We start from the raw sequence: 72,089 nt of genomic DNA, 5'->3' as shown, positions 1-72,089 counted from the left end.
GTACAAAGGGAAAATCATCTTATTTTTTAGAGGCAGAACCTTTGTGTGGAAGGAAATGACTAGTTATTGCGGCCTTCTTCCATTGAATGATTTAAAGTCAAGTCCTCAAAGAACAGAGTCTTATAAATGCAAGCAGAGGCCTGTAGTCATTCCTTAGCCAGTCTATCATTGACAAGTCATACGGAGTGTCCTTTGGTTGCCATTCTGAGGGTGTGTTTGAGGGGAGGGGGGGGGGGGGGGGAAGATATTTCTAGGATCCCATCGTCGGGCTGTGAAGGAAGGATTTTGAGACTTCACTTTCACTTTTTTTCAACTTTGAAATCCCCCAACAGTTGCAAGTGTCCCTGTGACCTACACCGAATGAGGCAGCCATTTTGGGTGGGCTAAACCAATAGCCACGAGACTCAAGCCCATGAATTCAGTAGGAACTAGTGACAATACTTGTTTTTTTTAGTCATGACCTATGTCACAGACATCTTGGACTATGCCATTGTCAAATGACACTTGACACTAGTACCACTTGCCATTTTTAATTGCTAAAGCGTGGACTGTGGGTTCACAGTTTAGTTGGGAAATATTGTCTGCAATACAGTGCGGATTTGTAAATTGCGATATACAAAATATATATTAACCAAAAGCCTTTTGTAAATCATTATAATCATTATGAACCATAATTCCAAATCTAAGGCAAATAATGACATTTTTAATTTAATACATCTAATTAGGACCCTACAATTACATTAGGAGACTATCCGACAGCCAGGACTTGTGTCCCGATATGTGGGCGTATTGGGAGATGTGTCACGCTTACCCTGTTACACACACATCTTCCACTTGCTGTATGTATAAATGCAGGGGTATATTTAGTTGGGTGGGGCGCCCCTCTTTGTGTTGTTACCACGCTCTCTTTTTCGCTGGTGCTACACTCTTTGTCCTGAATCTGGAACTCAAACTACAGGATGCGTTCAACATCATAATGTTTTACTTACAAGCTATTTTAGACATTTGCAGCAATACAATTAGCGTTTGTTTAATTAGTGCCCGACATTATCTGCCCCCTGAAACCTGCTGCCTTAGCCTTTTCATAGGCACACCCCCGCGGTCCCTTAATGCTCCTCCTCCTGTTCCTCTGGTTCTTAGCGTACAAAGATTCCTTCTCCATTCTAACGGAATGTTGACATCCCGCTTATGTCTGGCATAAGCGGGGAGCCGCTCTGACAACTCTCTCTCTACGTAGCTGTATTGCATATCCCCGTTATTTGTATAAATAAACCTAATACATAGACAGATGGTCCGATGTGAGTGAGCATATGAGAGGCAGACTCACAGATTATACTGTAGTTAAAAGTAATAGCTGGCAGTTATATTTATAGGGTTTATAAATAGACCTAGACGGCTCATCAGACAGAAAGGAGGCTGTGTATCGGGGCTGCACACAATGTTGAAAGCTAACCTAGATTTAGGAACTTGTGCTCTGTGCAGCCATGGGACCATTCACACTTTGCTAAAATATCGTCTAGTTTAGGGAAGTATCTCGGGGCTTTGTTCCGACACTGCTTTTAATAACAGGGACTTTAACCCTCCTCGTATTATAAACACGGATGTAAAACAGACAATGACTGATATTAATAAACAAACACAAAAACATAGTAAAGACATGCTAAGGTGAACAAACACAATATACAAAGGTCTATATAGGAACAGACATTGTTGTGCCTTTCTAAACTATCTCTCACCCTCGTTTCACATTAGTGACACTCTCTTTTTTGTTTCTTCCGTTTATTTGGATTCTGGGCAGACTCCCTATAAAATGTCGGAGATACTAACTGCCCCCCCCCCCCCCCGTATTATTTTAAAACCTGCATCTTGGTTATTTTTGGCTGTGTTTTGTTGTCTCGTTTTCAAAGCTTCGCTTGTCTTCAGCCTTCGCTACCTAACAGGGGTTAAAATCCAAGTGGTCAGTCTATCCAACCTTGCCTTTCTATTGTAGCTGTTCTGAGTCTGTTAACCCTTCGCTGGTACCGTATGCTTTCCTCTCGCTGTCTAATTGCTGTGCCTGTGAACCTGCGTCGTCCTATGGCTTAATAAAGTTTTACCCTTTTCCATTTTTGCCCGCTGTGCCACTCCTTACAGTCTGTGCCAGTCTGCTCCTTTTTTTCTTCTTTCGTCTTTCCTTGTCTTTTACTCCCGGCCTGTCCCCCCTTTTCCAAAACTTGTAACCACAGAAACCTGCCTGCGTTTCTCTGTTAGACAGGTCCGGCAGGGCGGTGGGCCTTTTGGCACCCCCTTCGCTAGCCCAGCCTTCTAACGGGTCCTGCCAGGTGGACGCCATTTCAGAGCTCCCTGAGTCCCGAGCCGCACAAAATGGTGGCACTTCTCCAACTGCAGCATGGGAGCAGCTGTAAGGAGCCGTCACCGTGCCTATTTTGCAAAATGCTCTCTGCTAGGCCTCACAAAACGATCGCTCCTGTCGCAAAAGGATTAATAATAAAATAAAAAGAAGACATAGCCATCGTATACCGAGCTGCACACACTGAAGGGGATATGTAGCTTTATTACTTTACTGTATGCACAATACTGTTTTGTTACACGTTTATAATGCATTTTCAGCTATAGGAGTGGTGTATATACATATGTCTGCTGAGCGTGTGTGTGTGACATGCCTGTGTACTAGCAAAAAAAAAAAGAAAAGTGTTAATAGCATTTTAAATTATTAACTTTAATCTTTTCTAGCTCAGCTGGGGACACACAAGCAGAGTCTAAGCTCAAGGGCACAAAACGATCTCTTTGTATGTAAACAGATCCGATCCACACCAATTTTTTTTGGTCACGGTAAAAATAAATGACTTGCCTGAGGTAAATATCACGTGGATAGCCATAAGGACCTCAAAGACGAGAGCATTCGCGGTATTCATTAAACACTCATGACGACAACATCGGGACATTTTATGGAATGCAGAAAACATTGGGGGGGGGGGGGGGGGGGGGGCGTATTATGAAAACTGCTGCCAACAAAAAAGGTGGTGTTGCCATAGCAGGTGTAGAGATGTTTACTTTCATTTTATCATCATGAGCTATTTATATAGCGCCACAAATTACGAAGTGCTGTCAGAGAACTCACATCACTTCCTGCCCCATTAGAGCTTCTAGTCTATGTCCCCTAAAGAATTAATACATTGGGAGAGGGAGACTAAGGTCAATTTGATAGCAGCCAATTATGGAGTGTGGGAGCAAACCCACGCAAACACAGGGAGAACATATAAACTCCACACAAATAAGGGAATCGAATTTGTGACCCCAGTGCTGTGAGGCAGAAATGCTAACCACTGAGCCATATATATATATATATACACATGTGTATGTATATCATCTTCATCATCACCATTTATTTATATAGCGCCACTAATTCCGCAGCACTGTACAGAGAACTCACTCACATCAGTCCCTGCCCCATTGGAGCTTACAGTCTAAATTTCCTAACACACACACAGACAGAGTAGTGTCAATTTGATAGCAGCCAATTAACCTACCAGTATGTTTTTGGAGTGTGGGAGGAAACCGGAGCACCCGGAGGAAACCCACGCAAACACAGGGAGAACATACAAACTCCACACAGATAAGGCCTTGGTCGGGAATTGAACTCATGACCCCAGTGCTGTGAGGCAGAAGTGCTAACCACTAGGCCACCGTGCTACGGCTAAGTTTGTATATATGTGTGTTTGTGTGTGTGTGTGTATGTATATGGTGCGGGTGTGTATATGTGTATTTGTGTGTATGTGTATATATATATATATATATATATATATATATATATATATATATATATACACATAATAATAGCAATATCTAAAAAGACATTTCCGTAAGCAATTGAGGGAGTATATATTCTCCCTGTGTGTGTGCGTATGTGTGTGTATATATAAATATATATATATATATATATATATATGAATGTTAGAAAAACTGCATAGTTTCATAACAGAATATTAAGCATGTCCTTCTTTGGCCATCTGATATCTTGGGAGGTGCGCGGTGGTGTAATTGGGATAGGGGTTAGTCTTGATACTGTTCTGGCTGCAAGACCAGGGCAATCCACTTTGTTGAGCTGTTGTTATTCTTTGTGTATTTGCCAACGTCTATTGCCTTGTCTCTTGTACTGTATGCAGGAATATGTGACAATACTACGGTTGCAATTCCTGATAAACGAAACCCTTTGTACAAAATTACGCTTAGAAGCGTCACATAAGCCGTTGGTCATACTGCATGTTTATAAGCATAAAGGAGATGGGGGGCCGCCCTCCTGCGTGTCCCCTTATCTCTGGACACGCTTTGGGTGCCGTGTCATTCGGTGTCTGGTACCGTGATCTGTACAGACAGTGTTCAAAGCTGAATGCTGTCTGTATAATGCAGGAGCATCGGAGTTCTAGAGAGAAATCCTCCAGGTCCATAGGCCTGGGGTCCTTGTTAGGGGTAACTGGATCCTCCATGTCATGCAAGACACTACTATTAGGTACCTGCCAACGTGTTAATGTAATAGTAACAGCCATTGTAGTTACTAATAAATACAATACAAAACTAGGAAACACGTATTAGAACAGTGATCAGCAACAGACAACTCTCTGAGCTTTCGCCTGCGGCCCCTAGATCTTTCCTGCTTTATGTGTCATGTTTGTTTGTTATAGCTTGTAACACTTGTTTAAAGTGCCTGCTGATGTTGCTTTCTTTGATTAAATGTATTGTTTTGACCATACAGCCCCCCCGAATTGTATCAGATTGCCCCTAACTGCACTAGAATCTGTAAAAGGTCTCTTCTGGTTTGAAAAAAATAAATAGTAAGAATAAAACATATCCTTGTTTGCTATAAAAAAAACTATAAAAGTATTCACCTTTTTGTCACTTTTCACATTTTATGTTTATACTTCATGGAATCAAACAGAATTTATCCAGGAATTCTAACCAGCGATCAACACAAAATACTCTGTAATGTCAAATAAATAAACAACAACTCTTAAAGTGTTTTCTTAACTCAAAATAAAAAGTAGACACTAGTTAGATTATATAAATAATCATTTCCTTTTTGCTACAATACACCTAAATAAACCCTGGTGCAAACGGTTGTCTTCAGAGGTCACATGATTAAAGTCACCTGTATGTGTTTAAATTGATTTCAGTATAAATACACCTGTATGCAAGAGGAAATTTTCAAATAAGCTTCATCATGAAGATAAAATAATATGTGTATCCAAGAAAAGGTTGCTGGAAAGCAGGGGAAAGCTAAAAGAAGTTTGAAATACATTTTTATGTCCCACAAAACGTCTGTTAAGTACACCATAAGCAAATGGAGAGAATAGGACACACAAAGAAAATAGCTGTGAATTTGTATAGAACAAATTGTCCTCCGTTCGTTTTTAAAAGCACTTGTTAGGGAGGCCACCAAGAGACCTACAGCAACGATGACAGAGTTACTGTCTTTCATGGCAGAGACATGAGAAACTAGGACAACAATAGCCGGTGCACTTCCCAAATATGCACTATGAGAGTAAACCATTGTTGAAGAAAATCCACATAAAATCTTGCATAGAGTTTGGCAGAATGCACGTGGGAGACCCTCATACCAAGTGGAGGAAGGTCATGTTCTGATGAGATCAAGATTGAACTGTGTGCCCTCAACAGTAGGACTATTGTTTGGTACAAGAGTATCACTGTGCCTCATCTCAAGAACATCATCTTCCCTGGAAACAGGATGATGGGAGCACAGTCCTATGGGGATGCTACTCTACTTCAGGGACTGGGAAACCCGCGAAAATAGAGGGCAACATGGAGGGAAAAAGATATAGACAAATATGCTTGACCATGCCTGACCAACCCAGCGGCTCTCCAGTTGTGGCGAAACTCATACTTGCCAACTTTTCCTCAAGGCTTCAGGGAGATCCTGGGGAAGGTGGGCGTGCAGGGATGGGGCTTGACGAATTGCATAATTTTGGCCCCACCCCTAAATGATCGGCACAATTTTGGGCAATTACAGCAGGAGGGGGACTAAGATGACGCAATATTTGCGTCATTAAGCCCCGTCTCCACCACTTATCTATTGCGGGGGCGAGAACCGGAGGTTGCCCTGCTCTCCTGGGAGCCCGGGAGGTCTCACAGAAATGCGGGAGTCTCCCGGTCATTCCGGGAGAGTAGGCTCCTATGCGTTAAAGAAAAGCAGCTAATGAATCTCTAGAGACTGAAGTGTCTTTTACATTTCTGTCTCCATTAGTGAAGTCATGTTGTCTTACCTGTCAGTCTTTGATTAAATCTTGGTCTCCATGAAAATGGCCACCTCCATAGACATCAATACATGGACATAGGACACATTTTCTGAACTGTGTCATCATGCCACAGATGGCGATGCCAACCACGTCTTATACTGGCTCAGCATCAGGGAGAATGCCAGATTTTTTGGGGAGTGAGGGAGATCACCCCTATTTCAGGGAGTCTCCTTGACATTCAGGGAGAGTTGGCAAGTATGAACTACAAGTCCCAGCATGTTCTGCCAGCTCCCGTCTGGCTAAACGCTAGTAGAGCATGCTGGGGTTTGTAGTTTCGCAACACCTGGAGAGCCAAAGTCTGTCCAGGCCTGGTCTGCAGTCTCAAGAGCCCCATTGGAGTGCTTTAAGTAGAATAAATGAATTGCTGTTTACCGAACATCCAACCTAATAGCATTCTAGCAATACTGCAGAGGATAGACAGAGAGTGCAGAGCCTGATTCATCAATGAACACACACTGAGCGCAACGTGCGTTTGTTTAAAAACTCACGTAAATCGGCTTTGTGTACTGCCGTATTCAACTAGGAACGGAAAGATACGTGCGCTGATGAATTCGGGTGCAGGTCTGCTCTGCTCTAACACACATTACACTGCAGGATATGTCCAATACCTATGTGGAATATTTGCAACAGAACACACAGAAAAAGAACAACAACTATTGAATAAATGTTACCTGCTAATAATAGAAGCATTAGTGACAATTATGTTTAAAAAAAAAAATACAAATTGATATATTTCTTTCCATGAAATACATTTATTAGAATGATCTTAAGGTCTATTGAAGATCAAAAATGCATTTTTACAGTTGCTCCTGATTGCAAACACATGTTATAGCATGCATATGCAACTGTCATCAGTAGGACTCAGGCCCTGTAGCTGGAGCAAGAGATACGGCAGAAAGACAAGTACCTTTGAGATGACCAGAGATTTATTCGGACGTGGCTGCGTGTACTTGAGTTTGGCACACTGTACATTGACTACGGACAAATGCCCCCTGCCCCCGTAGGCCGTAGTAAGTGTGCTTTGTGTGCGTAGATGCAGAGAACGTGGCTGCGTGTACTTGCGTATATTCCGGTTCTGGGCATGCCTAGTGATTTCGCGTACGATACTCACAAAATCAGCATATACGTGAATGAGTTCTCTGTACAGCGCTGCGGAATTAGTGGCGCTATATAAATAAATGATGATGATGATGATGATGATATACGTGTCCTGATAAATGAGGCCCGCAGATGTGAAAACTTATTAGAGGCTTAAGCAGATTGATTGACACCTGCAGTTGCTTCTACCAAGTTTTTAAATAAAGGGATGAATACTTATGTAATCAATTAACGTCTGTTCTTTATATCTAACTATTTAGGAGAAAGCTTTAGAGTTGTTGTTTTTTTTATTTAATATGAGTATTTTGTGCTTATAAGGGGTAAATATTCACAAACTAATCGATTTTTGATTCCATGATGTAAGAGAATAAAATGCCAAAGGGTTTGAATACTTTTTATAGCCGCTGTTTGTCCCTTTAACCCCAAAAGAATCTTACAAATAGTATTATTATTTGGTATTCCTATACTCTGGAGGACAAGACAAATACGTTCAGGGGTAATTTTCTCCACCTAATGGATATAAAGTAAAAGTTATTTAAGAAAAACTATCAATATGTGCCTCCCTCAAATAAAAAATGAAATTAAATTAAAATTTGCTTTTGGATAGTTGGTAAAATAAGAAATGAAAAAGGTAATTGGCGTCAAAACGATTGCAGCGGTAGTGTATGCGCTGTTTTACGCTCAGCTGACTGATATCATACCTCTCAACCTTTTACAGGGTAACATTGGGACAAAATTAGTCCCGCTCCAGCCAAACTTGCAGACTATCCAGGTTATAATGACTAAATGAAAAGAAAAAGCAAAACCACTTCACAAGACCTTCCCACCCGGGCTGGCACATTGACAGACACCAGTAGCCATAATAACGGAGAGAGGTATTGTAGTTTGTACTCTCTGCGTCTCTTCCAACAGGATGTCACAGGACAATAGATCGCCAAACACGCAGGTCTAGGTTCTGTCCCTTCCAGAATAGGATGAGTGATAGAGCTATGACAAATAGGACAGATACTGTGGGTATGTAGTTGCTAGAAGAGCATGATGGAACTTGTAGTTCCACAACATTTGGTGAGAAGCTGGTTTTCTAAGACTTTACATTGAACAGACTGTTGTCTCCCGTTATCTTATATTTACCAACTTTTATATTCACCCCTCTGGGAGGCCGGAGGGAAGGTCAAGTGACAAGAGCAGGGGGAAGGGGGGAGTGATGTACCAAAAAGTGTCATTTTGGCCCTGTAACTTGATCGCCGCATCTTGCCACAGGGTGAGGGGCCAAAATAACACAATTCACTGTGAGCAGTGTCCTTTTTGAGGCCCACGTCCCGCCCTCTTCACTAGAAAGACCTCTCCCGGTGATCCAGGAGAGCTACCCGAAGTTTGGGAATCTCACGGACATTCTGGGAGGGTAGGCAAGATTGGGTTACCTACCTCTGCCGTGTAACTTAAGATTCGTTGACCTAATTTGCAAAGTGCATTTACAAATTGGCATCTGGGCAATCTATGTTGTGATGCAAGGGGCGCAAATGCAATTTATTTTTTTGTTTGCAAGAAGGGAAAATGCTAGGCGGTTGACAACCCCCTCCCAACTTTAATCTGTCACATTTTAAATGCACTCCCCCCCACCCCCGGAGCTCAACATGGTTTTTAGATCATTACACTTTCTAGCAAGATATACCCCTTACTTTTAAACAGTGACGGATCGATCGCGCCCCCCCCCCCCCCAAGCAGCACAAGTCCTTTTAATTTGGATCCAAGACGCTGATCAAAATGGGTGGAGGGGGCGGGGCCAATCGTGGGTGGTGGGTGGGGTTTTCCGGGGCCTGCCAATCAGAATGAAGGAGGGGCATGATTATGCAAAATTGCCCCCCCTAAAAATTACGTCTAGGTCCGCCCCTGCTTTTAAATGAGCCCTGTATGCGCCCAGCCCAACTTCAAGCAGCACTCGCTGCTCACAGGCGATGTCCCTACAGACTATGCTTGCAGGAGGTAGGAACACGTCAACTTTTCATTAAAGTAATCGTCTGTTTTTCTGCTCGGTTAGGGCTAAAAGGAATCGAGACAATAATGGGACATTCTGGTAAAACAAGGCCATTCTCCACTTCCTATAGAAGTAAGTAGGATGGGAGCCTCCATGACGAGATTTGCGGTGAATCACGTCATTTTGGCCCCGCCCAACACAGCAGAATGACGACTTTGCATTGTTGCGTCGTGGGGGTGGGGTCAAAATGTCACGTCTGGCCGCGCCCACCACACTTCAACTCCCCTGGAGGGAAAGAGTAAAAAGTTGGCAAGTGTAAAATATATATATATATATATATATATATATATATATATATATAGCTTGCGAGCAGGGCCCTCTTACCTCTCTGTCTGTCTGTATTACCCAGTATTGTCTTATTAATGTTTGTTCCCAATTGTAAAGCGCTACGGAATTTACTGGCGCTATATAAATAAATGATGATGATATATATATATATATATATATATATATATATATATATATATGTATAGCCATTAATGGTACCGTATGTACATACATTGTGTCACATCAACAACGTTTGCACCAAAAGCTTAGGAAATGCTCATTGTACAAGGTGTATGCCGGGCAGCATTGCGATACCAGGATGAAGGCATCCTATTCAGACCCAGAGCACATTGTAGCTTGCGGGGGAAGGGTCACCAACGAGGGGCTCGTTACTGAGACAGACATAGGTCAAAGGTGACAACATCCCAGCTGCAGACAGTCTGGGATAGCAGCCAAGGTCAGAAGCCACACAGAGGTTACAAAAGGCTGAAAACAGACAGCAGCTGAGCCACTCACATGCTGGATCAGATAGGAAATGACCTTTGACCTACTGAGTCTCTCCTACCTATCTGCAGGGTTACTCCATGGTACAGAGACCCCCAGGGGACTTGCAGCCTATCCGGCTTAGCGTGACACAATGAAGAGAAGACATTCCCCCCAGAATGGCACGGTGACAGACACCAGCAGCTGTAGTGACGGAGAGACATCGATCATGGGAGTGTAGTTTGCACTCCCTGTATCTCTTCCAACAGGATGTCACAGTCATAAGACAATAGAAAGCCAAACATTCACAGGCCTGACATTCTGTCCCTCCCAGAGCAGGGTGGCAAAGCTACTGAGACATAGGACTTTGCACATATAATATGGGTCTGTAGATATGACCTGTGTCTCTGGACGTACAGATAACAAACCTGCTCTTCTCTCTCTATCCTTTATGAAACATGCATGCCAACACATTGTACAAGGGAAGATTACTCCTTCATTACATTTCTAATTTCTATCATCTAAATAGGGGTGGGGGGATGAATATGGGGTTAGCTGAGCTGTATTTTACTGCACTGACAATATATTCTGAGTTGGAAACAACATTTATTTAACATCGATTCTTTAAACAGCCTTAATCTGCAAGTACAGTACTGCCAGAAAGTGGGCAGGGACATGGCGCAAATTGCATTATCAAGCCCTGCCCAACTCATAAGCACCAGGTGACAGTAGTGCGATGATGCTATCCCCTATTTCACCTCCACATCTCTATGGAGCGAGGTAGGGAAAGTGCGGAAGTTTATGGTTATAACAGAAAACACACAGGCTCCATAATATAAATACCGAAATACAAAATTTGTGTATACCTCCTATAATACAAGCTCCTGTCACAGCTCACGGGGGAGACAACTGCTCCCTCCCAGCAAACAAACCAGTGGCGCAACTACCATTGGTAGCCCATGGAGATAATGGGTCCCGCTGCACGGGGAACTAGTGAGCTGTAAGCTCATAGCTTGCTAGTTCCACCTTTGAAACAAACCTTTCTTAGGCTGGGTACACACTGGAGCGCTTTCGTCTTATAATCGGGCAAATCAGCCGTCATATAAACGTTCGGTCAGAAGTCGGGTTAGTGTGTATAGTGACACGATGGTCAAAAGTCGTTCCAAAGTGTCGATCGTCGGCTCATTTGGTTGGTCGTACTGTTTAATATTTTCAGACCAATCACCGACCGATCATGTAGTGTGTATACACTCATGCTCACGATCCCCATAGAGTTTACAGAGTCAGACTCTTTTCAGCCGATGCTAGTGATGAATGTCCCGGTGAATAAATGTAGAGAGTGTTGTAGAAGGAATAATTCATTTGTTCGTTCTGAGAAAGAATGTTTCATTTCATAGTCACAGATGCTACGAAATTCTTAAGGACATGTGGATAGTTATAACAAGGCAGTTTTAATCAGTGTGACAATGTGACAGTAATGAATGAATGAATATTGTGCTGTCATTCTCTGAAGACTAGAGGACCAGATGAAGAGCACAGATCTGAAGGTAAATCGTGTCAGTGTGTACGTATGAATCACCAGACTGATCGGACCTTCAGTCGTAGGTACAATCGTTTGAGATAACACGTCGGTCGAAAAATTCTTCAGTGTGTACCCGGCTTTACTCTAACTTGACTGATCAATAGATTAATTAATTACAACTACAAAGCAATGGCTTTTTGCGTTCATTTACCTATATTGAGAATACGCTCATGAAAAATGAATCGCTGCTAATTTAAACCAATGAACTTTCACCAGTTATGTTATATTGTTTGCAGCGTTGATTCTTAGGATTATGTATAAATTATGATCTACAGGAAATAACTGTGATTCCACTTTCTGACCCTCCTACCACCCAACAGCAGAATTTTCTTTTCTAACCTGTTTGAAGAAATATCAATTAGCATAATTACAATGAACACAGGATGTGACGGGTACAATAACCAAGAATATAATACATTGTAAGTCATCTGGTTTTCTATACAAAGCCTATGCTCAATATATATTGCTCTGTTTTAAACCATTGTTGTAGCCATTGTAAAAAGACTTATTTGTAGCAATGTAGGGTAAGTTGAATCCTGTAATGAATGAATAGACTCATGTCTACATGTTTCCATCATAACAATAGTCTGAAAACTAGTTGTAACATTGTCACATAATGTTGGCTACAGACGTGACCGTTTGTCAGCCAAATATATAATTTGTTGTCCTGAAATTACGGTTTGTGTAAGGCCCAATAAAATGCCAGTCTGGACAGGACAGAATTTTTATCAATACGGAGTATGTGTGGTTAGTGCCCAGTAGATAAAATTGTGCCCTTTCCAATATGGTAATTCTACCTTTCACGTCTATGTCCAAATTAGCCAACTATCCATTTGTCCGTACCTAGAAAAGAAACGGTGTAATGTTGGCAGTGGTGATTTGTCCCAAACTGGCGGATCCCTTTAGACAGTTACCCTTAAACCCAACTGCATTCTACAAAATTAAGAAGAATATACATTATTTCCCCCATCCTCACAAGAAGAAGTCTCCAGCTCTTGCAACCGCTGGACAATTATACATCGTATGAAATAACAGTAAACTGTCAGCGTCTGAAGTGATGAGGGTCTGACACCCACGTTGCATTTTCTGCACATAATGCATTACATACTTATGGTGTGACCTACCTGATTACGTGACGTCGAGGCCTGCACTCTCTCTGGAATCCCAGCGATTACCAGCACTTTGACGTCTCCTGTTCCTGGAAACAGAGGAGAGGGACAAACTCAGACTCGCAGCTTGTTCAAACATATTGTATATTTTGTCCCGACCACTGCTAAAGACCCCAGCCGTGTCCTGTTTTAAAATAAATTCATAGTGTACATAGCAGAATATTTCAAAACCACCCTAAACACTTTTATAATAACTGTATAACTAAATATGAAAGAAACAAGTTTAGCTATATGTATATGGTGTAGCTGCATAAACTCTTAAAGGTCTCCTGTCGAGCTGGACGCAATTTATGTCTAAAGCGTAGGCGTAAATTGCGTCCGAATAAAGAGCACATTTTGCACAGGTATCTTGAGCGAATCATCGTCTTTATCCGTTTGTTACTGTGATTGAGCATCTGCAAGTTCCCAGATGTGCGCCTCAGTCTACCTTTGCACCAACACGCTCATAACGCATTTTGGCTATTCTTAGACGCCCCTTACTTCCCCTGTGTTATTTTCCAGAGACAATGCTCTCAGCTAACACAATGGTAATGTCTCTCACCAGCTGATAAAACTTTTCTTGAGTCCCCCCAAAAAATGTAGACAGTGAATAAATTTATGGATATTAATAAAACTGTAAGTCTATTTAATGTTTCATTCGGGCTGAATAAAAGACAGAAAAGATTTGCCCGTTTTGATCGTAAGTTATGCGTTACTTTATTGTCATTGAAGTCGATGAAGCCATTACTGTCAATTGAGTAAGGCAATTGAATGGGATAACTTTAAATGACGCAGAGTGCTCAATGGAGGGGTCTTGAGAAGGAAATGACGCCTATTTTTCCACCTCACTTATTTCTTTAGATGATGGTTAGAACAGTCCGTAGTGAGGTTCTTTGCCTGTTATTCCTGCGTTGGCCTCTAAAATATTTTTTTTTTATTCTCTAAGATCGCTTTGATTTGCAAATGAAATGGCTGCTGCTCCCCTCTTATATATACTCTCCCCTGCAGAATCTCAAAATGGTCGCTAGTCTCTCCTCCGTTGCTTTACCACAGTCCTTTCTTAAAGTGACATTGTAATATTGTTTGCCGAGAACTGAAGACACTTTTTTTTTTCTGGCTTTTACGGCTGAATGATTTCAGCTTTTTTACAATGATGGCAGCAGGCGGCAAACTGGAATCTGATTGGCTGCTACAGTTTGCAAGATAACTGTAAAATATTATTAGAAAGGTCTTATTTTATTAGACTTTTGTTAACATGCATTTATACATACACTGGAAGTTTTTGAAATTGGGAGAATTTTGACAATGCGAGTATGAGAAGGGGGCGTGGCCACAAGCCACGACATAGTTTGACATGTCCCACCAAGGGGGTAATGTCCAGCGTTTCCAAGCGTTGGATAGCACCCCTCAAAACACCCTTTTAAAGGCTGTGCGCACCAGAGGCAGGCGCATCTAATTCAGAACACTGTAACATCCAATCTTATGGACATTTTAAAAACACTTCATTATTCCAGTCATGGTTGTCAGGTATTTGTAATTAATGACAATTTTATAAAGTGTCCTTTTCTATAGATATATTGTTTTTATTTTAAATGTATGGTTTGTTTATGAGGAAAGCGACACTGTTGTATAGCTTTAAATGGCAGAAATGTGCTGTAACCCATAACAACCAATCAAACGTTAGCTTTCATATTCTAACCCAGTGTTGGCTAACCTGTGACACTCCAGGTGTTGTGAAACTACAAGTCCCAGCATGCTTTGCCAATATATAGCAACTTATTGCTGGAAGGGTATGCTGGGACTTGTAGTTTCACAACACCTGGAGTGTCAGAGGTTAGCCAACACTGTCCTAACCTGTACTAGAATAAAAGACAGCTAGAATCTGATTGGCTGCCAGGGGTTACAGCACATTGCACCAAGATTCCACAGGTTGTTCTATCCCCGCCCTCTTTAAAAATATGGTCACACAGAAGAGAAGGAAACTTTACTCTGACCCTAGTCAAACACACCATGAACGTGAGAAAAGGTGATGATTAAGTACAGTAAAAACCAGAGCACTGTCATATGGATATTTAGGAATGTAGGGTAAGGAAAATGGAATCACCACATTAAACCTTTCCTTGGCAAGTCCCCTACCCACAATTATTTTCCTGTACATTTTGGTTTTGTTGTGGGGGTACTTGCTTTTTAAATTTATGTCTACTTCCAAAAAAAAAAAATCACACATTGAAATAAAATATCAATGAAATGTGGATATATTACATTGTACATAGTGGTTGTGAACACTTACATTTTTGTTTTGCTTTTTACTAGGATTTTAGAAGGTCCAAATTGCAGATTTAAACGGTAGCAAATTAAAGGACTACAACACAACAGGATAAAATAAACGCCAGCATACAAAACGACACATTGCGTCATCTAACGTATTGGTTTCCTCTGAAATATGTCGAATAAAGTACAATTGGCCATTGAGGCCACGGACGTGTTGGAATAACATTATGTGAGGTGTTTTTAGCAGGCCATCATTCCTCCTATTGATGTGACTTCATGACACGGCAGGCTTTGTGAACCGTCAATAACAACTGGGCACCGCAAGACCGCGCGGCATTCTGGTAGCACATTATCATATGCCGCCCAGCGTAGCAACAGTACTTGTAACTAATGGTATTTAATATTTTCAAGTGAACTTTAATTTAAAGAGAGTCTTCGACCTTGTTACATCCATCAGGACGAGCATCCAGCCCTCCGGCTGCAAAGGAATTAAAGCTAAGTGCATTAAGGAATATGATAAATGCACTTTACTTATCTAGGCTAAATCATCATTATGGTTACATGGTGCCTTATGAATCGCAGATGAAGTACGAGTCTAAAAACGTTACCTCAGAGAGCTGACCGTAAATACAGTGATTGCGGGCAGTCGCTCTGTTTTAGCATCGCGGTCACGTCCGTTTACTTACACTGACGCAGTGTTCTCAGCCCTGTTCTGTACTTAACGCCAGAGGTGCTCATACCCAGTCCTCAAGCGCTACCAACAGTCCATGTTTTCAGGATTTCTGTATGTAGAGACAGGAGGGAAAATTACTGGGCCAGAAAAATAGATGAACTCGTGCATCAGTGAAGAAATCCTGAAAACATGGACTGTTGGTAGCTCTTTAGGAATGTGTTTGAGCATCTCGGGTTTACGCCTTACTGGGCAGATCACATATTTAATGAGCATGATATAAAACATGAGGAAAAATATTAACTGCAGGGCAGCACGGTGGCTCAGTGGTTAGCACTTCTGTCTTACAGCACTGGGGTCATGAGTTCAATTCCCAACCATGGCCTTATCTGTGTGGAGTTTGTATGTTCTCCCCATGTTTGCGTGGGTTTCCTCCGGGTGCTCCGGTTTCCTCCCACACTCCAAGAACATACTAGTAGGTTAATTGGTTGCTATCAAAAATTGACCCTAGTCTCTCTCTCACTGTCTGTCTGTGTTAGGGAATTTACACTGTAAGCTCCAATGGGGACTGATGTGAGTGAGTTCTCTGTACAGCGCTGCGGAATCAGTGGCGCTATATAAATAAATGGTGATGATGATGTATAAATAAATAGTATAATAGGTATTATATACTAGGTCTTTTGAACTTTTTTTTTTTTTTTATATGCAGGCTGTATAGTATGTTCAGATATAAAATTGACTAAATATAATGCTGCAAATTGAGTTTTAGGATTAACCGCCAGTCTTGTTCCTTGACTACCGAGTCTGCCCGGGTTACGGTCTTCATTGGGTCAATGCACCGAACCGTTCACATTAGCAGAGTAAGTTCTTAAAGTCATTTTTCCCTCTGTGGGGGCTTTTAGAGCTATTTCACCTCTGGATATTGTCATCCTGCCCGGTACAGATTTAACGTGTCAGTGTTATCAACTGATAACGCCTGGAAATTCTGGCTGTCTCTTCCACCTTCTTCCTGTCAACCGTTACGTTTTCCCTGTAAACACTCACTGCAGCAGCAGACTTTTAATAACTCAAGTTTCCTTGTATTTTGCAAAGCAAATAATATGATATAAAACGAAAGCCCTCCTGAGTTTCAGACGTGATTCCGCCTCGGCATTAACAAGTCGTCTCTGACCCATTTAATCCCTGGCAGTAACAGACCTGCTTTTAGCTAACTTGAAAGTCGGAATCTTGAATGAACTGAGCAGGTTGTTGAGGAGCAGTTTGGAGTCTTTAAAGGAAGGATTACAGAGGGGGAGCGCTTTACGCATGGGTTAATTCAAGATGGCTGCCATGACAACGCCCTAGATTAACTCTTCGTCAGCCTAATAAATTTTTGTCGCACGGTAATCGTTTGCTGGATCAAGACTGTAAATTTTCTAACACGTTTTTTTATAGTTCGTTCTTGACGTCGAAGGAAATAGAACAATGTATTTGGATTTCGTTCAAATTAATATGTGGAGAGTGTGAGAGTCTTAACAGCTCCTCAAAATGGAGCATTTTGTATTGATCTTTCATTATTTGCCCTTGAAGCTGTTATTGAGGTGCTAAGTGGCATTAATTCTACCTATTATAAACTGTTACTAGTGTTATTTAACTAAAACTTGCACAACCTGTGGGTCTGGATCCCAATTTGGATCCCAGAACCTGTTTTGGGGTTCCCGATTGCCTCAGATGGAATATATATTTAGGTGCCCTGTAACAATTGGGCACTAGGACTTACGCTCCCAGCTAAAAAAAATAAAATATAAAATGCGCACCACTGATTTAAATGAAAGCCTGGTACCCTCTCTGTGATCATCACCTACACAATGGAGGGAGCCATTTTGTCGGCTGAACCAGTAGCCTATGAATTCTCTAGGAACTGGTGACATCGTTCCTTTCTCATAAACATTGGCCCACAAAATGGCTGACTACACTGCATTGCAGGTGATGGGTCCAGTTTAATCTTCGGGGTGCCAGAATGTTTTCAGTAACACATCAAAATGAATATGGCTGCAGGTATTTCTTTACAGATGAAGTCGCCTTAAGTAATATAGTACGACTTTATAGGTAGCGGGACGCAAGGTGTAACAATTTGGTGCAAACTTCCAACAAAACTTTATTGAAACTTATAACAAGTTAGTGACAGGCAAAACATATTTGTTGCGCAGTTTGTGCCACCTCATTTACAAACGTTTCACGTTGGATAAGTAAAAATATTATGTACGGTAGATGCAGGTGGCCGTAGGGATCGTTATACGGGAATCTTACTGACCCTTCACATGAATCGCCGGCGCTAGCGCAGTTGAAATGTACTCGCCATTAGAATCGACGTCAACATGCATTTTCCCTGCTTATTTTATCTTCTTTGCACGGTGCCAGAATCTAAATGCACGGCGTGCAAGTCATATTCAGAATGCACCTTTTTCCTGACGTGAATGTACACTTATACCAGGAATATTTTGCAGGGCCCTTTAGTAAAATAAAGGTTTAAGTACACTGATTATGGCATAGTGGAATGGCTATAAATGATACAGCTTATAGCTCTCCTGCAATATAGCGATTTAGAGAGATTTTAGTGACACTTAAGGATCAGTTGTGAGATTGCTGCACTTGTGCGAATTACTTGTCCGTTTTTCCAGCTCTCCACTCTGTAAATCCCAGCTCCCCGATTATTTCCATCGCATACTGTACATGATGTATCATTATTTAGCCACCTTCTCCTTGTATCCCGTCATTTAACCCACTTCTCTCCCCTGTCTCCCCCGTTTTGCCCGCTGCTATTTCATAGTCAATTTGACGTGAATCCTTGGTTTCTCCTGTCCATGTCTCCTTCAAGAACCCCGCCACCCCCCCACTAAATTATTATTTTGCATGGAGGATCTCTCCCCAGTCTCTCTCCTGCGTTCCCCCCCTCTCTCTCCACCTCTCCTCTGTCTCTCCCTCGTTCTCTCCTCTTTGCTCGGAGAGGCAGCTCTGGCTCCGAGCCAAGAAGAAAAATTCCATCTCCTCATCCAGTGTGGAGCCGCAGGGAGGGCGAGAGGATGGGGGGAGGGGGGAAAGAGAGAGAGAGAGAGACGTGGGGGGAGGGGGGAGGTGAGAGGGAGAAAAGGGGGGACACAAAAGAAGTGAGCGACTAGAAGAGACACAGAAACACACCGAGTGCATATTTTCTGTGCAGCGGAAAAGGAGGAAACGGATGGCAGAGCCTCTAGAATAGAGATTGTCACAGGGGCACCGTGTGAGGCGAGTAAGAGAAAGGGCCCCCAATTTAGCGTAGCAGAAAAAAAGGCAGAATAACTCTTAGGGATATATTTACTAAACGGCGGGTTTGAAAAAGTGCAGATGTTGTCTAGAGCAACCAATCAGATTCTAGCTGTCATTCTGTAGAATGTACTAAATAAATGACAGCTAGAATCTGATTGCTTGCCATGGGCAACATCTTTACTTTTTTCAAACCCGCCATTTAGTAAATATATACCCCCTACAGTGAAATAGGTGACCTTCAATTCTCCAGCAGTCGCCCACTGATTCTCACCTAGCAAAATAACCTGATGTAGGAAATAGTTTGCGAAAGCTCGATTGCCATTGTTTATTCGCCCTTAATATAAATCTATTTAGGTAAGCCGGAATATCTTAGAGAATAGTTATACAGAATTAGAGCGAGTTGACTATCTGCACTATATCTAGCCTGGCACCTTGGTACCAGCGTTGGCTGGCATCATCTTATGCCTCTAGGCTTACTTGGCACAGTTTAAATACCTAGAAGAACTGGGGAAATGCAAACAGTAAAAAAAAAATAACGCAGATGTCTTTAAGATAATTATTTGATACATTATTAACAAAAATAGTGTTTTGTAACTTTTTTATTTTCAGGATTGCTGAAAAGTAACGTTACGGTGAGGAGTGATCAGCTTGGGAATGGAGACACTAAAATTACTGAGGAATGGAAATCCAAAAATGCTGTGAAAAGTATAGATATACTTTGCAGCAAAAAAAGAAAATCAGATTCTGCAGGAGCAGTTTATTATACAGTTACTAAGTAAAGAATAAGGTTGGACAGGATGCCATTGCTATTCATCGGAGAGACTAGGAAGGGCTGAGGTTGGGGAGCTGTGGGAGGTGGCTTGGATCGTGGGAGCAGTATACCGCAGAGAAAGGTATTGCATTATTTGCTATGTTTTACTTAGAATAATATACAGCGGGGAGGTTTCACAACAGGGAGCTTTGCAGGAAACCTGGGGCTGTTTGCAGCACAGAGATAGATTTAAAGGCACAGCGCTCTGCAGAGCATCGAGCTGGCGCACAATGGACCGCCGGGCAGCCATCGAGGGCACGATGCTCTGCTTGCGAGAAAGAGGTTCTGCAAATGGAATTCCCGGGAAGGGATGGGAGACCAGATCAAGGCTTTAGTGAAGATGTTTGGCCCAGCTGGGAATAAATAGCCAGACAGGATCTTTCTAGGACAGAGAGTGGCTAAATATAGCCAGGGTTGGGGGGGGGGGGGGAGCGGGAGGAGAGAAATGGGAGCACATGACTAGAATCAGGAGCGCTGGGGCTAGAAATGGAGAGAGATGAGGGTCAAAAAGGCAGGAGGGATGCAGGTAGAGGAGAGGAAAAGCAAAAGGAAATGAAGCTGCAGTAGTGAGAGCAGGAGGAGGAGGAGGAGGTGAAAGTAGATCTGCAGTGAGACAGGGGAGCCGAGCCGAGCGGGGGCTGTGCAGCTTGTCCTTGTATAACTCTGTCACACAGGCTCTGCCTTCCCTGTCACTTGCTGGTTTCTATTCAACCTCCCTGAGCATTGCTCTTTAACTCCTGAGCCTCCAGCACCAGCTAGGTCACCGCACAGATCATTGGATGGAGAGGCAGCTATAGCTGTCAGTAAATCCAGGCAGTCAGTAAAATGAAATAGAACACTTGTGTGTTAGTAAAAAAATAAATAAATAAATAAATAAAACAATCATTACATATGTCATCTTACTGATCCTTCCATAGCATTGACCACAGCAGTGGTTTGGGTCTGACGGGGGCGATGAACTTGTTATTTCTAACATCTGAGCTCTATTGCCCTTAAGGTGGTTATTTAACATTTAAACGCATTTTTTATGTCAGTAAATGTCAAGTGTCAGTAAACAAGAAAACTGTCAGTGAAAAGTGTTAGTCCTAAGTGACAAATATCTGGTGCACGACTGTAACGGGAAAGTAGCTTTTATATAAGTCTTGGGGCTCCTAAGTGACTTTTAATATCTATTTTATTTTACCTTCGGGTACTTTATTTCTTACAATGCGCAATTTCCAATTTGAAACAAAACAAATGGCGATCCTCACATCTAGAGGGTTTTACCTTCTCTGACCGGTGCCGATATCACTGCTCAACCAATCTCGAGACATGTCACAGGCGTGTATGTATGTGCGTCTGTGTTTGCAGGTATGGAATCGCATTTTTGGAAACCCAGAAAGTGACAAAAAAAGAATAATTGTCCTTTTTTAGTAATAATGGCGCATACACAAAAAGGATTTGTTATATCACGCAATTCATGTTACCCATCTTGTATCATTCTCCGTTCTACTTGTGCTACGTAAACTTTGTGATCTTTTGTTTGCTTCTGTGACCTACGTCTACCTTGTTTGTATCAGCCCCACGTACGGCTCTGCGGAACTTTGTAGCGCCCTATAAATAAAATGCTATTAATAGTAAAAGACGACTGCAAGTTTTCTTGCTATAGTCACTGCGAGGAGCACTGCTAAACAACTTAACGAGGGGGAAGCGAAAAAAGCGTAGTTTATAGATGTCATTTTGTATATATTGGGTATGGTGCTCTGAATTCTATATAAAGCAAATCCCACAGCATGACATTACAGCACGTTTGTGGCGAAGGGCACCGTTGTTAGTGTTACTTTCAGAACATCGCTTTATTAAACATTAAATCGTGATGTGTTTGGCAAATGCTGAATTCTGATTTTCCCCTCCCAGGGCTGGCGACGACTATTTTTTAAAATAATTTCCCTTTGCGAGGACAGAAGTCAGACAATAATCTCGCTAGACAAACGAGATGTAATCACCACGTCCCCAATATTTTGCAAGTTTTTTTTTATGTTTTTACCACAAAGATCGCAATAATTAGGGCTACATTGTGTCCTGGTTGTCTCTGAACACAATACTCATTGTCCATAATACAGGCTTCTGATGAAGCCAGATTCACAGCACCTGTTATCATCAGGTCCCAATATCTGTTTTAACTTATATACGACCTAAAAGGAATTATGGATTGTGTTTTATTGCCTTAGCAAGAGGCAGGTCACGTGGATGTCTCTGCATTTAATTTCGCAGTTGTGGGTACTCTGAAGATTAGGGTGTCTGTACTACAGAGGAGGGGGGGGGGTCAAAGGTTTTGTATATGTGATTACTCCACTTGTAGAACAACGTCTGTTTGTGGAGAACCAATCTTATCCGTCTCTCACGCACGTGACACAAACGGTCAGATCTGACTGTGTTAATGTGTCCTGGACTTCTCCGAACTGAAGATATTTGAGATAAAACTGTTTTGTTTTTTTTTCTAAGTAAACCATATTTCCTGTCTTTCATCCTTTTACAATGCCACAAAGTCACTCAGAGCCTAAAATGGCTGATAAGAGCCCAGCCATTGTTTGTTCTTATTTTAATATGTTTTCAACATATTCAGACACATTGGCGCAACATCGGGGCATAAGGGTATCAAAAGGTAAGTCCTTGAGCTTATACCAAACTTGGTTCAGTATTTGGAACATTAACCTATTTTTAGAGGTGGAAAATCTGCTGTATATGTGCGTTGGTGTTTGTGAGTCTCGCCACGTTCGTTAATTCAGTATATTGATATTAAGCCGAGGGGTGGAAAGTGTTAATTCCGGTAACTGTACTTTTTAGTTTCTGCAGCTGCTCATATATTATTTAAGCAGTGGCTTCATGCAACCTGGCGCATCTCTAGGCACTTTGTTCTCCGTCTTTCGGTAAGCCGCCTACCCCGACCTGATAAAGGTTCTTTTACGTCCTAGCGGTTGTAGAACCTGTACATTGCATGACTCATCGTACATTGGCGGTAGCTCATATTTGATGCACTTTGCAGAAAGTAATAATGAAATACCCTGTGTACATCTGCATTCCTCACTCATTTCCCCAATGTGCTTCAGACTGACAGCATCTGAGAACAGCTAACTCCACACGCAGGCAGCTCCTTTGTTCGGAGCCTGGCAGGCAGTCAAGGCAGCGAGCAGGTTAACCGGGTTTCCAGCAGGATATAAACTTCATACACAATAGTATGCTATACGCTACGCTAGTCTACTCTCCTTGCAGCTTCTCCTGAACAATTCCCCCGCTGCCAGCTTATCGCCCCAAAATGTTATATTTTGGGAAGGTGAGAAATAACGCAGGACACTATAGGTGTCTTTAAAAGCTGGCGGATTTAAATTGCAATTAATATATTGGAACGATAGACGGGAAGTGGTACAGGCGTAGGAATGACTATGGTGCCTGGGCGCCACAAGCGTTTTTGGGTGTGTCCGTAAAAGAAACGGTGCGCCAAACATTGTAGAAAAGGGAAAAAAAGATGAAAATGGCTCAGTGCGAAAATAGATTGCGCCATCTGACAAATCACCCAGAGACAATAACTTGTGCACTGAAATTGGCGCTTAATGAACGTTAAATAGTTTTTTTCTTTTAAGCTGCAGTGCAACAATACATCTTGGTAGTTCCCACAAAATTGTGTCCAAGTATACCTTTGACAATTAAGTTGTCCTAGTATGTATATGACCATATGTCGGTCTAGTTCCAGAAGTACCTGTCAGTCTATATGCCTCATTACTGCTGCAAGACCGAAAGGTACAAGAGTTTACTGTGTAAATGCAGTTCAAGAAGTGTTGGCATGGTTAATGCATCATTGTACTATGTTCTAAATTTAAGCTTCTGAAAGCGATCTCTGCTCAAGACGTATAACACTTTCAATCCAACGTAGTAATACGAATGGGCTGCATATATGCCATAAATACAAAATTCACATGCTATTAAAAAAATGTCCAAGATTACAACCCTGCTCTTCTGTCTGTCTGCTTCTACATCTGACACCTCCCAACATGTTCCCTTGGTTCCCCTGTTCATTTCCATGCAACCTTCACAGGCTTTGCCCAAAATGCTAAAGTTTGTCAATCAATTTTTTTGCAGGGTTGGCGGGCTACAGGAAGAGAGGTAAGTTAAAGGACAAAGTAAATGTGAAATCGGAGTCATTAGGAGGAGAGAACATAGAGGTCTGTAAGCTAAGACTACACACAATTTTTGAAACGTAGGTCATTATTTTATATATCTTGTTCTGCTGAGTACGTCCAGGACAAGTGAAGAGCTAAAGGTGCTTCCAGTAGTTTGATGATTATTACCTAATATAATGGTCAGAACTTCTAATTCTGAACAACAAACTATGTCGGTGCTTTTGTGCAGAGATGTTGACCTTTAAAGACAGACAAGTCATGGTAATGTACATGGGGAGACAGAATTTTCCTACCCACTAATATAACTGCTAGACTGGTGGAGTATACCGAGAGTTGCTCCATAGACATACCAAATTATGTGTGTGCCTCCTTGCACGAACCCTCTTTGCATCATTGACTGTAGCTCTCTGTCTTCCCTGTAAGACTACCAACGCTGACCCCAACAAATGAGCTGAGCGTTAAACACTCTTTGTACCTGACCGTAGAGGGATATCAGTAAGATGTTTGGGACATTAGAGTTACCGTCTTTCAAGGGAGGTGCCTCCTAAAGGAATGAAAGCATGTTCAGCACCTGATTTCTGGATGCTGTCAGCAGGGAGTGGGGAGAGATTTGGGGGGTGAGGGGGGGGGGAATGTAAGGGTATATCAGTGGGTGGAGAGGTGTTTGGGGGCCTGTAAGGGAATAGCAGATGAGGAGGAGTATTTGGGAACCTGGAAGAGAATAGTAAATAGGGAGGAGTATTTGGGGCCTGCAGGGAAATAGCTGATGGGGAGTATTTGGGGGCCTGGAAGGGAGTAGCAGTAGACAACCGAGAGATTCCTGTAATGGGCATAGAAGACAGACAACATGGCAGAGTGTAATTATGCGGTCAGGGATAGATGCGTTAAAACGGGGAACTATTAGTGGATTACTTGATGCTTTGCTGATATAAATAGAGGGTAGATGAGGTCTTCTAGAAGGAAAATGAGGGATGCAGTAAATTTGGGTTTTCAGACCGATGACTTGGCCGCACTATGAGATATGTTGACTTTCTCAGCTAGGTCATATCTGCAAGTGTCTGGCTAGAAAGTCAGAGGTAATTCTTCTAACTGCTCATGAATAGCCTTGCATGATTCCTCTGGCATTGATGAGGCTAAGTCATCAGGATCATGTGACAGTCTGTGTGATCTGAGAATAGGATGCATGTGGGTGCTTGTACTGGCCAGCAGGGATTGAGTTAATGATGGCTTCATGCAGCGAAGGTGTTGGTGTGGTATATTCATACAGACCACGTGACAGTCTGTGTCATCTCTCCAGCCGGCACAGGAGGCATGCGGCTCTTGTACCCGCCAGCAGGGATTGAGTTAAAGAGACTCTCATGCAGTGTCTTGCTCTTTTGTTCACCATAAAAAAAGGAGTTTATGCTGCTTTCAGGGTTTAATGCTGCAGGTGTATCGGATTCTATTTAGATCCTCCCTATACAAGGGACGGTATTAATGCTGCAGAACCACGTACTGTCCTACAGGCCCTTACCACTAACACAGATGTTCCTGCAAAAGTTTCATTATTTTTTTTTGGCATCAAGCAGGGGTTAATGCTTGGCTTTGCTGAGATGCTGCAACACTGAAGAGATTAATGCTGCAGAATGGTGTGAAGATCCATAACTCTTTAAATTAAGGATACAGGCTCATGAGCTACTCTCGATAGTCCCTACCGTCAGGGGTTAATTCTGCCAGATTATGACACGCTCAAAAAGACCTGTACAGAAGATGTTAAAGTTGCCGAGATCATGTGATGCCTTATGCTGGCTCTCTACCAAAGACAGCTGCAGGCTCATGTCATGCTTTAGGTCTAGAGGGCCTTGCCAGCAGGGAAGTAGTTAATGTTGCAGGCTCAAGTGATCATTTGCAGGGCCTAACCAATATAATGTTGTACATTAGTCTCTCTGGCAGGGGGGGTTAATGCTGCCGGATCATGCAGTGCACAACAGGACCTCTTCGGCGTGGAAGGGGTTAATGCTGCAGGACCGTCACTCTGAATGGCCACTTCGACAGGAAAGGGGTTAACGCCGAAGCTTTGCGCGCCGTTTTACAGAGCGTCTCTCTGGCAGGGAATGGGTTAATGCCGCAGGATTGCACACCGTTTTACGCTGCCTCTCTCTGGCGAGGAAGGGGTTAATGCAGCAGGATCATGGCCGGGCTTTACCGGCTCTCTAGAGCAGGGAAATGAGACAGAATCATTCAGTGCTCTGCGGTGCCTCTTAGGCAGGGGAAGGGGTTAAAGCAGCAGGACTGTGAAATGTGTGGCAGGGCCCCTCGGCTGGGGAAGGGGTTAAAGCAGCAGGGTCAATCAGTGTTCTACAGTGCCTCTCCAGCAGGGAAGGGGTTATCAGATTGTAGATCACTTTCCCTCTGTAGGCCTCTCCTGCATGAAATAAACAAGGAATGCAATGCTTACCTCCTGGCTGCTGTGTGTAATAAGATGCTTCTCTCTATTCCTCCTCAGGCGTCTTCTTCCTAGAACTACTTAGTGTCTGTCTTTCACTGCAAGATCTTTCCCGTTCTCTCCTTTTACTTCTTCCTCTCATTCCCTAATCATCTAGTTTCAAATCCCTGTGCTCTCCCACCCAGTCTCACTCTCTTCTGCCTCCCTCCGCCCTCCTGTCCACTCTGTTTCTTCTCCCACCTTCTCCATCTCTTTTTCTCTTCTTTTTTTTTTCTCTCTCGCTTGTCTGCCTTCTCTTTCCTCTCCTCCCACATCCCTCCCAGTATTCTCCTCCCTTTTCCTCCCTCCCTCTTTCACTCTGTCCTCCTTCCTCCAACCCCCCCTTCTACATCTCCACGTTCGTTCAGTCTCTGCTGTCAGTGTCTCTCACCTCCTGTCTTTTCTGAGTCCCTCTCTGTACCAGCTATTACCCAGAATCCTCTCTACTGCTCTCTGATCTCAATCTTCCTCTTCACTTCATTCTTCATTCTTCACTCACTGATTTGCTTACACTTTTGCTAAATGTCTGATACTCTGTGCCCGGCTATGTGCCTCCAACCTTCTCTCTATATGACCCAACTTCCCCTGTCCCTTTTTTCTTCCAAACTGTGCTTCTTGGATCTCTGCATTTATAAGCGTCTCCTATATTTATAAAATCATCATCTCTCTAAGTGTTTTAACCCTTTATGATGTTTATATATGTGGATGCAAGTTGCGACTAATGATTTATATCGACATGTCTGCTGATTTGTGAACACAGGTCTACATGTAAGTAAATAGTTTAACCTTATGATTATGGTTCTGAAGCTACATTATCTCCTGTCCATATTTATCAGTAGTTCAAGATCATGTGGTAGAAGAGATAAAAGCCACACATGGTACATAGCATCATTTTATCATTTTAACTCCTGTCTGAATTCTAGAGACAGTGACTTTGCAATGTTGAACGCCCAGCAAAAATCTAGCAAAAGCACAAACCCGGCTGAATGTTGTGCTGATGATCTAATCCCCACCAACGAGCTACTGTATATTGGGGTTTGGGTCTACAAGACTGGAAATACGTGACCAGTGTTGAAAACTCAACTAATTGCAAGTTAAACATATTGGCTTCCTTTACTTGACATAACTAGGGCCATGACGTGTGCACCTCTCGAAGGGCGTAATTTCTGTGCTATACAGTCTGTTGGTGACCGCTAAGCAGGCCGCTGTCCAGAGACCCAAGACCAGTTAGGAGGCTGACTTGGACGGACAGCCGGAGGAGGGCTCATGGTCTACTGTGAGGGATAGGGTCTCTAAGTCCTCAATTTCCTCCCTGGTCAAGGAGAATTCCCACAAAGTATATTATAGGTGGTGTCTGGTCCCCACTATGTTCAGGAGGATTTATGGAACTGTGTTTGAACAATGCTGGAGTGACTGAGGGGGATACAATCTTTCATCAACACCTGTTGGTCCTGTCCTAATATTGCCCGGATTTGGGACAGTGTAGGTAGCCTTATGAGCGATCTTACTAAATTTCCGATCTCTACTTGCCCCTGGTCCTTGCTTCACAATTCTCTGCTGAGGGATTGGATAAGCATTCCGATAAACTCTCCATGAAAAGTGCGGCTATAAGTTTGGTCGCAAGTCACTGGAAATGACCCAATCCCCCATCCCGCAAGAAACTTCTTAATAAAATCGGTGCCATGGAGAACGTCTCTGCATACATCAATTACAAGTCCCAGTAATATATCCCTGAATTGGTGCAAGTGGTTCATTTATGACAGACCGTCCTCCAAAAGGGACCCATCCCAAGGCTTTTTAGACCTTCTGTAGATATAGGTAAGCATTCATCCCTGCAGTAGCCTGTGCAAGTTCAACCTCAATCAATGCCTTTGGGCAGCACGGTGGCTCAGTGGTTAGCACTTCTGCCTCACAGCGCTGGGGTCATGAGTTCAATTCCCAACCATGGCCTTATCTGTGTGGAGTTTGTATGTTCTCCCCGTGTTTGCGTGGGTTTCCTCCAGGTGCTCCGGTTTCCTCCCACACTCCAAAAAAACATACTAGTAGGTTAATTGGCTGCTATCAAAATTGACCCTAGTCTCTCTCTCACTGTCGTCTGTGTGTGTTAGGGAATTTAGACTGTAAGCTCCGATGGGGCAGGGACTGATGTGAATGAGTTCTCTGTACAGCGCTGCAGAATCAGTGGCGCTCTATAAATAAATGGTGATGATGATGATAAATGCCTGTCTTATATGAGTGCCTCTGCTTTTCACGCAGCAGATTGAGGACGTCGGAGCTCTTTGACTTGGCCTCAATCTCCCACCCTGTCCTATCCATTTTCACAACACACCCTTGCACCCGTCATGTCTGGTTTGTCGCACATACAAGATCTTGATATACTTCATTGTGGACAGTTCTGAATAATCATGCCCACTATCTTACTCTCTTTGTGGCTTCTATACCTGCCTGTACAACTGCTACCACTTTGGATACCGGCAACTGTTGTTACACTGTATTTGAAAATGTAAATAAAGTTCTTAAAAGAATAAACTTCCATTGTACAGGGTTGCACTGAACAGCAGATTACTAATTTCTCTTGCAAGGCTTACTCATTGAATTAAACTGTTAGCTCGTTCATCGTCAGATCACTTAGCTCAGAGGTCAGATGTGGCCGTAATTAATGGCTATGGGGGTTTAACATGCAGGAATCGGTTGTTAAACCCATTTTCCATACCTATTAGCTCCCTTAAAAGTCTGAAATTTGCACCAGGTGGTAATGACCTATATTAACGTTCATTCTGCAAAATTGAGTGTAGACGAACGTTCTACTAAATCTCCTGAACTAGACAACAATGAGCTATATTGGGAGTCTATGCTCAATAACGCATTGATGATCTGAAGCTAGACATAATTGATCCATACTGGAGTTTAATACCGCACAAGGTAACGGTCTGCTTTGTGTTAATCTGTAATAAGCTTTATTTGGGTTTTATGCTGCAAAACTGTGACTGATTTAGCATTTATTGGGAAGACTAGAGGGACCGTGAGGTTCTTATCTGTCGTCAAATTCTATGTTTCTGTGCATTGATAATGTGAGGGCCAGACAGAATCAAGCTCTGTCTTGGCTCCGTGATGCAAAAATGGGTTTGGCTAAACCTCGTATTGGTAATCTGGATCCAGACAGCTCTTGGGTTTGGCCGTAATGATGAGTCTGGAGTCGGGAAACCGTGATTGCTGCAAAAGCCAGGCCTAGACGAAGCTAATAGTGATCATCGGGAACGGATTGCACCCCACTCTGTTGTGTAAAGTGATCCCCTCCTCTAGTATGTTGTCCCCGATTCTACAATCCATAGAAATCTCCCTACAGTCTCCTTAATATTTGTTGTATATTGTAGTTCACAAGAGGGGTTAAAATTTGCATATTTTAATACCAAGCAAAATAATGATTCTTGACTAAGTGGCCATTTGACCTGCTACCATTTTGATCAGGGTAGATGGCGTGAGCAGCCACGTGTGTCTGTTGAATCACGTTTTATACTGTCCGTATGCTGATTACATGTATTCGTTTCTTTCTGCAAAACCTTTTTCACACGAGAAGAGTAAATGTTATGGAAAAAAATATATATATCTATACATACACTGAGACACGGATGTGTGCGAATGTTCCACCCTCCCTCAAGGCCAGGAAAAGACCGCAGAAGGAGTGGATCTGGTACTGCAAAGGTTAAGCTTCCGTCTCGCGGGAGGTCAATTTGGGACGCTGAATATCTGTTTCATATCCCCGCCCTGCTGCTAAATCTTCTTTCTGCCAGGCAGATTAAGTGAGGCGGTTAACCCACTCGTTGCTGGAGCCACAATTCACCTGACTCTCTGTCGGAAACTTAAAATAAATTGTTATAGATTTCTTTCATCTTTTATTCTGGCGTGAGCCAAAAAACTGCGTAAAGGTTGATCTATCTAATCTCTAATGTAAAGCGATGCAGTTCTCAATCCCATTAAAGTGACCTCGACATGAATATAGCTGGGTTTTGTTCAGCAGCCCCCTGCCCTATTTAGGTTCTGGGCTATTGCGCATAAATTTACAGCTTGGCGGTCTCCAACACCAAATCCCTTTTGTTATTAGGGCGCAACGGATCGGCGAGGGCTATGATTTTGTCGACTTAACATCAAACTAACACAAAAATCCAATGCATTCATCATTTTTACATCCATCTACTTTGCAACGTAACGCTTGCTATCCAGAATTATTGCATATCTTACAAATCTAGGATAATAATAATCAAAACATGTTATAGTCTTGTATGAATGACGTAAGATTTTGAAGCACGTTTTACTGATTTTTTCTATCTGCAATGATTATCTAGCATAAGGTGCTGTATTATAACCTCCTCTGTAGGTTCATGTACAGCTATTTCTATGATGTTTTATACAATAGTCATTATAATGTCCACCTCCATCGTTTTCTCCCAGTATGCCCATAAACTGCAGTGCATTGTGGTCTATGTAGTTCTGTCTCCCTCTTCTTGCAATCGGCTCGTTCTGGTTCTATCCTTGCGTTGTCAGATATTTTAATCAACTGTAATGCCACAGGGCACGTGTGGATTAGGGGTGTGCACTGGCCACCTTTTCTTGTTTTGGGTTTTGGGTTCTGATTAGCTTGAGGTTTTGGGTTCTGATTTGTTTTGCCAAAACACCCCACGAAAAGATTTTGGTTCTGATTTTGGGTTTTGGGTTCTGATTTTTTTTTAAAAACGCATAAAAAGTGCTAAAATCCATATTTTTTGTTTTTTTCACTCCTACACTATTATTAACCTCAATAACATTCATTTCCACTAATTTCCAGTCTATTCTGAACACCTCACACCTCACAATATTGTTTTTAGGCCAAAAGGTTGCACCGAGGTAGCTGGATGACTAAGCTAAGCGACACAAGTGGGCGGCACAAACACGTGGCCCAACACATGGCAGGATCAGTGAACTTATATAGCAGTACCACTGGACTTATACGGCAGGATCAGTGCCTTGCTTGCAGTCTCCTAGGTAACGCAAATAATCTTCATGTAGGCTGTTTCCAAATGTACTGCCTGTATGGGGCGGGCTATTTATACCCCCTTAGGATGGTCTTTTGCCTGTAGAAGAGTTCCATCAGAAACGCGTGGTGTAAACACTGACAGTGGATTACCCATTCGTTGCTACATACCTGTTGAGCTAACCTTCTTGTAAGTGCATTTTCTTATTTCTAGTCTAATAAAAGTCTAAATCTCATTTGATCTTTGAGGTTTCTTTCTTTACAGTGCCCCGATTTGTTTATAATATATATTTCCAACACTGATGTAGCAGTGTCCTGGCGTTACACCCCCTCCTGCAGGAGGAGCAGCTGACCATTTAATACAAAGTTCCCAGCAATCACTAATATATATTGTAGCATGCAACAACCAGTATATACTATAGCTATGAGACACCAATAAAATTCTTTGCAGCTATATTTTTGGACACCATTTACCCAAAGTCTCCACTTTTAGATATCTGCCCCCATCTTCCTTCATTTCCTTACCTGCAGTCTCCTCTTAATGATCAAATTTCCATTCTGTCCATATCTTCTCTCACGTCTGTCCTGTCCTAAACTGCTTGTGACAACTTGTGTACTCCTCTAGTCACCGTAACACTATGAGTAGAGAGCCTAGTGCTGGAACTTATTGTAAGAAGAATAGTGGAACGGGAGATCTATGTAGTTGTATCTTCACGGTGGAGCTTGAGACGTGTCCAGTACAGAAAGAGAAATTTAAATAATTAAAGTGAGATCTCGCGAGATCCGACGGCGTGATGACGAGGTTTTGCCTCGTTCTGAGTTTCGTGATCGGCGGGAATACCCGAACAGTGCTCGGATCCGGGCTCGGATCGGCACTGTTCGGGGGGGTTCTGATTTGCCAAATCCGGACCCCTCTCATCTCTAGTGTGGATCACGTCTTTCTTGGTTATGGTACAGTGTAATGTTTGTAATTCTTTTTCTAAAGTACTTAGAATTCATAGCATACTATCGCTGGTGTAACTGCCATAGTAGCAGAGATTAGGCTGTGTACACACTACAGGTTTTTCACCCGATTATCGTGCCAATCACATGATAAACGGCCAATAGGTGTATTTGCTCCAACAAACATATTTTATCGTTTCAAAGCTCATCGTATTGTTTGAATTGAGTTTATAAACTGTCTAAAATCTCTATAAACGATGGAACGAGGTCGGGCAAATCCTGCAGTGTGTACGCACTCGCCACCAGCAGAGTCACCATCTTTTCAGCGGATTGTCGTGACAGATGAAGAGCACAGATCTAACGGTAAATCTTGTAAAATGTGTAAAGTGGGTGCACATGTTTCGGCTGCTGACCGGGATTTTTTTTTTAATCATTGGTAAAATCGTTACTGATATGACATCGGGATACATTTTCTGTAGTGTTTTACGATATCATGATAATTAATTACTAAGTAGATCCCTTTCATGGCTTGTACCATGCTATATTCCTGCCTATATATGTCTGTTTTATTATCCTGCAGTACAGTGTTGCAGTATATATACACAAGGCATGGAACGGAGAAATATACATCTACTTAATGATGTCTGTAAGGGAAAGAGAGACACCTTATTTTTTTCAGATTCATTCTTGGCACTGGATTCACAGCCCACGCAGTAGCCCACGCCAACATTTACTGTAATAACATCTACTTTAACTGCCACTACTTTAAGATACCACTGATTATCGCACAACTGCTGGCGAAACGCGTTTGTTTACCCATACCAACAAGGGATTACCCAGGACACGGTTTGATCCACTTATCATTTCACTATTTTGTATTACTGTTTTATATATTTATCCTTTATTGTTTATGCATTTTATATTTTTTCTGCTTATTATTCACTTGTCCTCCTTTTTATCTTGCTTTTATTCCTCCTATACATCTGCTATATTCTCTTCTTCTATATCACTGTTATTTCTCAAACATCTAACACTTAGATTGTCTAATCACCAATAATCATTCATTGCCTTTATCCAATCTACACCATCATTTTACCCTTTTTAACGTTACACTTTTTTTTACGTATATATCGCTGTATTATTTATGTGCATATCTCTTCCACTACTCACATCCCATATATTCTTAAACACAATTCTAATCACGCAACTGCTATACCGCAAATATCTCTATATTGTTGTAGTACTCACTCCTACATTTGTATATATCACTTTATCTACACTATTCCTTCCTCTCTGTCTCAGATATCACCTTTCCATCTCTCCTTTAACCACTATCTCAGTTTATATTACCCTTTAATCACTTGTTTTCATTTCTACAATCGTTCACATTCATATGTTTACCTGCTCCAATCTGTAACTGTATCTGTAATGTTGTTTCTCATCAAATTCTACAGTCTCATCTCTGTAACACCTATGACTCTTCCTCTATATCTTCGGATTTTAGATCGCTGTCTACACTGCTTGGACCAATCGTAACCTTCTCTCCTCATCCCTTAAATTTGTTCCTGTTGTACACTTTCAGACTTCTCTCCTCGAACCAAACAGACCAAACGGACCACCGGCTCATTTGTGACACCAATGCAACACGTCATCGAGACATCACCCACAGTGCGCCACGGCGATGAACAGATTTTCTAAGAAGAAGGGCACCATGTCGATAACGCACACACTGACTACAACTTTAGGACAGTGTCCTGATAGGTTCTAATGCAGCACAAAATCTTTGTGCTGCATTAGAAATTCTGCAGGGATTTGAGTCGCTGTGATGTCACCCTGCCCCTGTGTATGAATCAACCAATCCAAACAGTGTATTTTTGCAAAGCAAGTTTGCCAAGCTGTCAGTCACTGTCTACCTCTTTAGTTAGAGAAGTAGCCTCCCTCCAAATATGGCAACCTGTTTGAAAGGAGATAGAGACATATTTAGTTAAGTGCAGTTTTTTTATTTGTATATTAACTAGCCCAGAAATACACAAAGTTTGCCATGTATGTTTCAAATATCAAATTTTCTTTCTCTTTAAACATAACAGCAAAAAATACAAAAGAGTGAGGGGCTCAATTTTACGGCTGATTTTGCTTAAAACCGGTGTGTATTACTAACTGTACATTGCAATTAGAATTTTTATACAAGCTGTAATAATAATAATAATAATAATAATAATAATGTTAAAGTATTCAAAACTACTGCTACTCATTTTAATTATATAGCACTTTTCTCCCAATAGGACTCAAAGCGCTTCACATTTGCAGATTATAATAATACAATACAAAATAAACCTATAGAGGATTAGCAGAGTACAAAATAGAGAGTTGAGCATTTGTGTTTTTTTTTTTTTAGAAAATGTAGGGGGTATTAATTAAATGCTTCAGTAACCAAGTAAGTCTCTCATCTGTCTTTGAAGATCGCTAGAGTGGGGGTCTCGCGGACTGTATGAGGTAGTGAGTTCCAGAAAGTAGGAGCCGCAAAGCTAAAAGATTGAGCTGCAAAGTGAAGTTTGAGAGATTCTAGGAACTATTAGTTTTCCGTCATCTGTGGATCAAAGTGAGCGCGTGGGAGTATAGGGAACCAGAAACTGCTTCATGTATCCAGGACCCAGGTTGCTTAGACCTTTGATTATCAATATCATCATCATCACCATTTATTTATATAGCGCCACTGATTCCGCAGCGCTGTACAGAGAACTCACATCAGTCCCTGCTCCATTGGGGCTTACAGACTAAATTCCCTAACACACACACACACAGACAGAGAGACTAGGGTCAATTTTGATAGCAGCCAATTAACCTACTACCATGTTTTTGGAGTGTGGGAGGAAACCGGAGCACCCGGAGGAAACCCACGCAAACACGGGGAGAACATACAAACTCCACACAGATAAGGCCAAACACAGAAACAGATTTGGCATCTTATAGGCAGCCAGGGAAGGGGCAGGAGGACAGTTTTTATGTGGCAGTAACAGGCTACTTAGTTAACAGTCTGGCAGCCCTTTTGTGCTAGCTCCAAGCAGAGCAGTTATTTTCCTGGAAGATCCATATAGAGTGCATTGCAGTTTTCCAAGCGTGAAGACACTGGTCCATATATGAGTGTAGGAACATCTTCTGAAATTCAAGGTTCAAATGCTTGATTCCGGCTATATTCTACAGATGAAAAAAATGAGGATTTGATCATGGTTGAAACCTGATCTTTAAATGTCAAGCCACAATCAAGTACAATAACCAGATTCCACTTATCAGAGTTTTGCAACTCTGAATCCCCAATCTTAAGCCCAGTTGGTTGGTCCAGCTGCAATTTTGTTATTTGATATGAACTCCTATCATAAGAACCTTTGTTTTATCTGGAGTCAATCTGCTGCATCCGCTGTTATGGATGCAGCAAAACTTTTCAGGTGCATTGTCAGCATATAGGAGAGGGGAATGCATGATTTTTTCCACCAAATCATTTAATGTGGGCTGAGTAATTGGTGTAAGGAGGAATGATTTGGGGTTTTAGGCAGTGGAGAAACGTGGGTGTAGGGAGTGCAGATGCTATGGGACCCGGGTGTAAGAGGTGTCAGGCAGTGATGGTGCCCCCTCCCCTCTGAGAGCCCAGTGGGAGACCCCCGGAACCTCCAGGGTCCTCTTATTAACTCCTGATGCTACCGCTCTGCTCTTTTCAGAGCAGAGGTCCAAGGAGGATAACATCGGCATCACCCCTACCCAAGCTTTGCTATGGGGCTCGGTGAGGACGAGTTCCACCCCTGGTTTTAGGGGACATAGCTTGTTATAATACTTTATCAGATATGGGTCTATATAAAAAAAGATTGGCTGCACTCGGACTTGAGTGGAGTAAAATTATTAGGTGAACTGTTCAGAAGATTAATTTAAATTAGCAAAGCAAGGCAGTGAAATAAACCAGGAAAAGTCTAAGCATTCCCCACAGTTTAAGGTATTAATAGGGCAGGTCTATTTAGCAGGTAACGTATCATGGGCAGGTCTATTCAGCAGGTAACCTATCCTGGTTAATGTGGTACAACTTAAAAACACCATCAATAAAACAGACTGAAGGTGTTTTGGACCATGACTAGCACGTGGCATAAGATATGTGAATGATATCGCATATGGGCATCATTTCCCCACCCTTTCTGATATACACACAAAATGTAATATCCCTAACAAGTTCTTTTTTTAGTATCTTCAAATAAGACAATTTCTTCGTACTGTTAAATACTGTCTGATCTCCAGACTGTTAACTACCATTGAATTGAGCCTTAGACAAACCTCAACTATAGGTCTACTGTCAACTCAAGCCTGTGGGATCTCTCCCAAAAGACCCTCACGAGCTGACATGGGAGGTGGACCTGTATAGTGGACACAGAATAGTGAGGATTGGGAGGAAATCGGAGAGAATATAACCGCTAACTCTATTTGCATTTGGATAAGAGAGAATGTGTACAAATTACTATATTTCTGGTATTCCATGTAGACTACATAGACTCTACCCTATTATATCTAGCAGATGCTGGAGAAGCTGTTTAGATCAAGGGATTGTTCCTTCACATCTGGTGGCAGTATCCCAAATTCTAGCAAGGAATTAAAATTTTAGTAAGCACAGTATTGCATCTTGATGTCGCCCCCTCTCCCAGGGTCTTCTCTTGCTGGGCGTTCCTACCATCCTCGCACCACCAGAATAAGCTGCTCGGCCAGGGCCATCTTAACAACATTATGGGCCCCCGGGCAAAGCAGTGCACCGGGGCCCCTACATATATATATATATATATATATATATATACATATAGATATAGATGTATAGAGATACAGATATAGATATATAGAGATAGAGATAGATAGATGTACTTGCTCAGTGACCCTTGAAGGTTTTTTATGCAAGTTTTTTTTTTTTGCAGGATTATTTATTCTAATTAAGAGCCCTGCCTATGGGGCCCCCTTGCCCGTGGGGCCCCCGGGCACCTGCCCATCGTGCCCAATGGAAAAGATGGCCCTGTGCTCGGCCACAACTTGTCAGCTCTCAGCAGACTGTAAACAACCATCAGCCTCCGCATAGCAACAGTCATTACTAGAATCTGGCATGTTTTTAGTGGGTGGAAGTTATGACCAGTATACTTCATAACTCCATAAAATCTTCCATTTAAATATGAGAACCGTGGTCGACAAACTTTAATGTCCGAATCCCGTTTTCTTGACTTTACACTGTTACCAAGTGTCTTCTATATTTTCACTCAAGCTCAACATAAAACTTTAGCACTGGAAGTCATTCATTGCAAGTCCTCTTAACCTCTCCTTCTCCTTTCTCCACCAGCGATATGCCACCGTTTCCTGATTCCTTCATTCACTGTCTATCCTACTTTCCCCTCTTTATTATTTAAATATAGATCAGTAGGTCTCAATTGTTCCCATTCTTGACAACAGTTTAACTCGTCTATTCTTACTTGTGCAAATAAGCTTAAATTTTTGTCGGCTTGTTCATTCACAAACTACTGTAAACATTATGCTACTCTTTGATCTGCTAATAAAGTTGTTAAGTAAAGACCCAACAGACTAAAGGTGGAATAAGGGATGATTTAGGGTAAGTGGTAGTAAAAGTCTGGCTCTGTTTACAAATGCTATTAACTTAGGAAATTTACAGAACAAATGGCCATAATGATAAGAGATAATCTAGATACTGAGGCTATTACAGAGTTAAAGGAAAAGCTCGACTGTCAGTCTAGGTACACACTGAAGAATGTTCCAACGTGTTATCTCAAACTATTGTACCTAGGACTGAAGGTCCGATCAGTCTGTCGATTCATGTATACACACTGACACGATTTACCTTCAGATCTGTGCTCTTCATCTGGTCCTTCATCTGGTCCTCTAGTCCGGAGAATGACAGCACAATATTCATTCATTCATTATTGTCACATTATCACAATGATTAAACCTTGTTATAGCTATCCTCATACCCTAACGAATTTCGTTAGCTTCTGTGACTCTGAAACAAAACATTCGGTCCCCGAACAAACAAATTAATTATTCCTTCTACAACACTCTCTACATTTATTCACCGGGACATTCATCGCTAGCATCGGCTGAAAAGAACACGACTCTGTAAACTCTATGGAGATCGTGAGCATGAGTGTATACACACTACAGGATCGATCAGTGATTGGTTGGAAAATATTAAGCAGTACAACCAGCCAAATGAAATGATGATCGGCACTTTGGGACGACTTTAGATCATTGTGTCACTGTACACACTCACACGATATCTGACTAAACGGTCGGATGTTGGCTGATTGTAGGTTTTTCGTGCAATCATCGGGCCAGTGTGTACCTAGCCTAATATAGCTATAGCCAGGGTATCATATATTAGAAAAGATAGAAAGGCAAGATGGTGGAGTAGTTCTTTACATAAAAGTTATTTTAATACAAGGTATTGGAGAAAAATCTGACACTTTTGTTACCCTAAAAATAGGAAAATGTTGAACCTTTCAAGTGGTGATTTATTAAAACTTTGAGCATACCCAACGCAAATACTCTGCTCCACCCCAATCAGTGGTGTCTGTTTCCAGTGATTACCACTCCTATATATGATGACATTTGGCAAAGAAATGTCATCATTTATTTGTGTTTTCCTGTTACCTGACCTGACGTCTGATTTGCCCTTTGAATCCTGATTCTTGAATCATGCTCTGATCTGTGGAATTGACTTCAGCATTTTGCTTTGCTATGTTTCTGATTTGACCTTTGACTCTTGCTGTCCATTCCTGATACTGACCTCGGCCAGTCTGTCTACATTCCTGACTTTTGTACTTCAACATCAGTCTGAATTCCAGTGCTGCTATCCAGATTTCAAGCCATTGGAAGCATCTTTTGCACTAAATTCCTTGCAAAAGCTATTATTGATGAAATAGTCTGGACATAAATAGATTTTGCTGGAGTTACAGCAACATCATTGTTTCTTCAGACTTTATAGGATATCCAATCCCAGCTGGTAGCAATGCAGACTGAACACCTTGCAAGTTGTTGGTCCCAGACCAACAGAGACTTCTCCATAGCCAGTACCACATGTGGTTAAATATCTTCTAACAGAACGTGATTCTCAAGTTGTGATGTCAGAGAAACTTAGATGCGATAATATCAGCAATTTATTGCACAGTTTCAGCTTATTTTACAGCTCACGATGTGAACCTTATCTACTGATACTCTGAAGGTGGGAATTGCACCTCCTGAAAGTGATTCTTTAACCTTGGCCACTCTATACCTGTCCTGATTTTTGCAGAGTTTGCTTTTGCCGTCAGCAATCCTAATAAAAATGCTCTAGCTGAAGTGCCTTTGTCAAACCTGACTCAGGATAAGCGGCCAGTGATGAAATGTACGATAGAAGTTCATTGGTTGAGTTGAATCCACCATGGAGTGGAATAATGCTCCCTGACGACACCAGTACCAAAGGGGCTTGAATGACTACAACAAAGATTAATTAGCTAGAATGGATACCCCAGAATATTTAGAGGCATGCCTCAGCCCCCTGCCTAACCATTGAATGCTGTCTGGTAGAAAAAGTGAAGCCACTTAATAACTAGAAATTCCTCATTGGCCAGACTTCCCTGAGGGAAGTTTGTTTCTTCTGAGGACTTGAAATTCATGGAGACTTGAAGTGTCCTATGTTCATTAGCAACTCAGGAACAAAACCTGAGAAGAATTAACAACCTGCGTCTCTACTGTAGATTCATGGAACCATTCTTTCACTGTAGGTGAAAAGCTTTGAGTGCTTCCTTAACTTCTAATTTTTGGGTGCATATCTTATGAGAAGACAAAGTACAGAAGCAGCACATGTCTCTGGATCTGCCATTTATTGTTATTGTCGACCAATTTACGAAGTATGCATGTTTATTGCACTGAAATAACTGCCTACTGTCCCGGAGAGTTCTCAAATTGTTGTTCAAGAGCTCTTCCACCTGCATGGCTGATTGTTTTGAGAAGATCATTTTGGACAGTCTTAAAAGCGCTTTGTGGATTGTTAAACATCGATGCCCACCTGTCTACTGTTTAACATCCCACGTTGTAGGGTCTAACAGAGCGCACTATTCAGTCATTCAAGCAGTACATCTGCAGCTTTACCAATTTTAAATTGAATGATTGGTGCTCCCTTTCTCCCTACAGCTGTTTGCATTTAACAATGTTACTCCTCAGTCAATGGGTCAGAGTCCTTTATATGCCATAATGTGTTTTCTCCCCAGCTGTGCCTACTGTCAACTTTTTAAGGTGGACTTGAGAGCGCAATCCCTGAACAAGTATCATGCCGATGGACACCACAGTGAACACCTTAACAAACAATTATGTTAACTAGTCTTTTTTTTATCAATAAAGAACCCATATCTCTGTAGGCCTTCTTCAAAGGTTGCAGAAAAATGTATTTGGCTGTCAAACGTATCATCTTAAAGTGCCATACTTCATGAGACGTATTTGTCCGATTCATACCAAGTTACATAAACCTATTGCTGCTGAGAGCTCATCTTCATCATCTCCAGGCCTTATCAAGGTATAGGGTCAACTTAAACTCATTGTATTCTGGATTGTCACAGAAATTGTTGGGACCTTCGATATTAAATCAAGTGGAATGGTTTGAAAATAGAAGAGAGTGGAACAAGATGTATATGCTAACTTCCATGTTTCAAATTCTTCCTAGACCTGAGATGCCTGACAATCATCCTCAAAATCAGCTTTATCTTATGCTTGGACTTCTCAACTGACTGAAAACCTTTCACTGACAATGTCTAGATCAGCTGTTTTTTTTATCAAAGACTTGGAGCATGCTCGTAACCTTTTCATATAAAGACTTTGATCATTTGCAATACAAATCTTTTGTTCTACCATTTATCTGTTTCTGATTCCTGTTCTATAACTAGGTTTCTAATTTGCCTTTTTGTTCCCTGGTTCCTGCTTTGAACTCTGGAATTAACATTGAAATGTTACCTGACCTTGCTCCTGATTTGCCTTCTGATACTGACCTTGGTCAGTTTGTCTATGTTCCTGACTTCTGTACCTAAACATCAATCTGAATTCCAGTGCTGTTGTTCAGAATTCCAGCCTTTTAATGGAGCACAGGAGCAGCGGGAGAAATTAAGGACCACAATTCTTAAAGTAACAGACCTCTATGTCAAACAGGTTAGAAAAAGAGGAAAGGGAAGCACTTTTGGTTCAGAAAAGAGGTAAGAAGCAGTGCTGTCCTGAATTATGAAGATAAAGTAGTATATCTGGTTAGGCACAAAGCTAGGAAAGAAATCCGATGTGCAAAGTCTCGAGCTAAGGATAAAAGGACAGTAAGTCGGTAAATGGGACAAAACATTTATAAGTGGAAGAAGAAAACTAAAAGTGCAATAGTCAATGTGCTGGATGAATTGTGTTAATATTAGTTCATTTCTCCACATCTGATGGATCTGCCCCAAGATATCAGTGTTCTGGAAGAAAGTATCTTCAATCCTAAGCAACATTGTTAAAGTTTAGAATAGTCAAATTCCTAGTGACCAACCACTAGTCCTTCATAGCAAACTCTGGCATCTGTCTGCTAAGGAGAAAATGGCATATATAAACAGCAAATCCCATAAATATTACCAGACATGGGGCCTGATTCATTAGTGATCTTATCTGCCATTTTTTGCTTATCTTAAGCAAATCCACTCTGTATGCTCACAAAAGGGAGATAAGAAGCAAAATCCACTGCGTAAGTGAAGAATTTCTTAAGTTAAGAGTGAAATCCATCTTAACTTCACTCTTATCTCCCCGTTTCTTCTTAAAAATAAGCATCTTAACTTTTGCACAAGATAAGATCACTAGTGAATCAGGCCCATGGTGTCCAGTTTAGTTTCTTTATCACATGATGGTCTACTCAGAGCCTTTCAGAGCATTTCTATAAATGAAGATCCAAAATAACCTCAGATTGCATACATCCACTCTCTTGTTACTTAATTCTCCATGCCTTTAGCAACTTATGAAATTCCTTAGACCACCAGTGGTCCTAATGTGCATGGAAGGGGAATTCCTTGCTACCTCCTACAGTTCTTCTGTCAATCATCAGCATGTCCCTCAGTCTATGCATGATTACACAGATGGCAATTAATCATTACTGTGTGCTGATTCCTGCAGTCTATGACAAACGCAGGGCTGGAAACACAAGGAGACAAGTGCTAAGCTCCAGGATGTGAGAACATCGTCTCTGCTACAATTATGCATTGCAAAAGTATCACCAGTTGCACCCTTGTGAGCATATCCTGAAAAGATTATTTTTCTGTCCATCAATTGTACATACTGGGCAGCACAGTGGCCTAGTGGTTAGCACTTCTGCCTCACAGCACTGGGGTCATGAGTTCAATTCCCGACCATGGCCTTATCTGTGTGGAGTTTGTATGTTCTCCCTGTGTTTGCGTGGGTTTCCTCCGGGTGTTCTGGTTTCCTCCCACACTCCGAAAACATACAGGTAGGTTAATTGGCTGCTATCAAAATTGACCCTTGTCTTTCTGTCTCTCTGTGTGTATGTTAGGGATTTTAGATTGTAAGCTCCAATGGGGCAGGGACTGATTTAAATGAGTTCTCTGTACAGCGCTGTGGAATTAGTGGTGCTATATAGATAATTGATTATGATGATAATGATACTAAAGGTAGACAGTCTGGTGTTGTATCTGTCCACTGCATTTAAATTGGGCTGCTATATACTGATATTCAATGCTTCCACTTTTTGGTAGATTTGTCTTACCACGTGACCATCCTACAAAATGCTGTAGTGAGAAATGGTAATGGACCACAAAACCCCTTGATTGACATTTTCAGATATTATCTGGTTTAAATCTATTTTTCTGTGTTAAATTGACATCCCACTTCAGCACTTTTAGAATGTAAAAATTAGAGATGAGCGCACTCGGATTTCTGAAATCTGAGCCCACCCGAACGTTGCTGATCCGAGTCGGATCCGAGACAGATCCGGGTATTTCCGCCAATTGCAAGACTGAAACCAAGGCTCTGAGTCATAATCCCGCTGTCGGATCTCGCGATACTCGGATCCTATAAATTCCCCGCTAGTCGCCGCCATCTTCACTCGGGCATTGATCAGGGTAGAGGGAGGGTGTGTTAGGTGGTCCTCTGTCCTGCTATATCTCGTGCTGTTCAGGTCTGTGCTGTACTGTGCTGTGCTCTGTGTTCTGCTCAGTCCAGTGGTGCTGTGTCCTGTGCTCTGTCCTTCTGAGTTCAGTGGTGCTGCTGGGTCCTGTGCTGTGTCCTGTTCAGTCCAGTGGTGCTGTGTCCTGTGCTCTGTCCTTCTGAGTTCAGTGGTGCTGCTGGGTCCTGTGCTGTGTCCTGTTCAGTCCAGTGGTGCTGTGTCCTGTGCTCTGTCCTTCTGAGTTCAGTGGTGCTGCTGGGTCCTGTGCTGTGTCCTGTTCAGTCCAGTGGTGCTGTGTCCTGTGCTCTGTCCTTCTAAGGGCATTGTTATTTCCCCATTATTCCCAAATTATAAAAAAAAACAAAAAAAGTAGGGATGAGCGCGCTCGGATTTCTGAAATCCGAGCCCACCCGAACGTTGCGGATCCGAGTCGGATCCGAGACAGATCCGGGTATTGGCGCCAAATTCAAAAGTGAAACTGAGGCTCTGACTCATAATCCCGTTGTCGGATCTCGCGATACTCGGATCCTATAAATTCCCCGCTAGTCGCCGCCATCTTCACTCGGGCATTGATCAGGGTAGAGGGAGGGTGTGTTAGGTGGTCCTCTGTGCTGTTTAGTTCTGTGCTGTTTAGTTCTGTGCTGTTTAGTGCTGTGCTGTTTAGTGCTGTGCTGTGCTGTGCTGTGCTGTGTTCTGCAGTATCAGTCCAGTGGTGCTGTGTGCTGTGCTCTGTCCTTCTGAGGTCAGTGGTGCTGCTGGGTCCTGTGCTGTGTCCTGTTCAGTCCAGTGGTGCTGTGTCCTGTGCTCTGTGCTTCTAAGGGCATAGTTATTTCCCCAATATTCCCCTGTGTTTAAAAAAATAAAAAAAAGTTTTTTTTATAAAATACCAAAAACTACTTTAATATTTTTTAATTACCACAAAATTTTCACAACCAATCCTGCAGTATAAGCCCATTGGTACTGCAATATTACCAAGTTCACACATTCAGCAGTAAAAGTCCAGTGGTACTGCAATATTACAAAGTTTACACATTCTGCAGTATCAGTCCAGTGGTGCTGTGTCCTGTGCTCTGTCCTGCTGAGTTCCGTAGTGCTGCTGGGTCCTGTGCCGTGTCCTGTTCAGTCCAGTGGTGCTGTGTCCTGTGCTCTGTGCTTCTAAGGGCATAGTTATTTCCCCATTATTCCCAAGTTTGTAAAAAATAAAAAAAAAGTAAAAAAAAATAAAAAAATTAAAAAAAAAAAAAAATATATAATAATTATAACCAAATTTGCAAAACCAATCCAGCATTATAAGTCCATTGGTACTGCAATATTACCAAGTTCACACATTCAGCAGTAAAAGTCCAGTGGTACTGCAATATTACAAAGTTTACACATTCTGCAGTATCAGTCCAGTGGTGCTGTGTCCTGTGCTCTGTCCTGCTGAGTTCCGTAGTGCTGCTGGGTCCTGTGCCGTGTCCTGTTCAGTCCAGTGGTGCTGTGTCCTGTGCTCTGTGCTTCTAAGGGCATAGTTATTTCCCCATTATTCCCAAGTTTGTAAAAAATAAAAAAAAAGTAAAAAAAAATAAAAAATTAAAAAAAAAAAAAATATATATAATAATTATAACCAAATTTGCAAAACCAATCCAGCATTATAAGTCCATTGGTACTGCAATATTACCAAGTTCACACATTCAGCAGTAAAAGTCCAGTGGTACTGCAATATTACAAAGTTTACACATTCTGCAGTATCAGTCCAGTGGTGCTGTGTCCTGTGCTCTGTCCTGCTGAGTTCCGTAGTGCTGCTGGGTCCTGTGCCGTGTCCTGTTCAGTCCAGTGGTGCTGTGTCCTGTGCTCTGTGCTTCTAAGGGCATAGTTATTTCCCCATTATTCCCAAGTTTGTAAAAAATAAAAAAAAAGTAAAAAAAAATAAAAAATTTAAAAAAAAAAAAATATATATAATAATTATAACCAAATTTGCAAAACCAATCCAGCATTATAAGTCCATTGGTACTGCAATATTACCAAGTTCACACATTCTGCAGTATCTTGTGCTACATATAATGGAGACCAAAAATTTGGAGGATAAAGTAGGGAAAGATCAAGACCCACTTCCTCCTAATGCTGAAGCTGCTGCCACTAGTCATGACATAGACGATGAAATGCCATCAACGTCGTCTTCCAAGCCCGATGCCCAATCTCGTAGTACCGGGCATGTAAAATCCAAAAAGCCCAAGTTAAGAAAAAGTAGCAAAAAGAGAAACTTAAAATCATCTGAGGAGAAACGTAAAGTTGCCAATATGCCATTTACGACACGGAGTGGCAAGGAACGGCTTAGGCCCTGGCCCGTGTTCATGACTAGTGGTTCAGCTTCACCCACGGATCTTAGCCCTCCTCCTCCTCCCCCCCCCTACAAAAAATTGAAGAGAGTTATGCTGTCAGCAACAAAACAGCAAACAACTCTGCCTTCTAAAGAGAAATTATCACAAATCCCCAAGGCGAGTCCAAGCGTGTTGGTGGTTGTCAAGCCTGACCTTCCCATCACTGTACGGGAAGAGGTGGCTCGGGAGGAGGCTATTGATGATGTAGCTGGCGCTGTGGAGGAACTTGATGATGAGGATGGTGATGTGGTTATTGTAAATGAGGCACCAGGGGGGGAAACAGCTGATGTCCATGGGATGAAAAAGCCCATCGTCATGCCTGGTCAGAAGACCAAAAAATGCACCTCTTCGGTCTGGAGTTATTTTTATCCAAATCCAGACAACCAATGTATGGCAATATGTAGCTTATGTAAAGCTCAAATAAGCAGGGGTAAGGATCTTGCCCACCTAGGAACATCCTCCCTTATACGTCACCTGAATAACCTTCATAGTTCAGTGGTTAGTTCAGGAACTGGGGCTAGGACCCTCATCGGTACAGGGACACCTAAATCCCGTGGTCCAGTTGGATACACACCAGCAACACCCTCCTCGTCAACTTCCTCCACAATCTCCATCAGATTCAGTCCTGCAGCCCAAGTCACCAGCCAGACTGAGTCCTCCTCAATACGGGATTCATCCGAGGAATCCTGCAGCGGTACGCCTACTACTGCCACTGCTGCTGTTGCTGCTGTTAGTCGGTCATCTTCCCAGAGGGGAAGTCGTAAGACCGCTAAGTCTTTCACCAAACAATTGACCGTCCAACAGTCGTTTGCCATGACCACCAAATACGATAGTAGTCACCCTATTGCAAAGCGTATAACTGCGGCTGTAACTGCAATGTTGGTGTTAGACGTGCGCCCGGTGTCCGCCATCAGTGGAGTGGGATTTAGAGGGTTGATGGAGGTATTGTGTCCCCGGTACCAAATCCCCTCGAGATTCCACTTCACTAGGCAGGCGATACCAAAAATGTACAGAGAAGTACGATCAAGTGTCCTCAGTGCTCTTAAAAATGCGGTTGTACCCACTGTCCACTTAACCACGGACATGTGGACAAGTGGTTCTGGGCAAACGAAGGACTATATGACTGTGACAGCCCACTGGGTAGATGCATCCCCTTCCGCAGCAACAGCAACAGCTGCATCAGTAGCAGCATCTACAAAATGGCTGCTCATGCAAAGGCAGGCAACATTGTGCATTACAGGCTTTAATAAGAGGCACAACGCTGCCAACATATTAGAGAAAATGAGGGAAATTATCTCCCAGTGGCTTACCCCACTTAGACTCTCATGGGGATTTGTGGTGTCAGACAATGCCAGTAACATTGTGCGGGCATTAAATATGGGCAATTTCCAGCACGTCCCATGTTTTGCCCACACCATTAATTTGGTGGTGCAGCATTACCTCAAGAGTGACAGGGGTGTGCAGGAGATGCTTGCGGTGGCCCGCAAAATTGCTGGACACTTTCGGCATTCAGCCAGTGCCTACCGCAGACTAGAGGCACATCAGAAAAGCTTGAACCTGCCCTGCCATCACCTCAAACAAGAGGTTGTGACGCGCTGGAACTCCACCCTCTATATGCTGCAGAGGATGGAGGAGCAGCAAAAGGCCATTCAGGCCTACACAGCCACCTACGACATAGGCAAAGGAGTGGGGATGCGCCTGAGTCAAGCGCAGTGGAGACTGATTTCCGTGTTGTGCAAGGTTCTGCAGCCATTTGAACTTGCCACACGAGAAGTCAGTTCCGACACTGCCAGCTTGAGTCAGGTCATTCCCCTGATCAGGCTGTTGCAGAAGCAGCTGGAGAAAGTGAGGGAGGAGCTGGTAAGCCATTGCGATTACAGCAAGCATGTAGCTCTTGTGGATGTAGCCCTTCGTACGCTTTGCCAGGATCCGAGGGTGGTCACTCTTTTAAAGTCAGAGGAATACATTCTGGCCACCGTGCTCGATCCTCGGTTTAAAGCGTATGTTGTGTCTCTGTTTCCGGCGGACACAAATCTACAGCGGTGCAAAGACCTGCTGGTCAGGAGATTGTCCTCTGAAGAGGACCGTGACATGCCAACAGCTCCACCCTCATTTTCTTCCACATCTATGGCTGCGAGGAAAAAGCTCAGTTTTCCCAAAAGAGGCACTGGCGGGGATGCTGATAACATCTGGTCCGGACTGAAGGACCTGCCAACCATTGCAGACATGTCTACTCTCGCTGCATTGGATGCTGTCACAATAGAAAAAATTGTGGATGATTACTTTGCTGACACCATCCAAGTAGACATGTCAGACAGTCCATATTGTTACTGGCAGGAAAAAAAGGCAGTTTGGAAGCCCCTGTACAAACTGGCTCTATTTTACCTGAGTTGTCCCCCCTCCAGTGTGTACTCGGAAAGAGTTTTTAGTGCAGCGGGGAACCTGGTCAGTGAGCGGCGAAGGAGGTTGCTTCCTCACAACGTTGAAAAAATGATGTTTATAAAAATGAATAATCAATTCCTCAATGAAGTACAGCACTGCCCTCCAGATACTACAGAGGGACCTGTGGTTGTGGAGTCCAGCGGGGACGAATTGATAATGTGTGATGAGGAGGAAGTAGACACTGTAGGGGGAGAGGAATCAGAGGTTGAGGATGAGGACGACATCTTGCCTCAGTAGAGCCTGTTTAGTCTGTACAGGGAGAGATGAATAGCTTTTTTGGTGTGGGGGCCCAAACAAACCAATCATTTCAGTCAAAGTTGTTTGGTAGGCCCTGTCGCTGAAATGATTGGTTTGTTAAAGTGTGCATGTCCTATTTCAACAGCAGACCTCTCAACTGCAGCTCATCCCTCCTCTGCGGGGATAATGTCTCCTGTGCTCTGACACGTCACTCTGTGTACTCTCAGCCTCAGGATCTGACACTACAGCTACCATGCCTCTTGTAGCAGCCCTCACTCCAGGGCCTCTTCCATGTGCAGTGTCCCCCTCTCTCTTGGGTTCACTATAGTGGCATGGAGTTCTCCCCCTCATCCAGGGCACACATTCCTTGCCCTGGCTCAGTCACCACGCTCAGACTTCCAGGCAATGCTGGGGGAGCCTGGGAGCTTCCACCCCAGGTCCCCAGCTACAACTCTCCTCTCCTGTGTCTTCTCTCTCTTTCTGACACTTGAAAGATCGTGCCTTTAAATGAAAAAGTCAGTCTTGATTGCACGACTATGTGCAAGTGCAACAGGGACATTTTTTTGGGTTTACAAAGTCAAACAGTAACACTACGACCCTGTCTGTCTGGGGTCTGTCAATGACGAATTGTCTGGAGCATGTTTTGAGGAGGTATTGTGGCCCCGGTATCAAATTGGGTACCGGGGCCACCCCACTATGCAGTCCAGATACTTGTTTGGTGGAATTCCGACACGTGGAGGGTTTTTTAATTATATTGTGGCCTCGGTACCAAATTGTGTACCGGGGCCACCACACTACGCAGTCAAGATACTTGTTTGGTGGAATTCAGACCAGTTGAGGGTTTTATTATTATATTGTGTGGACCACTCTATCTATACCACACTACAACTCTATACCACTCTATTTCCTACTTTAATTCTATTTAATTCTATTTCCTACTTTAATTCTATTACTAATTAATTACCATAAAGAGGAACCAAAAAAACCAATTTTACCAAAAGTATAATATGACTTAGACTTACAAACACTACACTTGAAAGATCGTGCCTTTAAATGAAAAAGTAAGTCTTCATTGCACGACTATGTGCAACAGGGACAGTTTTTTTCTTTACAAAGTCAACTAATAACACTTGGACCCTGTCTGTCTTTAACATACTTAATGGGATCTCAATGACGAATTGTCTGTAGCATGTTTGGAGGAGGTATTGTGGCCCCGGTATCAAGTTGGGTACCGGGGCCACCCCACTACGCAGTCCAGATACTTGTTTGGTGGAATTCTGACACGTGGAGGGTGTATTTATTTTATTGTGGCCCCGGTATCAAGTTGGGTACCGGGGCCACCCCACTACGCAGTCCAGATACTTGTTTGGTGGAATTCTGACACGTGGAGGGTGTATTTATTTTATTGTGGCCCCGGTATCAAGTTGGGTACCGGGGCCACCCCACTACGCAGTCCAGATACTTGTTTGGTGGAATTCTGACACGTGGAGGGTGTATTTATTTTATTGTGGCCCCGGTATCAAGTTGGGTACCGGGGCCACCCCACTACGCAGTCCAGATACTTGTTTGGTGGAATTCTGACACGTGGAGGGTGTATTTATTTTATTGTGGCCCCGGTATCAAGTTGGGTACCGGGGCCACCCCACTACGCAGTCCAGATACTTGTTTGGTGGAATTCTGACACGTGGAGGGTGTATTTATTTTATTGTGGCCCCGGTACCAAATTGTGTACCGGGGCCACCACACTACGCAGTCAAGATAGATAGATGCGTATCATAGATAAAGTACATTCAGTGGTGTGGGGCAAATTGAAAAATATTCAAAATGCACTGACATTATCAAAAACAAGAGGTTGTCACATGCTAAAACTCCAACATGTATATGATGGAGAGGATGGAGGAGCAGCCGTATGTGTAGTGTAATGCAGACCTGTTGAAGGTTTTTTATATATTTTATTGTGGTGCCCAGTGCCCACTCCTCTACGCAGTCCAGGTACATTTATTGGTGCGAATCAAACAAGTTGATGGTTTTCTTATTATATATATTGTGGTGACCCACTCCTCTACGCAGTCCAGGTACATTTATTGGTGCGAATCAAACAAGTTGATGGTTTTCTTATTATATATATTGTGGTGACCCACTCCTCTACGCAGTCCAGGTACATTTATTGGTGCGATTCATAAAAGTTCAGGGTTTTTAAGATATTGTGGTGACCCACTCCTCTACGCAGTCCAGGTACATTTATTGGTGCGATTCATAAAAGTTCAGGGTTTTTAATATATTGTGGTGACCCACTCCTCTACGCAGTCCAGGTACATTTATTGGTGCGAATCAAACAAGTTGATGGTTTTCTTATTATATATATTGTGGTGACCCACTCCTCTACGCAGTCCAGGTACATTTATTGGTGCGATTCATAAAAGTTCAGGGTTTTTAAGATATTGTGGTGACCCACTCCTCTACGCAGTCCAGGTACATTTATTGGTGCGAATCAAACAAGTTGATGGTTTTCTTATTATATATATTGTGGTGACCCACTCCTCTACGCAGTCCAGGTACATTTATTGGTGCGATTCATAAAAGTTCAGGGTTTTTAATATATTGTGGTGACCCACTCCTCTACGCAGTCCAGGTACATTTATTGGTGCGAATCAAACCAGTTGATGGTTTTCTTATTATATATATTGTGGTGACCCACTCCTCTACGCAGTCCAGGTACATTTATTGGTGCGATTCATAAAAGTTCAGGGTTTTTAATATATTGTGGTGACCCACTCCTCTACGCAGTCCAGGTACATTTATTGGTGCGAATCAAACAAGTTGATGGTTTTCTTATTATATATATTGTGGTGACCCACTCCTCTACGCAGTCCAGGTACATTTATTGGTGCGATTCATAAAAGTTCAGGGTTTTTAAGATATTGTGGTGACCCACTCCTCTACGCAGTCCAGGTACATTTATTGGTGCGAATCAAACAAGTTGATGGTTTTCTTATTATATATATTGTGGTGACCCACTCCTCTACGCAGTCCAGGTACATTTATTGGTGCGATTCATAAAAGTTCAGGGTTTTTAATATATTGTGGTGACCCACTCCTCTACGCAGTCCAGGTACATTTATTGGTGCGAATCAAACCAGTTGATGGTTTTCTTATTATATATATTGTGGTGACCCACTCCTCTACGCAGTCCAGGTACATTTATTGGTGCGATTCATAAAAGTTCAGGGTTTTTAATATATTGTGGTGACCCACTCCTCTACGCAGTCCAGGTACAATTATTGGTGCGAATCATAAAAGTTCAGGGTTTTTAATATATATTGTGGTGACCCACTCCTCTACGCAGTCCAGAAAGATACCTTGTTGCAACGTTTTGGACTAATAACTATATTGTGAGGTGTTCAGAATACACTGTAAATTAGTGGAAATGCTTGTTATTGAATGTTATTGAGGTTAATAATAGCCTAGGAGTGAAAATAAGCCCAAAAACTTGATTTTTAAACTTTTTATGTTTTTTTCAAAAAAAATCCGAATCCAATACCTTAAATCCGAACCGAGACCTTTCGTCAAGTGTTTTGCGAGACAAATCCGAACCTCAAAAATAACGAAAATCCGGATCCAAAACACAAAACACGAGACCTCAAAAGTCGCCGGTGCACATCCCTAAAAAAAAGTTATAAAAAGAATTACAAAAAAGTAATTATAAAAAAAAAAAATATCCCAAAACAATACTGCAGTATAAGTCCATTGGTACTGCTATATTACAAAGTTCACTGATTCAGCAGTATAAGTCTAGTGGTACTGCTATATTACAAAGTTCACTGATTTTGCAGTGTAAGTCCATTGGTACTGCTATATTACAAAGTTCACTCATTCTGCAGTATAAGTCCATTGGTACTGCAATATTACAAAGTTCACTCATTATGCAGTATAAGTCCATTGGTACTGCAATATTACAAAGTTCACTCATTCTGCAGTATAAGTCCATTGTTGTTACTGCCATATTACAAATTTCACTGATTCTGCAGTATAAGTCCAGTGGTACTGCTGTATAATTCCAGTCCAATGGTACTCTCCTGTGCCGCATATAATTTTTAAAGGCTTTACCGAGTGTGTGTGGCTTCGGGGTACACTCTCTTGTGCTACATATAATGCAGAACAAAAATTTGGAGGATAAAGTAGGGAAAGATCAAGATCCACTTCCTCCTAATGCTGAAGCTGCTGCCACTAGTCATGACATAGACGATGAAATGCCATCAACGTCGTCTGGCAAGCCCGATGCCCAATCTCCTAGTACAGGGCATGTAAAATCTAAAAAGCCCAAGTTCAGTAAAAGTAGCAAAAAGAGAAACTTAAAATCATCTGAGGAGAAACGTAAAGTTGCCAATATGCCATTTACGACACGCAGTGGCAAGGAACGGATTAGGCCCTGCCGGGTGTTTTTTATTATATTGTGGGGACCACTCCACTACGCAGTCCAGATACTTGTTTGGTGGAATTCAGACCAGTTGAGGGATTTTTTATTATATTGTGGGGACCACTCCACTACGCAGTCCAGATACTTTTTTGGTGGAATTCAGACCAGATGAGTGTTTTTTTATATTGTGGGGACCACTCCACTACGCAGTCCAGATACTTTTTTGGTGGAATTGAGACCAGTTGAGGGTGATATATTGTGGCCCCGGTACCAAATTGGGTACCAGGACCACTCCACTATGCAGTCCAGAAAGCTACCTCGGTGAAACGTTTTGGACTAAAAACAATATTGTGAGGTGTGAGGGTGTTCAGAATAGACTGGAAATTAGTGGAAATGATTGTTATTGAATGTTATTGAGGTTAATAATAGTGTAGGAGTGAAAATAAGCCCAAAAACTTGATTTTGGAACTTTTTATGCTTTTTTCAAAATAAATCCGAATCCAAAACCTTAAATCCGAACCAAAACCTTTCGACAGGTGTTTTGCAAAACAAATCCGAACCCAAAACATCAAGCAAATCCGAACCCAAAACACAAAACACGAGACACCAAAAGTGGCCTGTGCACATTCCTAGTAAAAATGTTGTCTCTCCATTACCGTACAAGCTGAGACTGCAGGTCGTTTAACTGCTGTGACATCACTCTCCCTGTGTATGAATCCATCAATACACGCAGCACATTTATGTAGAGGAAGTCTAAAAAAATCTCAAGTCAATCTCTGCTCAGTTATAGACACAGTTCCTTATCGATAATGGTCAATGACTAATATGAGTGCAAGATGTTTAGTGTAGCTAGTTTTCAGGCTTTTTAGCAAAGTAAGCTTGACCACAAATGAATGGACAGAAATTCCTGTGGGTAGTTACTCACATGTGTAAAAGTACAGATAGTCCACAGAGATGTACAGTAACAAATCTTTATCAGGTTTGTTAATACACTGTCTTCTATGGAGTGTGGTTTTCCGACAGTGATATGTCCGACACTGTTTAGTGCGACATGAAAATTCCGAAGCCTAACAGGGCGACATGCCAGAAATACAGACTTACAATCACACACAAACATTTCCAACAGGACTTCAATAAACTACGTCTACAGAAAAGGGCGACAGTTGAGATTGACGTCACTTCAAAAGGCGCTTGACCCTAACCCTAACTGAAGCCCAAGATTAGATTATACTGCAACGTGTCCATAGTTTATTGAAGCCTTGTCAGAAATGTTATGTGTGTGTGTGATGGTAAGTCTTTATTTCTGGCATGTAGCTCTGTTAGGCTTTGGAAATTTCATGTCGCACTAAACAGTGTCAGAGATATCCGTATTGGAATAGTGCACACCGCCTGTCATTTATATTAGAAAGTTATGTAGACAGGGCCGGATTTACCACTAGGCAACCTAGGCAATTGCCTAGGGCCCAGTGGTCCACAGAGGGCCTTTCCAGGACCGGCGGTGAGACCAACCTTTAAAAATGGGCCTCTACTTATGGGCCAGTGCTATATGCTTGTCCCCTTGGGCTAAAGTCTGCCAACCAGCTCCTGAATAGAGTATATGTTATGCTAAAAACTATAGTGCTATGGATTTTTTCAGGAAGGGGGCCCCACACCAGTATCTTGCCTAGGGCCCCATGAGGTCTAAATCTGGCTATTTATGTAGAGAAGAAAATTATTCTAATTGAAATATGCTGATTTCATGTATATGCTGAATGTGCTTTTCACTAAGTTATTGTGGGTCTGATTCGCGCTCGAACGTTTCTTCTGCATATCAGCTCTGCACATGCTCAGACATGGACCTTACGCCAATGAGAGCAATTACAGGCAATTCATATATGTCCGCATATGACACGACTGCCTATGACTTTAGAGGTGGAACGGATTAACGTAGGCCATGTGCAGTAAGGACTTGCTGACTCCGCTGCAGTTGATTCAAGTCCAGGACTTCTCATAAGTACACCTTGATTCGGCTGTATCACTTCAACCAGCCACAGGGCAGGTGCACGTGCTGACTGATAGTGATGACTGACATGGCATAGTCTTTGTGTTCAAAACTACACACATATGTGTGCCACAAGCTAGCACCAAACATGCAAGGAAGATCGACTTTAAAAACATCACTGTTCCTAAAAGATTATATTCTGGTCTCTTGTAAGATGCCGATTCTGCTGTATTCTTGTGATCTAGACGTAAGAGCTAACACTCTGATCATACCCAAGCTGTTCTGTGCTTAACCCAGCGCCCTGAGTCAATGCTCTGTCCGTTATGAAGCAGTCGTGGTCCAAAATAAGAGGTCAGAAGGAATCAGAGTAACCAGCAGAAAGCTGCTGCAGAAGCAATCTGTTCCTGGTGCCGGTGAATGACTCTGGTGGCAGTGACTATTCCTAGAGCTGGCGCGTTATGGTGGTGTACAGTTGACATGGTCATGGTGCCCAAGCACCAGTAGGAGTGGTCATTAATGGTGTGAAGCCCAAAGCAGCTTTGTAAAATCAACCCATGACAAATTAAGCCCACCCTGTCAAGTGACTAGTACCATAATTATAATATGGTATATACCGAGCGCGGGCTTGTTTTTTCTCTGGTTTTGTTTCAAAATATTGCCTTATTGTCATAGCAGCTGTCCATTAAGCCTATTTACGGCACATTTGGGTGTGGCTCACAAGCCAGACATTGCTAGATATAAGCCCCTCTACCTGAGAGGTGAGTGCATCTGATTTTAACTGTATTTTAATGGTGTTTAAAGCATATAGGTCAGTGTAGGACCTGCATATAATGAGGTGCCCTTGGCACTGGAGTGCAGGCTTAAATATTTTGATCAAAATCTGAACCAATACCTCATGTTTTCATTTTGCTATATACACACAGATATGCAGTGTAAAGGATAAGTGCTGATAACTGTCTTTTTGTTTTGTATACATATATGGACATTTATATTGCCACGCAGCTGGTACCATATACAATATGGGATATACCGAGCGCTGGCTTATTGCCACGCAGCTGGTACCATAATTATAATATGGGATATACCGAGCGCCGACTTGTTTTTTCTCTGGCTAGTATATAGAGACATCCTACAATCTGGTGGCTGGTATATAAGATCCCCACGCTCATTGACAATATATAGTATATCTCCAATCTGATGGATATTGTAGTGTGGTTACCAATGTATAAATCAGGCACTAGTGTATTAGCACACCTCCAATTTGGTGGCTAGTGTATTGGCAGAAAGATTATCTGGTTACTAGTGTACAGCAAACCTCGAACCTGCTGACTAGTGTCTAGCAGGTCTCCAATCTAGTTTATGTCAGTCAGACCTTCAATGGGGTGTACAGTATATAAATCAGACTTGCAATCTGGTGGTCAGTCTGTAAATGGCCTCTACTTTCCATCCCATAGATTGTCAGCTTGCGAGCTGGTCCCTCTCTGTATGTATTACCCAGTTTTATTTTATTACTGTTTGTTCCCCAATTGTAAAGAGTTATGGAATCTGCTGACATTATATAAATGATGATGATGATGATTATATATTTGCCGGTTATTGCTGGTTAGATCCCCGAGGCGGAACTAGTGAGTAGGCCCAGGTGCAAAAATTTGTTTTGGGCCCCCCACAAACTCGCACATAAAAACAAAAATCTCCCCCCCCCCCGTGATAGCTTTTTTTTTTTTTTTTTTTAAATTTGAAAAAGGCTATTCACCAGGATTTGGATGTGAAACATTTTTTTCTGTGTCACTAAACACCATACTTGCTCCAGGAGACCTTCCGCACTCCCAGGAGAGGAGACTAAGCCCCCGGATTGCGGAGGATCTCAAAATGTTGGGCAGGGTATGTGCAACTGATTAAATTAATAGCATTCACATTTAAAAAAAGACCTATTTCACCCCACAATATTAAATTAATAGCATTCATATCTAATAAATAGGCACACCTCCCCCTAAACTGTCCCTCCATTTAAACAATAGTATTCAAGTTTTATAAATACACATTTCCTCCCACACAGGCTTAAATAGGTAACACCATGACCCAATTACATTAAGTATCCCCCACCATTAAATTAATAGGCTCAACCATCATCCCACCAATAAATTAATAGTTCCCACCCACCACCAAATGATTATACCCCAGCCCCCATTAAATTAAGTCAAACCCCCATAAGTGCACATCAGGGGGAATAATGGCATACCCCTTGTAAACCTTCTATATGCCTCTTTTGCCATCTAACACACAGAGACATTCACAGCCAACACTGAGTGGCACAGTTGGTATAACAAGTGTTGGCACAGCACTCTGATAACACGGTGCACAAATCTGCATGCCCAATGAGTTTAAGTGAGTTGGTCCATAAAGATGCCAAATCTCAGACCACCGGAGACAAAACTTCCCAAATTAATTATAATATATTATGGAAAAGAGTTGTGTATACACATGACAGGTGCAGAAGTACAACAACTGCTGACACAAATCCAGGTATCTTATGTATATACTCAACTCAGCATTAGACACCCACCATTGAGTGACTAACCCCTACGCCACCATTAAATGATGACATCAAGCCTCTACCCACATTACATTAACCCCTCCCCCTCACACTTACCTCCTTCAATTCTGCATTTCAGAGGCACCCTTGTGTCTGCCTCTCTCGCTGCAATCACACGTGGGCGGCATGCGTGTCAGGTGGTGTATGCCCCACATGTTACACATAGGTGTGTGCAGTACATTTCATTAGGGTGTGCACCTGGGGAAAATTAGACACCTAGGTATCATTTTATGCCTCACAATAGAGTCCCCAATTTATACTATGCCAAACAGAAGTCCCGCCAGTTCATATTATGCCACAGTAATGCCCCCAGTTCAAATTATGTCACACAGTAGTGCCCCGAGTTCATACAATGCCACATAATAGTGCCCAAAGTTTATATTTAACACACATACACACATCACTAAACACAAAAGCAGCTCTGTTTTCTTACGTGAAAGTTGACTCACCTCTAGAGTCAGCACACAGACAGACAGAGCTTCCGTTCCACATAGTTTAAAAAGAGGAGGGGCTGCTGCAGCCGGCAACGTAGCTCCATTTCTTGAAGTAACTGGCGCGCATTTCACTGCGGAACTAACAGCGCGCAGCCAGCGTCAGCTGGCCCCCTTAGCTCCATGGGCCCGGTGCTTTGCACCGGCCGCACTGCCAGTAGTTCCTCCACTGGTAGAGCCCCTACTGTTGATCATTTGTTAAGGTAAGAGCTACTGGAAGCTTTTGTTCCAATTTTGCAGACTGGTCCCAGTGGCTCTGATTTGTTAATAATACTAGAATACAGAAGCTGCCTGCACAGTGGACTCAGGAGCCAATAGGAGTTCACTGACCATAGAGCTTCCCATCTGTCACTCTGAATAAACCACAAGCAACTCTGTTAGACGCTAATGACAGCTCCCAGCAACTCCTCTACTTAGCATTGAACAAACGGCAGGGTGAGTGCCTGACAGTATAACCCTTGGGAACACTGGGTCCCATTCTCAGTGTAGCCCCCTTCCCCCTATGGTGGCCCTGTAAGGGGAATATACACTAGTATATACGCCTTCTCATGTATCAGACTCATTTGGTATTTTTAGTATCCTACATCTGTCTAGGTTGTAATAGAATTATATTCTGTTCATGTCCACTGGTCAGGTCATGTTGGGTATTTGTAGGGCACTATTTCTGTATAGAGCGTAATAGAATTCTATTTTTAATATATCTATTGGTACAGTCTTGTTAGGTCGGGTAGTGCTCTATGTCTGTATTGACTGTAATAAAATTATATTATTATTATATCTATTGGTCAGGTCATGTAAGGAGATGAAGTGTCTGAATTTTATGCTCCACAGTTATTGTGCCTAGATTTAGCTGTTCAGTGGCAGTGTCCCAGGAATTTGTCATCTATACTAGGACTGTTTATACACAACTTGAGCAGCATCGTCTGCTTCACCCGAGCTGCTTTGATGAATACAGCAAGAACGGTCATTTGACATAGGAATCATTGATCCCTCCTGATAATGTGTTCACAGTATACACAGTGCTTACTCCTTAGTGAATTGTGGCATGAACCAAGGCTGCAAGATAATATAGCAAGTAGCTGTGAATGGTTATGTGTTCTCCATAGGGATGAATATTCCCTAATCCGGATGACATTTAAACTGTGTTCTTCATGCAGCTGTCCACGGGTCAGGCAGAGTGGACCATGGGAATACAGACTCGGTACACTGCCTGCAGGGGTTTTCTAATTTCCTTTATGACAGTGTACACCGATCAGCCACAGCATTAAAACCACCTGCCTAACATTGTCTATGTGCCCCTTGTGTCGTCAAAACAGCTCTGAGCAGTCGAGGAATGGACTTACCAAGACCTCTGAAAGTGTCCTGTGGTATCTGACAACAAGACGTTAGCAGCAGATCCTTTAAGTCCTGTAAGTTGTGAGGTGGGGCCTCCATGGCTCGGACTAGTTATACAGCACATCCCACAGATGCTCGATCAGACTGAGATCTGGGGAATTTGGAGGCCAAGTCAACACCTTGAACTCTTTGTCATGTTCCTCAAACCCATTCCTGAATATTTTTTGCAGTGTGGCAGGGCGCATTATCCTGCTGAAAGAGGCCACTGTCATCAGGGAATACCGTTGCCATGAAGGCAACAATGTATAGGTAGGTGGTACGTGTCAAAGTAACATCCACATGAATGCTAGGATGCAAGGATCCCAGCAGAACATTGCCCAGAGCATGACACTGCCTCCGCCGGCTTGTCTTCTTCTCATAGTGTATCCTGGTGCCATCTGTTCTCCAGGTAAATGATGCACACGACCCCGGCCGTCCACATGATGTAAAAGAAAATGTGATTCATCAGACCAGGCCACCTTGCTCCATGGTCCAATTCTGGCGCTCAAGTGCCCATTGTAGGCGCTTTCGACGGGGGTCAAGGGTCAGCATGGACACTGACCGGTCTGCAGCTACGCAGCCCTATGTGCAGCAAGCTGCGATGCACTATGTGTTCTGGCACCTTTCTATCATGGACAACTATGACGTTATCAACTATTTGTGCTACAGTAGCTTCTATATTGGGAGTACCAACTGTAAGCCTAAGTACCACGTTTTCACCCTTCAGTGTAAAACTGTTTCACAACATCTTATCAGGATCAGCTATTTGGATATTTAGACTCCAGACAAAGAATTATGGGCTTTGATCGTTGTTTTTTCCATGTATGTGTTCAATTGATTCATTTATATGGACGGTATATGTACTTGATCCATAATAACCTATATTTAATAATAGGGGTGCCACATCTTTACATTTTCTTAGCACATTCAATTATCACATATTTGTTAATTGTACTATTCATTCGTTGTGTTTGTAGTGCCTAGATTACTGTTTTTCCTACCACTTCAAAATTCTGATTGTGAAATCTGTGAAACACGGGATTAGGCAAATACTTTGTCAAACAGTTTTGGAGATTTTGATCATGTGACCAGTGTTATGATTATTTTTTTATATACTTTGCAATACTTGACAACTTCATGACTGCCAAATGCCCAAATAAGAAGTACAATACTTTTACGAGAAGTGAAACACAAATAATACAATCTAAACATTCCCCCCCACCAGGCTATCAGTATTGTGTTAACCCATTATCTGTGTCGCTGTGCAATGCACACTGTATGTATGCTCCATTCCTCGGTTTTTGTCTGCCTTATGTCCATTTACATGAAACCTGTTTGCAGATTTTCCTACCAAAAGATAGCTCAAACTGCATGCTGTTTGAGCTATCTGCCATTCAGAATATAAATAGGAGGAACTATTGAACTGTACATTATGGGGTCAATCATTATTTATTGATTAAGGGGCAAATTTAATTTATAATTAACTTATGGGTAGCGGTCAAAGTGGTGGTATGCCAGTAGGCCACTTCTCCTACTGCCTTCATTGTAAGTCTATTAAATTCCATTCACTTACATTCCTATTACAGTTTCCACACCGCCACTTCTAAATTTCTACTTTGACTGCTGCTTATGGGGACAAATGACATTTTTTATTGTATTAAGGATGCACTTTTATTGTCTTTGTATTTTTTGGGGGGGGGGCTGGTATCTTTTGTCTTAATAGTTACTAAGTATTAACAATAGCAATATGTCTGACCCATGCATTCTTGATTTCATTTTAACTGTCCAAGTCTCCACCACAACTACTAAGAGACTGTTCAAGACATCTTCTAACCTTCGCTTCCCACGTGTGAGACGTAATTGCTGTCAGGCACAGTTGTAATCTGACTAAGCCCATCCACCAAATCATCATTAAAGGTCAATACAGAGAGCTTTCATGGGAACTTTTTACCCCAAGGACTATACACAGGACACACGGTCACCCCCTAAGGTTAGTGGAGAGGAACTTTCACAACCAGCAAAGGAAGGGGTTCTTTACAGTAAGGGCAGTCAAGATATGGAATTCACTGCCAGGGAAGGTTGTGATGGCAGATTCAATAGATATGTTTAAGAAAGGGTTAGACAAATTTTTAGCGGAAAAGTGTATCCAGGGATACGACCGTTAATTAAAATGAAGGATAGTAGTGGATATAGGGTAAAAATAGGACTGCAATATAGGGTCTGGGGGGATATTCACAATTGAAACAGATTGGCGGTTGCTTACTCTGGATCAATTTCAAATATAAGTGCAGGATCGCAGGAGATCCAAAATAGGTTGAACTTGATGGACTGGTGTCTTTTTTCAACATCATTAACTATGTTACTATGTTACCATGTTTTGCGTCATATTTAGAATAATCGAGATGACCTGTGCTTAGGATCACTATTCAACTGACACAACGATTTCTTCGTTATGTATAGAGAATCTATTTACCTCTCGTCATTTCCAATATATTGGTAAAATTGCTATTTTCTCTGTGTATACCTTGCTAGTAGCAATAACTGATACTACATGTACGCTTCAGAAGATAATTTGCTCCCTCTTGGGCCCATCTGTGATGTTGCAGGCTGCACATATTTGTGACTCCCCCATGGTTTCCTTTCCCTGATAAGCCCCGGGGCCCCCGGCGTGTTGGAATTGATGTGAGGAATGATGGAGAAGTGAAGAAATAGGAGCTTAATAATAACTTGACAGGGGCACTTATCCTGTCTTCTCATTGTGGCAATTAAAAAAAAGCCAGTCCTTTATATCTCATCTTATATCTCTTGTTTGTTTTGTAGAAACCTTTTATGTGGAACGATAGTGAAATGTAAAAGAATATTGTTCTAGATGTTACCATGTGGCAAAGTGTTCATGTAAACAATATATATATATATATATATATATATATATATATATATATATATATATATATATATAAAACAACTGTAAACAGTTGCTGATCTTAGTAGTCTTTTTTTTAGACTTGGGGGTATATTTACTAAACTGCGAGTTTGAAAAAGTAGAGATGTTGCCTATAGCGACCAGTCAGATTCTAGCTGTCATGATGTAGAATGCACTAAATAAATGAAAGCTAGAATCTGATTGGTTGCTATAGGCAACATCTCCACTTTTTCAAACCCGCAGTTTAGTAAATCTAGTCTTTGGATTTAATGAGAATGGAGATGAGAGTCAGAGGCAGTGGTGTATATAACCATTGTGTTGCCTAAGGCAGTCACTGAAGTGGTGTCCTTATCATCCTTCACACAGTCCTAATGTAAGCCTCTATTTTAGTTTACCAAACATTCTAAATAACAGGTATTGCCTTTTTAATCACTATAAGATATGAACTACTAATTAAGTTTTAGGTAACAAGAGTTCTGTAGCATCTTTAAAAACAGATTTGCAACTTTTTCTGCGCCCCCAATCCTGTTGCCTGGAACAGCTGCCTAGCATGTGGAGTGCCCAGGGGTAAACGCAGGATTTGTAGAGGGGGGTTTCCACACCACGCCGCCAGTGGGCGTGACCAGCATGCATGGGGGCGTGGCTATAATATTAGACAGTGCTTGGCTGCTCTCCAACTCTTCCTATCCCTATAATATACATGGGCAATGCTGCATGCACTACTGTTAGGTGCACGCAGCTCTCCTTTTTCAAGCAGAGCTGTGTGAAGCGGGGGCAGGGTCCAGCCACCTCAGTTATACAGTGCCCCAGGCTTGGAGGGGGGTTTTGAGGCACTAGGAAATCCCCCCCTCTCGGTTTGCCTATAGTGCCCCTAGCTAGAGGTTATAGCGATGCCCGCAAATAGCTCAATGCACATGCAGTACAAAGTAATTTATTCTGTGTAATTAAGGATGTATGGATGTGAATTTCATTTAAATACTATACTGTTTTAAGATTAGCAGCAGTACCTTCAACCAAAGCTTACTGAAGGCCATAGGGCTTATTCATTTTTTAATATAATGCTTTAGCTCTCTTTTGCATACAGTAATAGAACAGCGCCACCTAGTGGTCAAACTACCATAAAATGGCGGAACTCCTAATATTACCGTTTACTATTTTTATCTTTAAATGTTTTCTAGTCGTAGTAATATACATATTTCTTTTATCTACATTTATTGGGGCTCATTTAAAGATGGACGAACGTCTATTGTTTTTGCATAAAATATGCATTTCCGTACTGTGCATGCAAATACAACTCAATTAGATGGGAATCGTACCTCTTGCTGTTGCGACAATACGCAACAATGTTGATGACGATGAGCAGTACCATCTAGCTGCTTCTGATTGGCTAATTATGTATTAACCCCTTCAGTCTTAATGGTGGCTATATAATATGTTCACATTGCTTACCAGAAGGTTACAATTGGATTTTTAAAGGGGAAAACAACGGATGTTAGTATTTCATTTAATTTGTATTTAATTACGTTTTATATGGAAAATGTTACTGTCAGAATTACTAATAACATTGCCAAGACACTATTCTCTCCTGTTTATATGAAACATGATTATATTGTGTACAAATAGGGGATTGCGACTTTAGCATTTACTACTGACACTGTCAAGGCACATCTCTACGCTGTGCCTACACTATTGCATGGGGTAAGTATACACATTTGCTACACCTGGCACACAGGATACCGTTCTAAAGATGCATCTTATTCATGTGCACATAGATACTTTTATGTACATCTTTTCTCTGCAAACATTCTGTGGGGAATTCAATTGGCCGCGTTAGTGCGCTTAAATACCGTTATTACGGTAGATTCAATGCTGACTCTTTGCTCGCAGCTCCTTGCGCTACGTTGAGGGGAATTGAATTCCCCCCTCTGAGTACATACGGATCTAACTGTCAATGAACCTTATTATTTTCAGTTCATTTCATTCTTTTCTATGTCTCCTTGACGGTAGGAAATATGATAAATTCTAAAAAAAAATGTAAGCAATGGGCATATTTAAAGAAAAATGTAGCTTATTTGCAATAAAGGTTTATTTTAATTTGTTGATAGTAATTGGAAGACATGTTGTAAGACTTACTAGAGCATTTAAATGGATAATTACTCGAAGTAACCCCTTCATGACTGGCATTACGTTGGTTAAGTGATGAATAAAATATTTTATATCAAAGATCTGTCCCTGTCATGTTTAAGGTGTCTTTTACTGAGGTCTGAACACCTTATTATATTCAGTACCGTATGCAGTCAGCACTGTGGCGCAGTGGTTAGCATTGCTGTCACACTGGCAGCCGTAAGTCATCATCAACATCATTTATTTATAAAGCTTCACTAATTCCGCAGCTCTGTACAGAGAACTCATTCACATCAGTCCCTGCCCCATTGGAGCTTACAGTCTAAATTCCCTAACACACACACAGACAGACACACAGACTAGGGTCAATTTGATAGCTTCCAATTAACCTACCAGTATGTTTTTGGAGTGTGGGAGGAAACCGGAGCACCCGGAGGAAACCCATGCAAACACGGGGAGAACATACAGACTCCTCACAGATAAGGCCATGGTCGGGATTTGAACTCATAACCCCAGTGCTGTAAGGCAGAAGTGCTAACCACTGAGCCAACGTGCTGCCCTAAATGTCATTCGAACATGGATGGCATGCAGTTGCGTTCATTGGCGTTAGGTCAGTTTTGGAGCACGTGCAGAGCGGATCCACGCCAGCTTTGCCACACAAATAGACTTATGGCCGAACATGGATCAAGCTGATCACATCATCGGAATAGTCAGAGCAGCAGGAAGTAAGTCTGCGGATCTTGTCCCATCCACTCGCCAGAAGGTAAGTACATGACAGCATGTGATTTGATTCTTCTGCCAGAAATGATGCTAGAAGACTGCGGTAGCAATGCAGCTATCTATGACTCAAAATGATTAATTCCAGAAATATGCCCTATATTGTTATGACTTTCTCAGGGCGCCTTAGTGGACCATCGGTTTGTTATGGACAACTGGGACCTAGAGATGGCACAATGCTGACACAGCACACAGATACTATTTCTTTTACAAGAAGGCTGTATTATATATAGGAAGAGGAAAGATAAAACAAGAGGTGTTCAAAATATTTGTTTCTTGCAATAATCAGTTTTGCAAAGTAGGCAGCAATCATATCTAAGTATAATGTATGTGCCTCCTGTGTAGCTCTACTCCTTACCTGGATTGCTGCTGTAAATGCCACTGTTAATGCTCTAACCTCATGCGATGAATCTTCTCTTTGTGTGTAAACACTTTTAAGTGTAAATACAGAATGTGCTCTGAGCAGTGTTAAACACACCTGGGGGTAAATGTATCAAGCTGAGAGTTCTCCGGCGGGTTTGATAAACCAATCAGGTTCTAGCTATCATTTATTTAGTACTTTCTACAAAATAATAGCTAGAATCTAATTGGTTGCAACATCTCCACTTTTCAAACCCGCCGGAACACTCTCAGCTTGATACATTTACTCCCTGGAATCAGTTAATTGTACGGTTGTCTGACTGATCGGTCAAGGAAGAAGGAGGGGACCACGAAGCTGAAAAATAACATTGTTTTAATTAAGTAAATGTACACTCGGTTAGTAGTAATGTTTTATATGAATTTAACATTTTGATTGTAGGACAACATTTAAAAACTATGGAGGTTATAAATATTTTGTAGTGGGTCTGCAGATCAGGCATGATGTCATATGTCTATGTGAAGTTGTAGTATGAAGCCTGATAGATGATAGATAGGTGACATGTGCACAATAAATGTTCGCCGATCAGCCAGGTTTTTATTCGACCATTAGAGAACTTATGCCAGCCAATGAGAGCACCACTACGTTGACAGTGCCTAGTTTTGTTGCGGTGAAAAGGCAAAACATACCCTGATAATGTCCTCCTTTTATATGACTCCATTATCACCAGGGGCCTGATTCATTAAGGATCTTAACTTAAGAAACTTTTTATTTAAGTCTCCTGGACAAAACCATGTTACAATGCAAGGGGTGCAAATTAGTATTCTGTTTTGCACATACTGACTGTTTTTTCATGTAGCACACAAAATATCAACTTTAAATTTCAGTGTACAAAAAAGCTATGAAGTATTTGTGTGCTACATGAAAACACAGTCAGTATTTAACTAGTTTGCACCCGTTGCATTATAAAGCTGGGTACACACTACAGAATTTTCCACCAATTTTTTATGCCGATTGATTTTACACCCGATTGATGGTCCGATCGCTCGGTCCATGGACTGCATACACACTAGCCTTGTTTTAGACAATAAAGGGAAGAACGGCCGCTCGTTAGCGACTTTTTACAGCCATGTTGTCATGAGCAATGATTGTAATTTCGCACTCACTGTCGTGGATCGGTCAGAAACTTATACACACTACACAACAGAAACGAGATTGGAACGAAAATATTAAACAGTACAACCAACCAAATGAGGTGACAATCGTCCATTTGGGCAGACTTTCGACCATCGTGTCACTGCACACACTGACCCGACTTTTGAACGAGCGGTCGTATGTCGGCTGATTGAGACGATTATTGGATGAAAAACCGTGTAGTGTGTACCCAGCTTAACATGGTTTTGTCCAGGAGATTGAAATAAGAAGTTTCTCAAGTTAAGATCATTAATGAATCAGACCCCAGGTGGATTACATACTATATTGCACATATGTCTAATTAATGTATACAAGACTGGTCTGTTTGGATCTGTCAGTAGGTGTTTTTCAGGCATCAATTTTGTATCTTGTTAAAAGTTTTAAGGTCATATTTCATGGAGACAACTCATTGGTAAAATGTTTTTAAATTTCCTGGAGTAATGCTACGATATACATTTTAGAATGCCTTTCTCTTGCTTTGCTTAGGTCTATACATTACTCAAATTTAAACTGGTTTATTCTTACTTAACCAAAGTCCAATAACTGGTCACATTCACGGAGGGGTAGGCTTTCTTCTATCCATTTCTCATCTTTCATTGTCTCTCTTTGAAATCTGTTCAATACATCTCTTCTCTCCTGTGTGCTAATTTCAATTACCTATTTTTCTCCAATAGATTATCTGTGTTAGTTGAATATTCTTATCGACACCACTGTAACCAAATTAAATTATTTTCACTAACATCCCCCACTGGTCTCTCAAACCGATTTCCACCTTGCACAACGTACGTAGATAGCTCCTAACACTGTGATAACCATTCCTTTCACTTGTTCACAATTATCTTACATTGAGTTAACATTACCTCCTTCATTCTCTGTCCCAGCAAAACTCTCTCTTCTACCAATCTAATCTTCAGTTTGTTTTCTTTAATTATTTTAGCAATCTATCTTCTTTGTTAATCAAAATTCATATTCACATTTTCAACCTTTGTCTTAATACTAGTTTATTATCTTCTGCCTTAAAACATGCAATTACCCTGGGCATGCTAAAGACATTTTACTGTTAGTCCGTGTTTCTTGATAACTTCTATAAACAATTTTTTTTTTTCATTGTCTATGCTCTGTATAGCTGGGTGTCGAACCATATATGTTTCAGTATTTATATCTTTACCTTGTGCACTCAGCAGATCCCCTCCTCACCAGACCAATGTTCTATTTATCATCATCATCATCATCATCATCACCATTTATTTATATAGCGCCACTGATTCCGCAGTGCTGTACAGAGAACTCATTCACATCAGTCCCTGGCCCATTGGAGCTTACAGTCTAAATTCCCTAACGCACACAAACAGAGAGAAAGTGACTAGGGTAAATTTTGATAGCAACCAGTTAACCCACTAGTATGTTTTTGGAGTGTGGGAGGAAACCGAAGCACCCGGAGGAAACCCACGCAAACACGGGTAGAACATACAAACTCCACACAGATAAGGCCATGGTCGGGAATTGAACTCATGACCCCAGCGCTGTGAGGCAGAATTTAAGAAGCAATCCTGACTCCCTTTACCTGTTCACTGGTACTAGTTCCCTAAAACCGTGCTGCATACCCAAATGCTAATATACACCCAGTTTTGAACGATATCAGCTTGCAAAACACTGTTGAAAACCTACTTATTCCTTGGCCATTATTCCTAGCCGTGATTTGTTCATTAATCTCATTGAAAATGATATGGCGGCCAATATTACAGACGCCTTACCTTTTGAAGCTCCATTCCTATGTAACTAGGCTTTTTTCGGCATAATACTTGGCCATTGTTTTCTCTTTGCTGTCCGACCTTGAAATGACACCTTGTAAGGTGTCCATGTCCTAGAAGCCAGGGACCTCTTGATGTGCTTCTCTAGTATTGGGTCATTCAATTTAGAACATTCAAAACCCACTCTGTCCCATTAGAAGCTAATCTAAGAACATTTACCACTAAACATGAACTTGTCATCGTGGCATCAACTCCTTTGTCCTGTAGAAGACCGCAAACCACAACAATTTAGGTGCCTAAAAGGTTAGCTTAGTCCTATATGTCACTGTTTTTTATTTCTGCTACTACAGACACCACCAATTTTTTTTTACCGTGGTAGTGAAAGCCTCTAGCCACGTGCCACAGACCTCACAGTTACTTTCGCCATTTAGCAACAACTCCTCAAAGTAATTTGCGATGTTGCTAGAACTCAACTCGGCTACCAAACACCAGTGTAGGGATGTGGTAAATACCTTGAAGCAGTCAAAGAAAACCTCATATCCAAAAGTAACAGTCTGTAAATCTGAAACTATTGAGATGTAACGGAAGTAACCTAAAAGCAGATGCTACATGTACCTTATCCATAAGAGCATTTCTCCTGGTGCCGTTCAAAATTGCTATTGTTGACTAAAATGATTGCTCTCCCTACAGTCCACTTTGTATGTTCTCCCCGTGTTTGCGTGGGTTTCCTTCGGGTGCTCCGGTTTCCTCCCACACTCCAAAAACATACTGGTATCAAAATTGACCCTAGTCTCTCTCTCTGTCTCTGTGAGTGTGTGTTAGGGAATTTAGACTGTAAGCTCCAATGGGGCAGGGACTGATGCGAATGAGTTCTCTGTACAGCGCTGCGGAATCAGTGGCGCTATATAAATAAATGGTAATGATGATGATTCACTAAGATATCCTTTGGTAAGAGAGATGTTGAATCATTGCAAAATTATCTTATTTTAGGCACCACTCCTATATATGAGACAACCAAACCCTCTATCATTTATGTCCAAGAATTGCTCCTCCATCCCACCCAAATTCTCTTCCTGTTTTATCTTTTCTCAAAACATTGCTCAAATTCCCATGGGGAGGTCAAGTTCTTATGTTTAGCAGTTGGGTTAACTGGGCTCTTTACTGGGAGCTTTAAACCTCGCATTAATCCTACTCTGATTAATTCCACTATATCCTTATTGTGCTAAGGCACAGACGAACTATTAAACCTGTCTATTCTCACCTTTGGGTCCTTCATATGCAAGCAATGTGAACAAGCGTATTTAAATTTTTAGGCAAGCATTGCTGTTCGTTTATACGCTGAAAAACCTGTTTCACTCTTAACTGAAGCAGCAATTCCTCACTAAATGATTGAGCTGGGTCTCCTGCCCTGTTTTGTGCTACCAATCTGGATCATAGATCAAGGTTCTTGTGCCCAATATTAAGCGGCTGACACTCCACCATCTTTTTACTAATTGTTTTATCGTATTCTGCCCATCGTGAACACTCATAGAATGGCTGAGTGTCCACTATAAGATCCAGGGGCAAACGCAGGATTTGCAGAGGGGGGTTTCCACACTACGCCGCCAGTGGGCGTGACCAGCATGCATGGGGGCGTGGCTATAATTTTAGAGAGTGCTTGGCTGCTCTCCAACTCTCCCGATCCCCATAATATACACTGGCAATGCTGGATGCACTACTGTTAGGTGCACGCAGCTCTCTCTTTTCGAGCAGAGTTGTGTGAAGTGGGGGTAGGGTCCAGCCACTTCAATTATACAGTGCCCCAGGCTTGGGGGGGGTTTGCCTATGAGATCCATAATATTAGGGCAGCACAGTGGCCTAGTGGTTAGCACTTCTGCCTCACAGCACTGGGGTCATGAGTTCAATTCCCGACCATGGCCTTATCTGTGTGGAGTTTGCGTGGGTTTCCTCCGGGTGCTCCGGTTTCCTCCCACACTCCAAAAACATACTGGTAGGTCAATTGGCTGCTATCAAAATTGACCCTAATCTCTCTCTCTCTGTCTGTGTGTCTGTGTGTGTGTGTGTATATTAGGGAATTTTGACTGTAAGCCCCAATGGGGCAGGGACTAATGTGAGTGAGTTCTCTGTACAGCGCTGCAAAATTAGTGGCGCTATATAAATAAATGATGATGATGATCTCGCCAGATTAATACACTGCTCTTGTTCGAATACAATGCTATAATATATTAAAATCCCCTTTACTGAATACCCTATTGATTTTTTCTCCGTCTTAGTGTTATGGTTGCCACCCTCCTCTTTTGTCCGTACATCATCTGCAGTGAAATCTAAAATATCCACAAACGTCTCCTCTCTAAATATCCTCCATTGTGGGGGGTAGGAGGAAATAAGTATAGGAGGGAGGATGTGTATCTTTATCGTCCACACTTACCGACCTTATTCTTTCCGATAGTTTTGCTTCCTTTCCCCCTCTTTGTTGGCCCTTTCCTTACTATTAAAAGATTAACATATACTATACTGCACTTTGGGATATTATATTATATTTCTCCTCTGAACTCTCTGTTGCCCCCTGGTGAGCCTGCACTATTGCTTATATTTAGCTCTACTTTTTTACTGCTTACTATCATTTCCTGGTTTAACTGATGTTGCTCTCCATCTCGCCATGTTCATCATCATCATCATCTATTCATATAGCGCCACTAATTCCACAGCGCTGCACAGAGAACTCACTCACATCAGTCCCTGCCCCATTGGAGCTCACAGTCTAAATTCCCTAACATACACACACAGACAGAGAGAGACTAGGGTCAATTTAGTAGCAGTCAATTAAAATACTTGAATGTTTTTGGAGTGTGGGAGGAAACAGGAGCACCCGGAGGAAACCCACACAAACACGTGGAGAACATACAAGCTCCACACAGATAAGGCCGTGGTCGGTAATCAAAGTTATGACCACAGTGCTGTGATTCAGAAGTGCTAACCACTAAGCCACCGTGCTGCCTGCAATTTCAAGAAGAGGACCAGTTTCTGCAGACAACTTGTCCCGACTATTCTAGGCCAACATTATGACCCTCTGACACGTCTCCTCCATCCTCCCTTCTTTTCTCTGCCACGCCTGGCTGCACAGATTTGTAGCCAAACTATTTCTTGGAACTCGCGTCTTTCAGTTAATGTGCTCCATATTTCCTCTCATAATGTGCGCAGTGCTGGGCAGGTTCTCCGTAGTGTTTTCGACATGGCCATTGTTGTGCTGCAAATCACCTTGCACATTCTATTGATTAGCAAATGTGCAAAGACTATTAAAGAGCTGATCACTATGTTTGGTGTACTGCTGGCAATTTCCTTAAAGTGCA

The sequence above is a fragment of the Mixophyes fleayi genome, chromosome 11, assembly GCF_038048845.1.
Source record: "Mixophyes fleayi isolate aMixFle1 chromosome 11, aMixFle1.hap1, whole genome shotgun sequence".
NCBI lineage: Eukaryota > Metazoa > Chordata > Amphibia > Anura > Limnodynastidae > Mixophyes > Mixophyes fleayi.
This window is presented reverse-complemented; position numbering follows the sequence as displayed.